The sequence below is a fragment of the Cornus florida genome, unplaced genomic scaffold (assembly GCF_030987335.1).
Source record: "Cornus florida cultivar Cherokee Brave unplaced genomic scaffold, ASM3098733v1 CherokeeBrave_3.0.0_Hap2_Chr02, whole genome shotgun sequence".
NCBI lineage: Eukaryota > Viridiplantae > Streptophyta > Magnoliopsida > Cornales > Cornaceae > Cornus > Cornus florida.
The window spans coordinates 69681963-69748995 of NW_026775572.1; the positions used below are offsets into that span (position 1 = coordinate 69681963).

A 67033-nucleotide genomic window follows, 5' to 3' on the forward strand; every position below is an offset into this window, starting at 1 on the left:
TTCTTCAGGTTCAAAAATTGATATCTTGAAGAAGTCATTTTATGTAAATTTTGGAGCCAAATGTCCATGCCTATAGGAGTAATGTGTTTTATCTGTTTAGGATTCTAGATTTCATTTTTAACAAATGTTCTGATCTCTTGAGCACCAAATGTCCATTCCTATTAGTAGTTAATAAAATAAAAAAAAATAAATAAAAAGCAGTTTGCTGATCTATTCTTCTAACAGCTTTCCAGACTAATATAACAACAACATTGTGGAATAGAAGAAAATTGTGAATATCTGATTTTTTTTTTTTTTTTTTCCAGTTTAGTAAATATACACTTACTTATAAATGTTCATAGAGTTCGAAATCACTTAAAAAGGAAAGAGATTATAGTAGCTGGCTAATTTCCTAGAGGTTAGCTAGCTTCAAGTCAATGAGGGTTATGACATATTTAAGTTCCTATGAATTTAAATGGTGTCTTGAAGTTAAAGGTGTCTTTTTGTGTGGCGTGAGGTTTTGTTTCATTTATTAAACAGGTTACGCGTGTCGTGTCATGTTCATATCGAAGATTTTATACATAATTAATAATCGTGTTGTGTTCGTGTCGACACGAACAGAACACGCCAACATGAATTGTCATTCCTACTTGAAGAACAATGAAAATTTTTATTTTATTATTATTATTATTTTGTAGGTTAAAAATTATGAAAAAGTGTGTGTATAAATTGACTAAAATTTATAAGTAGCTCAAATTGAGTTGGTTATATGGGACATATAGGACAGGTGGGACTGAACCATGTTAAATATTGTATTTATATTGTTGTTTGGGTGTTGGAATCTATATTTTGTTTGTATCTTACTTCGGTTGTGCCGATTTATGGATAAATTAATTCCTAACGACGAGAATTATAAAACAAAAAACATTATATTAACTAGTAAGAGAGAACGAGACCTTGGTTCTCAAAATAAGTTAGAGAGAACGAAATGCATTTTATATAAAGGGTAAAAAGGCCATTTACTGTGCTTTATATAAAGGGTAAAAGGTTAAACCTTAGGGTTATGAGTGTAATTTAACTAAAAGTAAAAAACTGTGATCCATTAGTCATCACCCATTGGTCCAAAACTCCAAATATAAGACACAAGCATTAACGCTTCTATATATTAATACTTTTCAAAGCTCAACTCAATACCTTACAAAGCTCAACTCAACTATGTTTACTTAATTTGGAGTGCTATAATTCATATAATAACGCATTAAATAATTGTGTTGAATCTCATTAAAGTTGAATCTCAATTTAATGAGTTGCCTAATACTATTATTTTGGATATATTAGGCAACACAATAAATTAAGAATCAATACATCAAATTGAACTTCAAAGTATTAACGTCTAACATTAAGTTACTAAGAGATTCTAATATTAACTCCAATTCAAATATTAATTTTTTTTTGATAGAATCTAAGATCCCACCTGACTTATAATCGAAGGAGCCTAACCTGAGATGTGAGTTGATCAGGTCAAGTGTATAGAAATATTTTTTGAAACTAAAAACTCTTACCAAATATAGAGTGGAGTGGGTATAGGAATAAGATGCAGAGAGTTTGTTGCTCAACTTTTTTGCTAAGACAAACTAAAATTAAGGCTAGGCATTCGACCAACTCCAACCTGAAGGTCTAGTTTGGTACGTAGTAATGAAATTGAAAATGAAATAGAATAATCATTCTTATTATATTGTTTGGTTGTAAATATGAATTTAGGTAAGAATGAAATGATAATCATTATTCTTAGTGTAGTGGAAGACAATGGCTGTAGAAGTGGTGAAAGGTAGTGGTGGTGGTGGGTGGAAGGCGGTGGCTGTGGAAAACGGTAGCGGAAGGTGGTGATGGCAGAAAGCAATGGTGGCGGGGATGGCAAAGATGACGTGATGGAGGGCGATGACGGAAGGTGGTGGTTGTGGTCAAGGGCGGAGCCAGAAATTAAATTCAGGGGGCGCAATGTAAAAAAAAAAAAAAAATCAATAATCACGATAATAAATATAGATTTCATAAATCAAAAAATAAGGAAGAAAAATTACTCAAAATAATATGTCAATCAGTGAGTAATTTAAGAAAGATAAATAGTTAACAAAAAATTTAAAAATGGAAGAAAAATGAAAGAATTTTGAAAGGAAAAAAAATTGGAGTTTGATTTAAAAAGAAAAATTTGACTTTTTTTTAAAAAGAAAATTAAACAAAAACAGAAGAAATACAAAATTTAAGAAATAATTTTAAAAAATAAAAATTTTAGGAGGGGCATTATATGAATTTTTTCATATATACGTGTAAAAATATATAAATTTAATATATGTATTATAGTAAGTAGGGTTAGGCCACAAGGGCACGTGCCCTCCTGAGCATACACTGGCTCCACCCCTGGTTGTGGTGGTGATAGAAAGTGATGACAATGGTGGTGGCCAAGAATTTTATTCCATCGTGTTAGATGTGGAATAAGTTTTCATTCTTCGTAATGAATTTTCATTCTAAGCAAAGAATGAAAACCATTTACCAAACTAGACCCAAGTGTAAAGAAACTAAACAAAAGAAGATTGGGTTGAGTTCAAATTGGGTTGGATTGAGCCCACTGAAGTTGCTGTCCTTGGGCCGGGCCACGGTAACAAGTGGAGGATCCGAGTCCCTCATTATTTCCATCCCTAAATGAAGCCTACTGGCCCAAAAACCTTTCTAAGCCCAGTCTCTCTCTCTATATATAGAAATAATATCAAAATAAATCTCTCCCCCTCTCTGTGTTTGCCTCAGTGGACGAAGGAACAGAGCTTCGAATCAGAAGAAGCCGGCGGGAAACCATTACTAGGTGTAAGACGAAGTACAGTTTTCTCTCTCCTCTCCCTCTCTCTCTATCTCTCAAAATGTATGTATATAAATATTTCTAAATATCACTTCCATTGATTTGTTTTCATGATGCAAGTTTAGACATCATTCAGTGTATTTACGATGAAATAATGTTGAACCTCTAGGATTTAATTATAGGTTTTCGATGGAAATAATGTTGGAACCCTAGGATTTAAATTGTAGGTTTTCTTCCAGATCTACAATTTGGTCAGTCAGAGAACACAGGAATCTCAAATCGCACTAAATTCAATTTTTGAATTGATTTTTTTTTTTTTTTTTTTCTAGTTAGTCATGAAGATCTTATCCATCCCTTTTTTCTTTCTTTTTTTTCTTTTTCTTCTTTCAAATCTCAATCAATATGTGGCAATACATTTATATGTGCTCTATCATCGGCATATTTTATTGGATCGATATTTTTTTGTTTGTCGAATTCAACATTTACTGTCGTTTTGGAGTATGTCCATGTGATATTTGTGTGATCTCCAAATTATTCAGTGTTCTTTGGTTTCTTTCCTAGAGTTGTAAATTTTTTATATCAATTGAATTTGTTATAATGATCAACAATATTGCACGAGCTTACTCTTTTTTGTTAATTGTTGAAAGTTGTGAGACACAATGTCGGTGGTTGATGAGCCGCTGTACCCAATAGCTGTTCTAATAGATGAGCTGAAGAATGATGACATTCAATTGCGGTTGAATTCTATTCGGAGACTATCAACAATTGCACGTGCTCTCGGGGAGGACCGTACCCGGAAGGAATTAATTCCATTTCTGAGTGAAAACAATGACGATGATGATGAGGTGCTTCTTGCAATGGCAGAAGAGTTGGGTGTCTTTATTCCTTATGTTGGTGGAGTGGAACATGCTCATGTGTTGCTTCTGCCTCTTGAAACCCTTTGCACGGTGGAGGAAACTTGTGTGAGGGACAAAGCAGTTGAGTCATTGTGTAGAATTGGATCCCAGATGAGGGAGAGTGATTTGGTTGATTGGTTTATTCCTCTTGTGAAGGTTAGATGTTTTTTTTCCTATTAATTTGAATTTGTTTGTGCTGTTCCTTCCTATTATTATGCATCTTTCCCGTACATATAACAGTTCTTTATTTGTTTATGTAATTATGTGTACACTTGGAGCTGCTGTATTTTTTGAACTGTGCCACCATGATAAATTGTCAAGCTCATACATAGGGACATATTCTTCCTCCACATAGGAGATGGTTGTTTTTTTATGCTAAATTGCCGGTCGGTATTATTTGGGTTTGAAATATTAACTCAAAAAGTAGATTTGGAGTAACTTGAATTTTGCATCTTATTCCTCGAGTTGTCCTCCTATTTCATTTACTTCTAAACAAAGTTGTCGCTTCACATTTGTATATAGTTTTCCTTTATCACTTATTTAATTGTTTGTACTTTCTAGTATGCTTTTGTTATTAATTCATGATCTTGTCATTATCATTTTTGCCCTTTTTTCTCTTCTTTTCTTACAAGTTTTAGTTTTCCTCCTATAGAGACTAGCAGCTGGTGAATGGTTTACTGCTCGAGTTTCCTCTTGTGGACTGTTTCATATTGCTTACCCTAGTGCCCCAGATATGTTAAAGACGGAATTGCGGTCAATTTACAGCCAGCTATGTCAAGATGACATGCCCATGGTAAGGAGGTCTGCTGCAACCAACTTGGGGAAGTTTGCTGCAACTATTGAACCTGCTCATCTCAAGACTGACATCATGTCAATATTTGAAGACCTTACTCAAGATGGTAAATGAATCAATATTGGTTTTCATGAGTCATAAGTTTTAAGTAATTGTTGCAAAAACATTTAACAGGGTGCATGGATTGGTTAGTAGAACGACCAATCGGGCTAGCTTTACTTATGGTGTTTCCTTCTATTAGTAGTAAAAATAATTATTATTCTTTGATCTTCTTAGAACATTTATTGATTTGAAGAGTAAGTCAGTGGTAGATGCAATAAATTAGGTCCCTTATAAATTAACATAAATTATAATAGGTTAGCAAATTACAGAATATTATAATATGTGTATATATATATATATATATATATATATTATGGTTGAGGAGCCAGGAGTATATGGTAATGGTATGGAGGAAGGAATAGTTCTGGGTGAAAAGACGCTCTACTAGCTTGGATGGCAAAGTTTGAGCACAAGGAACGTTGCCAATTTCACAAGCTGTGTGAACACATAAACCTGCATTTTACTTATCGAGATATATTTACACATGTTTATGTACGTGTTTACATATTGTTTGCATGAATCCATAACTCACAAGCTCCAAGATGTTAATGAGTACGCTTTATGCTTTTTATAATAAAATTGTTGGCTCCACTTCATACTAGTGTAATCGGTATGGATGGCCCATTTTCTGACGTGAATCTCAAGTGATATTAGTGTTTTAATGCTGGTTGTCCTGGATCTGTTGGTGAGTGAATTGGCACTAAGCTACCTTGAGATAAAAAATAAAATAAAGCATGTTATTAGTAATGAAGCCTGAGCAATGGCATTAATGACTCTGTGTTCTGTAATTATTTCTTTAAAAATGTATGCCTTTGTTATGTGTATCGATGGTCCATTTTATGGCGTGAATTTCTAGTGATATTAGTGTCCTAATGCTGGTTGTCCTGAATCTGTTTGTGGGTGAATTGGCACTAAGCTAGCTGATAAAAACATAAAGCGTGTTATTAATAATTCAAACCTCTCCCAACTCAAAAGAAATGGGAAGGTTTATTAATTATCAACTTTAATACGTAATCAGAATAGAGAATAAACGAAAGGTACAATACAGAATAGATGATGAAAGATTAATGGGAACAGTGGAATGGGTGTTCTAAGCAAAATAGTCATAGCTGATGACTTCGACCTTGCTTCCGAAAGTGCACTTTGATAACCTTTAGAAACTAATAGAGAATAAATGATGAAAGATGTCTAGAATTGCCTTCTTTCAAGCGGATCAGTAAGCTTCCAGCCGGGAATATTGGAATTGTTGTAACTAATGACTTCGACTTTGCTTCCAAAAGTACTTGGATAACCTTTAGAAACTAGTAGAGAATAGAGGAACTGGTTTCTATTGCCATAAATCCTGAAAAGCTCCTGACTGATTTACTCTATCATAACAAGCTTAAAAAATCATTATAGTTGAGCAATATGCCAATATGTGCAGCCAAAGTACCTTTTTATTTATTTATTTATTTATATTTTCTTGAGAGTAATTAGCAGCTGTGTTGTTATTATATGGTGTTCTAAAGGAAAATTATTTATGATTGAGATGGCTGTTGACTTGCAAACAATTGATTTTTATTTTAGGTAAAGAACATGTTTATATAGTGGGGCAATCACCTTTCTTCATTTCCTTTAAAAATGGAATACAATATGTTTTAGGATGATAATAAAAAAAAAAAAAATTCTTAGTTTTTTGCCAATATTTTCCGTACATTTTTTTGTCTTTGGTCTGCTAAGTAAGGGGTGGTAATTTTTCTCCATTCTAGATCAGGATTCTGTTCGGTTATTAGCGGTTGAGGGCTGTGCTGCTCTTGGCAAGTTGCTGGAGCCCCAGGATTGTGTTGCACATATTCTTCCTGTCATTGTCAACTTCTCTCAGGTGCACTATAGATCATTTATTTCTTTCTAAATATTATATCTATTGTTTTTTGTGCCCGCTTTTGCGTATTTAATGTTACACTACCACCTTTTAGTTCTTTGATTGTGGCAATTCATTCTTATTAGTTGGTTATTCTCCATATTTCCTACCAATTTTTTTTTCTCATAGTTTCATTACAGGTTCTTTTACCTTCTTAATGGTAAATTGTTTGTGAAATGATGTTGGATTTCCAAGTTGCATATTGTTTGTGAAATGTTCTTTTACCTTCTTTTGTATGAGTGTCTTCTTTTTCTCCTCCTCCTCCTCCTCCTCTCTTTTTTATTTTTTATTTTTATATGAGTTTAGTGTATAGTAACTGATGTTGAAAAGGTGAATACTTTTGTATGCTGCATCTTGTCACCAGCACGATATGATCTTCATCTCTTTTGTGAGTGTGGGGTATAGTAACTAATGTTGAAAGGTGAATGCTTTTGTATGTTTCTTCTTGTCACCAGCATGATATTTAACGGATGCATTTCTGTTTATTACTGTCTCATTATCATAATTTATATTTCACTTCCAAATCTGGCAGATAATGCTTATTTTTTCATTGAGCCCCATCATCATTGTTGAACCATTTTGGATTAAAGAATCTTCCTTTGTTGTTTAAGATGATTCATTTATGTTAATAGAGGGGTGATGCAGCAGCGGGTAGGGGCAATTCGAAATCGGAATTCAAGTAGGATCAGAAAGAGATTGAGAGAGAAAGGTAAGAAGAATGGAGGGAAGAGGAATCAGAAGAGAAGAAGAATTCAGAGGGAGGAGAAATCACGATAATCTCAAAATTCAATATCAATAATAATCATCAAAAGCTTTCTTTCACAATGTCTTAACCAACCTTATATAGGGATCGAAGAAAAACCCTAATCAAACTATTACCATAAATAAAAATCCTAAAATCAAATAATAATAGTAATAAAAGTCAAAATCCCTAATTCTTTTTCCTTCCCACGTCTCCAATAATAGGCATGGGCCATCTGGACTTCAAGCTCTCAGGCCAGGCCCGATTCTTCATCATTCCCTCCGGGTTGAGAAGAACTCTCCTCCGGAGAGTAAATGCATAAGTATATCTCCAAAAAGTATGGGTCAATTCTCTGTCTGGTATTTAAAAGTGGAAAACCCTTCCATTGAACAAGGTAATACTCAATATCTCCAAAATGAGGGCCATCACTCTGATAATCACAATATCCTTTGTCTAATCCATATATTGCGGCTGAAAAGATAGATGAACTAATGCCGGTGCTTAGGAAAATGTAAATCCACCTGTAGGAACACATGCCAATAAAATAGGAGGCTCAAAGGTGCCTCGGTCAGATAACAAATACTCCACATCAAAAATTGAATTAGTACTAAGATCCAATGACCAGTCAAAGATATATGCATTAGGTCTTGATTTCTGAATGATGTGGAAAATTCTGACAATTTTTTCATGTTTTATTTGGAAGGAGTTTTTAGGATAAGGTTGAGGTAGTGCACATATTGTAGCATAATCTCCTTCATTAAATTCATGATTCCTATGATGAGCATATGCAATGAGTTCATAATTCTTTTTACTCAAGACAATTTCTTGTCGCATATCGGCATAAAAATCATGAACAAGCTGAACGAAGGAATCAGCAAACTCAAGTGAATACATACATGGAAGTGGATGACAATATTCAATGGACTGGCATGGTAATGAACTGTAGATAATCTCCAAAGGACAACTACCAGTACTTTGATTAGTCACACTTGTATAAATATAATCTGTGATAGGTAAAAACAAGTTCCAAGTGTCTAGGTGCATGCTAATAATAAAACTAACCATCTTTCCTAGACCTTGACTCACAACCTCAATTTTACTATCATTCAAAGGACAAGATGCAAAAGGAAACTTCAAATTTGTTCCTAAGAACGTCCAAAGTGTCTTCCAGAAATTACTATTATACTTGACATCCTTGTTTGACACAATGGAGGTGGATGACTCATGAAATTTAATCATCTCTTCAAGACAATCTTGAGTGACCTTATTTTGTGCAAATTCATCATTTGGTCCATTCAGTTCAACATTTTCCCTAGGATGTGTATGGTTATATAGGACATCAAATGAATATGATCCTGGGGCTAAGGCAATGGTGTGTTGCTCGACATTCATGTGTGGCAATTTAGTTTGAGGTTCCTCAATTGTTCCATTTTTAATTTCATTAACACATTTAAGGGGTGGAGAATCCAACACCTTCTCATACGTGACATGGGGAACATCATTAGTCACTTTTTCTTCTTCTGCCAACACAGGTTTGTGGTCATTAGGCTGAGAAGAAGAAATTTGTAGTGTCTTAGAATCCTTTTCTGGTCGCTTTGCAGGCCTTAACATGAGAGTTTTGCCATTATATTTGAATCGGTAACGATTCTCCTTGCTATGGTGAGTCACATTCAAGTCACAAATCCAAGGGAGACCAAGTAGCACATGGGCTGCAGTCAAAGGTAAAACATCACACCAAATGTCATCAAAATAAACTCCCATTTGAATAGGAACTAAACACCTTTCCGTGACAGTCAAGAAAGTTCCATCAACCCAGAACATCTTATATGGTTGTGGATGAGGTTCAGATTTAAGTTTCATTCTAGCGACACCTGATTTTGACACTGCATTTATTGAACATTCTCCATTTATGATTAGTTTGTAAACTCTCTCCAAATCTAAGATATGTACGAAAGATGTCGGTGCGCGTCCAATCATCTTTTCCCATAAGAATAGATGGGATGCACATCATGTCATTATCACAAGTCTCATCTTCCATATGATTTCCCCCAAGGTCTGGAAACAATCCACTATCATCTAGGTCAGGTGGATACTCGGGTGGATTTCCACACTCTAAGAATCGATAGGGTTTGTCAACTAGAATTTTTGTGGTGGAATATGATTTTGAACTATCAAAAGCATCACAACAGTAGCATATGGACTCATCATAATCAGAAGTGTCACAGTATTGGCATGTGAACTCGTTATAATAATGGTGGCGATCATTTATAATGTTCTGCCTAACTCTTGGGGAAACAAATCTCTCTTCCCTGACTTACTCATTTGGGTGCCTATTAACAAATGCATCATGATTTCTTCGTTTCAGTGCAGATTGTGAATAAGACATGTCACGGCCAAACACGATGATCTCAAGAGGATGGCATCAGCATAAGAATGGTTAAGAATATAGCCGATATAGAACTCAAATTGAATTAAGTAAACTAAATTATAAACTAGAACAATGCACAACTAAGAAATCTGAATGCAAAGAAATCGATTAGCTAGAAGTCATGCACTAGTGTGAGTATTTAAAATAGTGAATAAAAATAAATTTTTTTTTTTGGATAATAGTGGGAACAAAAATAAAAAAAAAAATTGAAGTAAATAATCTGTTGGAAGAATCAAATCAAATGGGTTCAATTAGGATCTTTTTGCAATTTCTAATTAATCAATTGGATAAAAGTACTAATAACAATTTTAATTGAAGTATGTTTACCTTTTCCGAAGTCCTCTGTAGCTCCCAATTGAATGCTCCCAAGTGTTGAAGATGTGGCTGAAGAACTGTAATAGAAATTCTGTTTCTGTTTCCTTTCTTCTTCTGTTTTTATTTTATATTTTATATTTTATTTTATTTTATTTTATTTTTTCTCCTGAACTGGCCAACTGCAGAACTGGTTTAAACCTGGACTGGTTTCAGAAATTAACTTGAATAGTTCTAAATCTGTAACCAAACAGGGCTGAGCTGAAATATATATCTGGGCTCTGACCTAGTATTGAACTTGGCTGAATTGTTTATTTTTATTTTTAATACTGGATCACTGTTGGGCTGGGCCTGTTCCGAAGCTGGGCTGATTTTGATCTGGCGAGGCGCATATAGTAGTAATTTGAAGCTGGGCCAACTTGAGTTGGGCCAGATGGATCTGGATCACTGCTTCCTGGGCCTGATTATATCTCACTTTAATTTAAATTTGAGTTTGGTCAAATCTGATATAAAAGAAAACCAAAATATATCCTTTCCAAATCAGTTCTGATTTCCCAAGCCTGATCTTTCCAAAGCGATAATCCAAAGCTGACTTTCCAAAATCGCGAAAATGACGCTGAATTAAATTCGACTTCCCAAAATCAAATACTGAATTCTCGGCTGAAGTTGTGAAGTTGTGATTGGCAGCGATGATCAAAAAGAAACTCTGGTGAGACTGTTTGGCAATGGGCTGGCTGACAGCAAGAGATGTAACAATGGTGATGGTGGCGACAAGAAAACTCCGGAAAGATTAACTGTGATGGTTTTCACTAGAGTGGGTGAAGAACAAAATGAACAGGGGCTGGTTTAGGGCAGACGGATGGATGGATTGTGGTGGGGTTTTGGTGGCAGCGGATAGAGATATTTTGGGTGGATGACAGAAGACGATGAACAAACAGTGGGTGTACTGTGTGTGTGAACAATCGGGTTAACAATGATTATTGCTGAATTATTATTATTTTTTTTCCTTTGCTAAAAAAGATGATGATGGCTGAGCTTTGAATCTTTTGCTCTGATACCAATTGATGCAGCAGAGGGTAGGGGTGATTCGAAATCAGAATTCAAGTAGAATCATAAAGAGATTGAGCGAGAAAGGTAAGAAGAATAGAGGGAAGAGGAATCAAAAGAGAAGAAGAATACACAGGGAGAAGAAATCACGATAATCTCAAAATTCAATATCAATAATAATCATCAAAAGCTGTCTTTCACAATGTCTTAACCAACCTTATATAGGATCGAAGAAAAACCCTAATCAAACTATTACCATAAATAAAATCCTAAAATCAAATAATAATAATAATAAAAGTCAAAATCCCTAATTCTATCTTTCCTTCCCACGTCTCCAATAATAGTCATGGGCCATATGGACTTCAAACTCTCGGCCAGGCCCGGTTCTTCATCAAAGGGCCAAAGGGAACATGAGTTATGCCACTGCATGCAGACATGATGGAGGGTGGCCCCTTGGTAGAGCAATTTATTGCAAGAGATTGTTTAATAGCTAAATAACCTGTTTGGTTGCTAAGAGTCAGTTCCTAAGAATTGCAGGGTTTTAGAGGCGTTCTAGAATAAACATCCATGAGAGTTTTTATATATGATGCTCGCATCCACATGGATTTTGGTTTTCGGTTTATCATAACGCAAATTTTGTTGTTTTGAAGGAAATGAAGATGTGAAAACGCCTTCTTGTTTTTTATTTTTTTTACTCCTATATTAGCTCAAGGTTGTCGACTGTAACCATTTCTAGTGATGAAGTCCATTTCTTAAAGATGAATATTTGGTCATAGAGAAATTTGGAAGCCTCATTGTGCTCCAAAGATATTCTTTTTAACGTTTCCATGTTTTGCACCAGTTTTATGTTTTGGTTAAGTGGCCAGCAGAAACATTTCAAGATGACCTAATTACCATATTTTTTTGACAAATCACTTTTTAGTCAAACTAAATGATTAAAAACATCTATGTATTCGATCATTCTTTCTATTTCACGCCTACAACTCAAGTTTCAAACATAGTGCTCAATGGGGAAAAGTTGACATAAATAGGATTTAACTATGTCCTACAATTTATTGAGCTTGGTGTGCTTTCATTTTCAATAAAATGGGAAAGAAATAATTTTTTTGATAGAGTCATATTGTCTTTGAACATAATATTAGTAATTTTTATGTATGTGAGAAGTTGGAACTGTTTGTGGCACACTTGAATTGGGGGACCCTTACGAGTTATGACCTCTGTAACCTGGACTTGGGTAAGTGTATCGGGTGCAGTTTTGAGTCTGTGCCGACCTCCTAGAATCCCAATTCATAAGATAGAAGGATAGAAGGATAGGTGATGAAGAACTAGGCCTGGCGTGAGAGCTTGAAGTCCATACGGCCATGCCTATTATTGGAGACGTGGGAAGGAAAGATAGAATTAGGGATTTTGACTTTTATTATTATTATTATTTGATTTTAGGATTTCTATTTATGGTAATAGTTTGATTAGGGTTTTTCTTCAATCCCTATATAAGGTTGGTTAAGACATAGTGAAAGACAGTTTTTGATGATTATTGTTGATATTGAATTTTGAGATTATTTTGATTTCTCCTCCCTCTAAATTCTTCTTCTCTTCTGAAGTTCTGATTCCTCTTCCTTCTATTCTTCTTCCCTTTCTTTCTCAATCTCTTTCTGATTCTACTTGAATCGTCCCTACGCACTGCTGCATCAATTGGTATCAAAGCAAAAGATTCAAAGCCCAGCCATCATCATCTGTTTTAGCAAAGGAAAAAAAAAAGGTTCAGCAATAATCATTGTTAACCCTACTGTTCACACACACAGTACAACCATTGTCTGTTCATCGTCTTCTGTCATCCACCCAAAACCCCACCACAATCCATCCATCCGTCTGCCCTAAACCAGCCCCTGTTCATTTTTTTCTTCACCCACTCTAGTGAAAGCCATTACAGTTAATCTTTCCGAAGTTTTCTCGCCGCCGCCGTCACCATCGTTACATCTCTTGCTGTCAGCCAGCCCGTCGCGAAACAGTCTCACCAGAGTTTCTTTTTGATCATTGCTGCCAATCGCAACATCAGCCGAGAATTCAGTATTTGATTTTGGGAAGTCGAATTTAATTCAGCGTCATCTTCGCTATTTTGGAAAGTCAGCTTAGGATTATCGCTTTGGAAAGATCAGGCTTGGGAAATCAGAATTGATTTGGAAAGGATATATTTTATTTTCCTTTTATATCAGATTTGACCAAACTCAAATTTAAATTAAAGTGAGATCTAATCAGGCCCAGGAAGCAGTGATCCAGATCCATCCGGCCCAACTCAAGTTGGCCCAGCTTCAAATTACTAATCTATGCGCCTCGCCAAATCAAAATCAGCCCAGCTTCAGAACAGGACCAGCCCAACAGTGATCCAGTATTAAAAAAAAAACTCAGCCCAAGTTCAATACTAGGTCAGAGCCCATATATATATATTTCAGCTAAGCCCTGTTTGGTTACAGATTCAGAACTATTTAAGTTAATTTCTGAAACCAGTCCAGGATTGAACCAGTTCTGCAGTTGGCCAATTCAGGAGAAAAAAAGAAGAAGAAAGGAAACAGAAACAGAAACAGAAACAGAATTTCTTTTACCGTTCTTCAGCCACTTTTGGGTAATCTTCAACACTTGGGAGCATTCAATTGGGAGCTACAGAGGACTTCGGAAAAGGTAAACATACTTCAATTAAAATTGTTATTAGTACTTTTATCCAATTGATTAATTAGAAATTGCAAAAAGGTCCTAATTGAACCCATTTGATTTGATTCTTCCAACAGATTATTTACTTCAATTTTTATTTTATTTTTGTTCCCACTATTATCCAAAAAAAGAAAAGTTTATTTTTATTCACTATTTTAAATACTCACACTAGTGCATGACTTCTAGCCGATTTCTTTGCATTCAAATTTCTTAGTTGTGCATTGTTCTAGTTTATAATTTAGTTTACTTAATTCAATTTGAGTTCTATATCGGCATTATTCTTAACCATTCTTATGTTGACTCCATCCTCTTGAGATCATCATGTTTGGCCGTGACATTTCTTATTCACAATATGCACTGAAACGAAGAAATCATGATGCATTTGTTAATAGGTACCTTAATGAGTATGTTAGGGAAGAGAGATTTGTTTCCCCAAGATTTAGGCAGAACATTAGAAATGATCACCACCATTATTATAACGAGTTCACATGCCAATACTGTGACACTTTTGATTATTATTATTTGACACAAATTGGGCTGAAATTCAATTGTATTGAAATCACAATGAAATTACACTGTTATATACACTTCAGAGGATCTAAATTTGGAAACTCTAAAACTAGGAAACTGTCTAATCCTAGAGATATTGACCAAAAACTAATTCCCTAAAATCAGGGATTACAATGACTAAAACATTACAAAATCTCCTAGCTAATTACAGCTATACACACACGGTTTCCTTAGCTAATTACAGCTATACACACACGGTTTCCTTATTTATAGAACCGAATTTTCCACACTCCCCCTCAAGCTGGTGAATGGACATCATCCATTCCAAGCTTGCTTGCTAGTCTCTGAAAAAACGTCCCAGACAATCCTTTGGTGAGTATGTTTGCAAGTTGATCGCTAGTGGAAACGAATGGAGTGCAAATTAGGCCACTATCAAGCTTCTCCTTTATAAAGTGCCTATCAACTTCAATGTACTTCGTACGGTCATGTTGCACTGGATTATGTGCAATATTAATGGCTGACTTATTGTCACAATAAAGCTTCATTGGACCTTCCCACTTGACTCTTAGATCTTCTAAGACAATTTTCAGCCATAATAATTTGCAAATCCCAAGTGCCATTGCTCTAAACTCGGCTTCTGCACTGGATCTTGCCACAACATTCTGTTTTTTACTCCTCCAAGTCACAAGGTTGCCTTCTAGAAAAGTGCAATAACCTGAGGTAGATCTCCTGTCAATTACAGACCCTGCATAATCTGCATCAGTGTAGGCCTCAAGAGTTAGCTCCTTCCCCTTCTTAAATAGAATTCCTTTGCCCAGTGTGCCTTTCAAGTACTGCAGGATTCGATACACGGCCCTAAAATGTGACACTTTGGGATTGTGCATGAATTGACTTACAACACTAACTGCATAGGCTATGTCTGGTCTAGTGTGTGACAAGTAGATAAGCCTTCCCACAAGTCTCTGATAGGAGCCTTTATCTACTGCCGTGTCTTCCAGAGCATCTCTAAGCCTGTGATTGAACTCTATAGGTGTCTCTGCTGGTCTACAACCTAACTTGCCTGTTTCCATCAGCAAATCTGTTACATATTTTTGATGAGATATGAAAATTCCTTCTCGAGAATGTGCTACCTCAATGCCGAGAAAATACTTTAGTTTGCTGAGCTCTTTGATTGCGAATTCTTTCACTAAACACTTCTTTAAATTCTCCATTCCTTCCAAATCATCACCTGTCACTATAATGTCGTCTACATAGACTAATAATGCAGTCACTCCCCCTGAAGTCGAGTGCTTTACAAACAAGGTGTGATCGCCTTGGCTCTGTTTGTATCCCATATCGAGCATTACCTTGGCAAACCTTCCAAACCAAGCTCTTGGAGACTTTTTTAATCCATACAACACCTTTCTTAACCTGCATACCACTTGTCCTGTATTCGAACCAAACCCCGGTGGAACTTCCATATAAACCTCCTCCTTGAGATCACCATGTAAAAAGGCATTTTTGACATCGAATTGCTGTAATTTCCAGCCCAGATTAGCAGCCAATGACAACAACACTCTAACGGTGTTCATCTTCGCAACAGGAGCAAATGTCTCAAGATAATCTATTCCATACGTTTGGGTATAGCCTTTAGCAACTAACCTTGCTTTGTACCTCTCCAACGAACCATCTGACTTGTATTTCACCGTGAATACCCATCTACATCCCACCGGTTTCTTCCCTCTCAGCAATTTCACCAAGTCCCATGTCTTGTTCTTCTTAAGTGCTTCCATTTCGACCTTCATGGCATTCTTCCAATTCTCATTACCTAATGCCTCGGATATGGTTTTGGGAATCGAGATTGTGTTTAGGCTTGTGAGAAAGGCTTTGTGGTTATGGGACAGATTCTTGTATGACATGAATAAGCACAGAGGGTGTTTGGTGCATGCTCTAGTTTTCTTTCTAATAGCAATGGGAATATCATAATCACTTTGATCAAGAACTTCAGTGACACCATATTCATTAGAAATAGGTTCAGTAATTACCTCGCTAAGTCCAAGAGCAGGGGTTGATTTGGGTGATTGAACCTGCACAGATTGAGTGATTGGTGCCCTTCTTCTTGAAAAAACCAGTAGTGGACGATTAGAGTCTTGAATTTGCTTTCCCTTTATCATCTCTTGTGACTTTAGTGTATGAGGCTCGGTTTCAAGTTGTATGGATTCGGACTGAATGTTTGGCTCAGGCTGGACTAGCTCAGGTTGATCAACAAGAACAGACTGAGTGTCAATAGGAATGGACTGAGTGTTTGGCTGGACAATATAGACAGGAACTGAGGAGGAGGACAATGGAAAATCAAGAAGAAAAAGATCATTGTCCTTATCTTCCGTGAATGAGATCTCCCCCTGAAGATAAGGACAATTAAAGTAATGATCTTCTTCGACAAAAGTGACATCAGCTGGCACATAGAATTTTCTTGTGGGAGGATGATAGCTTTTGCACCCCTTTTGAGTGGAAGAATAGCCAATAAAGACGCATTTGACAGCCTGTGGATCAAGGTTTCCCTTGTTTTGAGAATGCACATGGACAAAAGCAACACAACCGAATATTTTGGGAACAAGACTACTTGAAGCATTGAAATTAGGAAAGAATTTCGTTAGAATTTGCATAGGACTTTTAAAATCAAGAACCTTTGTAGGCAATCTGTTTATCATATGAGCAGCAGTTAAAACCGCATCCCCCCAATATTGCTTAGGAACATTTTTTTGAAACAAGAATGCTCTTGTAATAGCTAAAATGTGACAATTCTTTCGTTCAACCACACCATTTTGTTGGGGTGTGTTAACACAAGAAGATTCATGTATTATGCCCTTTTCTCGAAAATATGGTGAGAGAAACTGATTAAAATAGTCTTTAGCATTGTCAGAACGAAATCTTTTTATTTCAGTACCAAATTGTGTTTTGACCATGTTGTAAAAAACAGGAAAGACAGAGCTCATATCAGATTTATTTTTCATAAGAAAGATCCAAGACACACGAGGGCAATAATCAATGAAAGAAACGAACCACTAAGCCCCAGAAATGTTAGAAACAATGGATGGTCCCCAAATGTCACTATGAATAAGAGTAAATGGAACACATGTTCTTTTATCGCTTATTGGAAAAGAAGCACGTTTGTGCTTTGCAAGTTCACAGACATCACAGTGAAAATTTTCAACTTCTAATCTGTTGAACAATAAAGGAAACATAATTTTAGGGACTCTAAATGACGGGTGACCAAGACAGAGGTGTTGAAGCCAAATCTTGTCTTTATTGGATTTAAGAGACTTTGAAAGAAATGATAATGGTGAGGAATTCGCAACGCTAACTTGACCACTAGGTTCTTCAAGATAGTAGAGACCATCCCTTTCTCTAGCATGTCCAATCATCCTCCTCGTGCCCTGTTCCTGAAATACACAACAAGAGGGATAAAACACCACACTGCAATTAGAATCTTTAGTGAGCTTGTTGATTGACAAAAGGTTGGTAAAAGACTTTGGTACATGGAAAACATTTCTAAGTGTGAGGGTTTTGCTTATAAAAAACATCTCCTTGTCCAGTCACTGTTGTCACAGATTCATCGGCTATTGTTATCTTCCTATTGCTAGGACAAGGTGTATATGAGATAAATATTTGTGACGAGTGGGTCATGTGATTTGTAGCTCCTGAGTCAATGACCAAGGAACTTGTGGTGGATATATCCGAGACTTTAAAAGCATGAGCAGAGGAAGATATACTTGAGAACGCCAAAGTGCAAGTACCTATTGTAGATGGTTTCTCCAAAGATCCCAACAGATTCTTCAATTTCTCAATTTCCTCTCTATCGAACTCAATAGATGATTCTTGAGATTTACCTTCTCCAGCCTGTTGAATATTTGCCATATACGCTTGCCCCTGTCCCTTTGGTTGTCCACCTTTTGCCGTCCAATTTTTGTTTGCCGTCTCCGGTTTGCCGTAGAGTTTCCAACATTTGTCCTTAGTATGGCGGGACTTTTTGCAATATGTGCACCATAGGGAATCTTTATTGACTGGCCTTGTAAAATCTGCCCGCTTGTTGTCTTCATTAGATGGCTGCTCCCAGCCAAAGTTCCTCACATTTGCAGCTTTTGTAACCAAAGGCCGAATTGTCCATTGGGTTATTCTCAATCATAACTCCTCTTCTCCCTTCCTCAGCACGAATAATAGCAATTGTTTCATCAAGTGATGGCAGATCTTCCTTTCCAAGTATTTGGACTCTTACTGCATCAAATTCAATGTTCAGTCCTACAAGAAAATCATAAGTTCGGTCTTTTTCGACAAACCTCTTAAGGAGGGCTGCATCCTCGCTGCATTTCATTTGAATGCACTGGTAATGATCCATCTCTTGCCATAAGCTCTGCAACAGATTGGAGTACTCTATGATTGATCGACTTCCTTGCTTGGTGGATGAAATCTTGGTCTTGATTTCATGGATTTGTGCAGCATCCCGGACTTTAGAGTAAGTCTGCTTCACGGCCTCCCATATTTCTTTGGCTGTGTTAAGAAACATACATGTATCACTGATTTCTGGCAACATAGAGTTCCATAACCAGGACATCACCATAGAGTCTTGTTCATCCCAAGCATCAAATTTAGGATCCCCTTTGTTAGGCCCAATACCGAGTAAGTGACTCAGTTTGCCTCTTCCCTTCAAGAACTTGCGAACCAGTTGAGACCACTTTAGATAGTTCTTCCCATTCAACTTGTACGCTGCCTGGATGTTCTGCAATTCCCCTGTTGGAATCAAGTTGCTGCCTTCAGTCAAAGGAACCTCCAAGGTAGTCGTGGTGTTGCTATTGTCGGCTGTTTTTGACATGGTCTTTTGGTAAAAGGGTTACAGTCTTGAGGGGTGATAGTGTGGGGTTGGAGATTGATAATAATCAGTCTAGCGATATGAGAGTTAGCAAGACCAGAAATACAATTCCCAGAATTGAGCCTACAGCTCTGATACCATGACACAAATTGGGCTGAAATTCAATTGTATTGAAATCACAATGAAATTACACTGTTATATACACTTCAGAGGATCTAAATTAGGAAACTCTAAAACTAGGAAACTGTCTAATCCTAGAGATATTGACCAAAAACAAATTCCCTAAAATCAGGGATTACAATGACTAAAACATTACAAAATCTCCTAGCTAATTACAGCTATACACACACAGTTTCCTTAGCTAATTACAGCTATACACACACGGTTTCCTTATTTATAGAACCGAATTTTCCACATTATTGATATTGAAAGACAACTTTGATGATTATTATTGATATTGAATTTTGAGATTATCGTGATTTCTCCTCCCTCTAAATTCTTCTTCTCTTCTGATTCCTCTTCCCTCTATTCTTCTTACCTTTCTTTCTCAATATCTTTCTGATTCTACTTGAATTCTGATTTCGAATCGCCCCTACCCGCTGCTGCATCAATAGGCATGTCGGTGTCGGACACGGACATGACACCTCATAGAAGTGTCCGTGCTTCTTAGACAGTCACATCCAAACACATCATAATATATGCAGATTCTGCATATTTTTTTCCCCCTTTGGCATCATCAAAATGAAATCCAATAAGAGTAGGAGATGTGATATGGGAAATAATTATGGAAGAAGCTAGGTAATGAAGTAGGAATACTAAGAACGGGGAAAAAGAGGACAAAACAAGGCAGAGCATACTTAGACAGTAATCTATTGAAATCAAACATAAACTTAGATGAACCTGGTAGACTATTTGATCAACAATCTCTATCAAGACAACATCAAAACCGACTATTACAGCAGGTAATTTACTTCAGAAAGATTGAATGCAACTCTAAATACAAGTAACTTAGCTAATCATCCATTTAATTACAGATAAGGATATTGAAACCATAACATAAAGTCCAAAAGTAAGATTCTAGGAGTTCCAGTATTTGATAGTACATTCCAAAATACTTGAGCTGTTATAACTACGATTAAAAAACCACAGTTACAAAGCCACAAAATAGAGTCCTCATAAGAGCAGGAAGTCAGAAACATGGATCAGCAGACATGAGTGAGCTACTTCTTTCTTGTGCTGAACAATCTGTTCTCAATGTAATTCACTTTGGATGTGAGAATTTGAACATCTCTTTTGATTTCAGAAAAGGCTTGTTTTCGTACGTGCATCCATAGTCTCAATTCTGTCCAGAATTTCTTGAAAAGGAGATTGAGCGGGTGGAGATTGTTCATTGGCAGGAATTGGAGAAGATGAATGATTTTGCCTTGGATTTGGATTATCATGAGGAGGAGAGGAAGGTTCGGCACTTTCATCAGAGTCTAGTTATTCCTTAGACTCATCTTCTTCTGATTCTGCTCTTCTTGTCAGTCTTTGGAGTCCCAGTGCTCACAGTAGACTCAATCCTCTTAACCCATCCACCAACTACAGGGTCATATACCATGGACTTGATGGTTCTAGCACTAAAGATGTCAGAAATAGTGGCTTCCCTGATTTGGGCGACTAGACTCAAATTGACATGGGCATGTTGAAACATGAGAGACAGAGCCATTCCATAAGGAAGATGAGTTCTCATGTCCTGAGGAGTTTGGCCTTGCTTTTCTTTGGATCGGACTAAAAGAAATATAAAAAGAAGAAAAAGGAGAGAATTGTGTAAAGGCTTGAATGAGTTAATCATTCATTCACAGCTCTAGTATTTATAGATAAAAAGAGCACATAGTTATATTACAAGAAAGGAAATTAAATCAAATCTAAATAAAATCAAAGCATATTCTATAGCATATTCAAATCTCTGCTAATATGGTAAGTAATTCCATAAATCATGGCTATCATATATGCTAACACTCCCCCTGAAGTTGGTGCGTGGATATCAGAGACGCCCAACTTGGACGATGCATCTTCAAACACGGTCTTGCTAGCACCCTTCTTCAGAATCTACAAGTTGCAGAATGCATATCTGACTAGCGATGATTTTCTCTCAAATGAAGTGCCAATCAACAAATCAAAAATGTCTCTTCCGATCGTAATTAACCAATCATGTCTCCTCAAACCATAAACAACCAACAATGTCTCCTCAAACCATTTCCCTTCATACACATGTTTAAAACATGTAGATGAAAGAATCAACAATGTCTCTTCAAACCATTCCCCTTCATACACATCTTTAAACAATGTAGATGAAAGAATCAATAATGTCTTCTCAGACTATAAAAAAGAAACAACTATGTCTCCTCAGACCATTTTTGAATGGGTGGTGCCAAATTCGCAACGCCCTCATTGAGATCCCCGACACCTCCTGGATGGGCGATTAGACCATTTCCGAATGGGTGGTGCCGAACTCGCAATACCTGCATTGCAATCGAACCACCTTGGGTCTGATACCAAGAAGAAATATAAAAAGGAGGAGAGAACTATGTAAAGGCTTAAATGAGATAATCACTCATTCACAGCTCTAGTATTTATAGATAAAAAGAGCACATTCTCATATTACAAGAAAGGAAATTAAATTAAATCTAAATCAAATCAAAGCATATTCTATAGTATAATCAAATCTCTGCTAATATGGTAAGTCATTCCATAAATCTTGGCTATCATATATGCTAACAGGACTCATTAATTCTAACAAACTTTCTCATGTAATTAACAATGAGATACTATAAGATACTGGAAAAGTCGACTCATGTTTCCACGTCATTTTCATTACGAAGATGTATCACGTCAAGATTTGTTGCTCAAATCGAATCACGCCAACGTTATAGAAGTTCTGGATTGTGTCAAATCATAGTCGTACCAAATGTAGCACCTAAATTTAAATTTTTGTGGGTTATTACATATCAGATTACAAATATCTCAAGACAAGAGACATGAGTACAATTACATTTCCTAGGAAGGATGGAGTGCCTAATGATGGAGTAAATGAGACAATAATGGAGAGTAAGTTGAGTGGTTGAGATGGGACCAACTTCAGTGGTTGACTGATATTCACACATCCAGCGAATGACGGTCAGGGGATCGAATGAGGGAAACCTTACCCAATCTCCATAGTTGTAGATTGTGAATCCTCCTGGAGTGATTCCCATGACTCTGTTGATATCAGGCCAAGAGACACTAATGGCCTTCCCTAATACATAATAAGTGATTGATTGAACCTTGTGAAACTCAGAGTGGGCATAGAATAGCCTCACTAAGCCTGGATAGCAGTAGGTGGAAAGTTGAAGAAACGGAGGCCAACTAATTTCTTCGAAATGGTGAAAATTGGAAGGTGGGATAGTACACAGAAATCAGAGGTGATGGTCATACCTGGAAAGACCTCTAATTTGGAGTAGAATTTCCGAAGCACCTCTAGGATTTCATCGTTTTCAAACAGCTTTGGGGCTTCTTCCCCTTTTTGTGTTGGCTTGAAAATTGCCGAGTAAGTGCAACTCGAGTCTCCGGTGGGTTTTTTCCCTTTGGCATTCTATTGTTGAATAATGGCCATGGATGGAGTTTTGAAGGAGACCGAGAGAGAGGATTAGGGTTTGTGTTTGGAGGATGTCGTTTTAGAGTGATAAGATAGGAAGCACGGACACGCCTAAAAGGGCAAAGAATCCGTGTCGGACACATGTCGGACACCGACACCCACTGGACACGGCTCGACACGTGTCAGATATGCCAAAAAACGTGTCCGAATATTTTATATTTTCTTGAATATCTGGACACGCTATGGACACGTGTCCAACACACCATGGGCACGCGTCCGACACGCCATGGACACGCGTCCGACACGCGTCCTATTCTTGGAGACTTTTAAGAAAGTTTTAGAACAATGTTGAGTTGAAGTATAAATATTAGGAATTGATTAATAACGTTTAGAAATAAGATGGTAATTACATAATTACTTAAAAGTAGTTTTATAAAACAATTTTATATTAAAACAATTGGATATTTATGCTTTTATTTTAGTTCAAGGTTCGAACTCTTTCACGATTGTCTTTGACTCTCTTGTTCTCCTGCCAACCAAGGTTCACTACCGGTGTATGGTCTTTCTATCTCTCTATTCTCTCTTCTTCTTGTTGTTCACAAACCCTTTTCTTTCTTCTTCTTGTTCTTCAAGAACTCTTTTCTTTCTTGTCTCTTTTTCCTTTTTCCTCTATTCCTCATAATTTTTTTGTTGTCTATTCTATGGATTCTTACCTTTTTTTTCATCTAAGGCCTAATTCTTTTTCTAACAAAACGCTAATCCTCTTCGTTTTTTTTTTTTTTTTTCATCTTTCTTAACCCTCTTTCTATCATTCTTTCTTTTTCCCCAGCAAAACACAATTTTTTTTTCATTATGAGGTTGTGAAAACTAATATTGCTCTTAATTTTTTAAAGTATAACATCATATATATACATATATATATAATAGATTTATTATTTGCCGTGTCCCCACCGTGTCGGTGTCCTAATTTTTTAGAATTTGTCGTGTCACCGTATCTGTATCCGTGTCGTGTCGTATCCGTCATGCTTCTTAGGTGACAAGAAACCCTAATACTTTTTAAGCTTTGGGCTTTTATACGAGAGTTATCTACTTAAGCCAGACTATAAGAGGGTTTTGAAAAATTTGGAGCAAAAGTTTGATTTTGAATTTTAATTCTAGTAGACGTCTTAATTCATCTCAAAATTCAAATTCTAACCCTATGTTACTTACTGATTTTTCGGGGAGTTTATTTGAGATACTTTTTGTCTAATTATTTCCTGAATCCTCTGAGTTGGTTCTTTGCTATGTGCAGTTAATTACCTTTTTTAATGATTTTATTGAGATTTGAGGTGAAAATTTTTCAATGGAGACTACTGATTTTTTTTTTTCTTTATTTTCTTATAGAGACTGCTGAAAAAGTAATTTGATGTTTAGAAGCATCTTAAACTTGTTAGTTTCTTGATCATGTATTGTTGCATAATGTTTTACATGTTAGATGCTATAAGTGTATTGTTCAGGGTATTATTGTATTTTTACTCATCTTAATATATAAGAGTGAGGGGTGTTGGGTTTTGACTACACATCTCTTTTCTCTCAGATCTCTCTGCTCCCTCTTCTCTTCTTCTCTTATTCTTCCTCTATTCTAATCCTAAAACACACACACAAGCTTCAACTTTACATACTGCTTGTACTTGGTTATTTTGTAAGATACTGTGGAAAAATACGTGTTAGTCTCCTTGATTAGTGGTAGGTTAGCACTAGAATTGTGTAAATATTTGTTTCCTAGAGTTTAGGGATTTGATTGATAGAGAATCAGGGATTCCTGATTATAGGGTTTTTCAAAATTAAGTTAGTTGCTGATTTTTCTCTCTGCGATTTCTTATATATAGCCCAACATAGGCTCCTGTAAAGATATTAACAGATTCAATATAATTGAATTCATTTCACCACATGGTATCAGAGCTGTAAGGCTTGGATTTCTTTGAAAAAAAATTCAGCGATTTTTTTATTTTTATTTTTTCTGTTCAGGCCTTCATAGCCAATTTTCTCTGTGACTTGCCTTCATCGCAGTCATTCTCTGGCAATTTCTTTTGCCAATTTTCGCATAACCCTTCTATCCGGCCTTCATAGCCGATTGTTGAAGAATGTCAGAAACTACTGTTCAACCATCCCAGTCACCCGAGAAAGAGCAGGTTCAGCGCCCCACAAGTGAACTGCAGAATATTCAACCGGCGTACCGACTTAATGGAAGGAACTACTTGAAATGGTCTCACTTGGTTCGAACTTTTCTGAAAGGAAAAGGGAAATTAAGTCACTTGCTGGGAACGGGACCAAAGAAAGGTGATGCAGGTTTCGAAGCGTGGGATGAGGAGGACTCAATGGTCATGTCCTGGTTGTGGAATTCCATGACACCTAAAATCAGCGATACATGCATGTTCCTACCAACTGCGAAGGCCATCTGGGACTCTCTTAACCAGACTTACTCCAAGGTTTGTGATGCGGCGCAAGTATACGAGATCAAGACAAAGACAATGTCTACAAAACAGGGGAACAAGTCCGTGACTGAGTATGCCAATTTTCTGCAAAACCAGTGGCAAGAACTGGATTACTACCGGGTGATTGATTTGAAGTGCAGCGAATGCGCTGTAATTATCAAAAATTTCATTGAAAAAGATCGAGTTTATGATTTTCTCGCTGGCCTAAACTCTGAATTTGATTAAGTCAGAATTCAAATTTTGGGCAAGGAGGAGGTACCATCTCTTAATGAGGTGATTTCATTGATTCGGGCTGAAGAGAGTCGGAGAGGAATCGTGCTTGAACCTTAATCGATTGACAGCTCAGCACTCGTAGTCTCTGGTGACAACAAGTGGGGTTTCACTCTAGAATAACCGCAAAAAGCTAAACATGGAAAGGCGGAATTATCAAAGGGGGCAAACCGAGATAATCTCTGGTGTACATACTGTAGAAAGTCGCGACATACCAGGGATCGTTGCTGGAAATTACACGGGAAACCACCCACATCCAGCTGAGAATGGGGAAACAAAGGAGGACAGCAACAAGGACAAGCCTATATGACCTCACAGGTGGGTCAGGTCCAGGCAAAAGAATATGGAGGATTCGACGGTGAAGAAATAGAGAAGTTAAGAAACTTGCTGGAACCCTTGAGAAACCATCTTCTGGTGCTTGTTCTTTAGCCCTCTCAGGTGAGTCTTTATTCTCCCTTGGATTAAATGTTTCTGATAAATTGTTTATGGATTCATGGATCATAGACTCGGGAGCCACGGACCACATGACATATGCCTCAAACCAGTTCAGCACTTATACCCCATGTCCTAGCAATAGGAAAATCACTGTTGCTAATGGAACCACAACCACGGTTGCTGGTGTAGGAGATATCCATATCACTCCTAGTCTTGTTCTTAAAAATGTTTTACATGTTCCTAAATTGTCCGCTAACCTTGTGTCCATTCAAAAGCTTACTAGAGACTTACATTGTCATGTTACGTTTTATCCCTCTTACTGTGAATTTCAGGACCAAGATTCAGGAAGGAGGATTGGACGTGCTACGGAAAAGGAAGGACTCTACTACCTTGAGACACCGAGCCTTCCGAGTATGATCAGGACAAATTTATCCTCTTTGTTTCTCTCTTCTTCCAATAAAGATGTCATATGGTTGCATCATTTTCGTCTCGGACATCCATCTTTTTCAATTCTAAAAATCATGTTTCCTTCTTTGTTTAAGGGATTAAATATTGGACATTTCGTGATATTTGTGAGTATGCAAAACACACTTGTGTAGCTTTTCCCATTAGCAATAAAAGAAGTTCCTCCCCTTTCTATTTAATTCACAGTGATATATGGGGACCCTCCACAGTCCCAAATGTTTCTGGTTCATGGTGGTTTGTGTCCTTTATCGATGATTGCACTAGAGTCTCTTGGATATTTTTACTCAAAAACAAATCAGATGTGAGTAATATCTTTCTCAATTTCCATAAAATGATCCACAATCAGTTTGGTACCAAAATAAAGAGGTTTAGGTTTGATAATGCGAGGGATTACTTCAATCAAGTCTTGTCACCCTTCTTTCAAAAGGAAGGAATTATTCATGAGTCATCTTGCATTAATACTCCACAACAAAACGGAGTAGCTGAAAGGAAAAACGGTTATCTCCTAAACACTACTAGAGCACTCTTGTTTCATCAAAATGTACCAAAACACTATTGGGGGGAAGCAGTACTTACATCTGCCTACATCATTAATAGACTTCCTTCATGGGTTTTAGGGTCAAGAAGTCCAATGGAAGTCCTTTCTAAATTCTACCCCGACCTTAGTGCCACAAACAACCTTACCCCTAGGATATTTGGGTGCACTTCATTTGTTCATGCCCATCGTAACAACCGGGGCAAATTAGATCCTAGAGCCATTAAGTGTGTGTTTGTGGGATACTCGTCCACACAAAAAGGTTACAAATGTTTTCATCCTCCTACCAGGAAACTTTATATCTCAGCTGATGTCACTTTTGCGGAAAGGAAACCGTATTTTATTGAACCTTATCTTCAGGGGGAGTCATCTATCATAGAAGATAAGGATTTTTTCCAGCTCGCTTCACCGTCTTCGCCTCGTTCACCATCACCTGTATCAAACACTCAATCCAACTCAGTACCTGAGCCTAAATCTCTTGTTTTGTCACCTATGTCTCCTGTCGTGTCTCCTATGAAGGATAATATGACTCTTGATCACGTATGGTATGGGAAAGGGAAGGTGTACTCGAGGAAGCAAGGTCCAGCTCCTGATCCGATGCAGGCCCAAATCTCTAACCTGATTCCTGAGAATGAGGTAACAGTATCTGAACCTACTCCACTTATAGAACACGAGCTCCCTGGACCTCAAATAACTGACCAGGATTTGCCCATAGCCGTGAGGAAAGGAACTCGAGAGTGTACCAAACGACCATTATACCCTCTATCTCATTATGTATCCTTCAAGAAATTCTCACCAGCCCATAGGAGTTTTCTTACGAGTCTAAATGAAATCTCTACTCCAAGCACTTTATCTGAGGCATTATCTAATGAAGAATGGCGGAAAGCAATGAGAGTTGAGATGGACGCATTGGAAAAAAATGGGACGTGGGAGGTGGTTGATCTACCAAACGAAAAGAAGGCAGTATGGTGTAAGTGGGTTTTTACCTTGACATATAAGGCTGATGGATCGTTAGAGCGCTACAAAGCAAGGCTAGTTGCTAAGGGGTACACTTAAACATATGGAGTTGATTACCAAGAGACCTTTGCTCCAGTTGCAAAAATGAACACTGTGAGGATCTTGTTGTCATTAGCAGCCAATTTTAATTGGGAATTATAGCAGTACGATGTGAAGAACGCCTTTCTACATGGTGACCTGGAAGAAGAAATCTATATGAGCATCCCGCCAGGATTTGGAGGAGTTGAAGGGAACAAGGTATGCAAGTTAAGGAAGGCCTTATACGGTTTAAAACAATCGCCTCATGCTTGGTTTGGGAGATTTACTAAGGTGATGTTAGCTACAGGATACAAGCAGAGTCAGGGAGATCACACTCTTTTCATCAAACACTCAGTTTCAGGGAAAGTCACGACCTTGACAGTCTATGTGGACGACATAATTATGACTGGAAATGATGAGAAGGAGAAGCAAGCCTTGAAACAATGTTTGATCAAAGAATTCGAGATAAAAGATTTGGGGAGATTGAAGTATTTTCTAAGGATAAAAGTGGCTCATTCTAGACAAGGTATCTTCATCTCGCAGTAAAAGTATGTCACCGATCTTCTTAAGGAAACAGGAATGCTCGCAAGCAAACCAGCTGCAAAACCTATAGAGCCAAACCATAGACTTGGAGAGGCTATTGGAGATCAAGCAGTAGATAGAGAGATGTACCAGAGATTAGTTGGAAAACTCATTTATCTTTCCCACACCCGGCCAGACATAGCATATTCTGTTAGCGTCATCAGCCAATTCATGCATGACCCCAAGGAGATTCATCTTCAAGCTTCCTACCATGTGCTTCATTACTTGAAAGCTAATCTTGGGAAGGGGATAACGTTCAAGAGAAATTCTGAGCTTGTCCTTGAAGCCTACATAGATGCAGATTACGCAGGGTCCCCTATGGATCGGAGGTCTACTTCAGGTTATTGTACATTCCTTGGAGGCAATTTGGTAACATGGCGAAGCAAGAAGCAAAATGTTGTAGCCCGGTCAAGTGCAGAAGCTGAGTTTAGAGCAATGGCACAAGGTGTCTGTGAGTTGTTATGGCTGAAGATTATACTGGAAGACTTGAAGATTAAATGGAGTGGGCCAATGAGACTCTACTGTGACAATAAATCAGCAATCAACATTGCACATAATCCAGTGCAACACAACCGAACTAAGCACATTGAGACAGATAGGCATTTTATCAAGGAAAAACTAGAAAGCGGATTAATTTGCACACCATACGTTCCCACGAGAGGTCAATTGGCAGATGTTCTTACAAAGGGGCTCAACCGTGTTATCTTCCAAGAAATTATTTCCAAGCTGGGAATGGTTGACACCTATTCACTAGCTTGAGGGGAGTGTGGAAAAATACGAGTTAGTCTCCTTGATTAGTGGTAGGTTAGCACTAGAATTGTGTAAATATTTGTTTCCTAGAGTTTAGGGATTTGTGTAAATATTTGTTTCCTAGAGTTCAGGGATTTGATTGATAGAGAATCAGGGATTCCTAATTATAGGGTTTTTCAAAATTAAGTTAGTTGCTGATTTTTCTCTCTGTGATTTCTGATATATAGCCCAACATAGGCTCTTGTAAAGATATTAACAGATTCAATATAATTGAATTCATTTCACCACAGATACCAATGATCCGCTTGTTCTTAAACAGGATAAATCTTGGCGTGTACGCTACATGGTTGCAAATCAATTATATGAGCTTTGTGAAGCTGTGGGGCCTGAGCCTACCAGGTATCCATCTATCATGAAGCTGTCATTTTGCCACACTTTTGCTGCACGTCTCAATTTGCTACATTATATTTCAGTTACATTTATTCCATTCACCATCTATTCTATTTACTATCTTGGGAAATTATGTGAAATATAATGGAAGTGCTTTAGTTTCCCAACTTATCTTGGTCATTTGCTTTCTTTTATATAAGATCCTGTTATATTTGATTTAATTCAGTTTCATATATTTTGGTGTTGAAATAATGGTTGTCCTTGTTATTTTTTATGAGACATCCAATTGATGGTGATCATAATTTTGTTTTCAGGTCAGAATTGGTTCCTGCATATGTGCGCTTACTTCGTGATAATGAAGCTGAAGTACGTATAGCAGCTGCTGGCAAAGTAACCAAGTTTTGCAGGATTCTTAATCCAGAACTTGCAATTCAGCACATCCTTCCATGTGTTAAGGTGTCTGTGAAATGGCTCTCTCTCTCTCTCTCACACACACACACACACATATTCGCGTTAATGCAGACACGCGCACACACACACAGTCATATACTTAATGTTACCTGTTTGTTCATGAACTTTGTATTCCCTAGATATTGTCTTTACTTCAGCCATGTCATCAGTTTACACAATTTGTAGGAATTGTCATCAGACTCTTCCCAGCATGTTCGTTCTGCTTTGGCTTCGGTAATAATGGGAATGGCTACTGTCTTAGGAAAGGTAAAAATATTCCATCCCTTTAGAATACTTAACATTTGTGACTGTATTTATTTATTTTGCGCCAAAAAGAACAAGAATTTTGTTGCATGTCATGATTTAAATTGGACATGTATATATATTATATAGTGTTATCCTAAATTTTATTTGGTTTATCAGAAATTAGAATTTATATATATATATATATATATATTTATTTATTTATTGTTTTCCTTATCTAAGAGAGAATCTGAGTGATACAATCTTCGTCTAATGTTTTTGAATATTGTGTAAATTTGAATTCCGAATTTCTTATTAGGTACTATGCAGTATTCTTGAATTGCTAGACTGGATCGAGTTTCTAAACTTTGTGGTTCACGCAGGATGCAACAATTGAGCAGCTTCTTCCAATATTTCTTTCCCTTCTGAAGGATGAATTTCCTGATGTGCGCCTCAATATTATTAGCAAGCTTGATCAAGTTAATCAGGTTTGTGAAACTTTAAGGAGTTGGACCTCATTCTGCTATACTTTTTGCTGAGTTCTTTTATTTGTTGCCATCAGTTACTACTCGATCCCGCCCTTTGCCCAATATAGCTGGGGATGTTCCATCACCTACTTTGGCAAGTTTATAAAGAGAGGAATTTCTCTTGCCGCTTAAATCATAGTGATTTGAGGGCTTGCTAATAAAAACTGTAGAACCTCCAGGAACACTATTGTGCTTACGGATCAATTATCTTAGGTAGCAATATCCATCATCTATTTGCTGCTTTCTTTCAGTTAGTGAGACATGTGAAGTTGTTTGGAGGGGATGGATTGCATGTGCACATATACAGTTTTCTCATTTTCCCTTTTCAGATAATATCTTCTTATGCACCAATTATCTTAGGCAGCTACATCCAACATCTATTTACTATTCTTTCTCTTTTACTGGGACACATGTAGCTGGTTGGATGGAATGGGGGGCATGTGCACATATCCATTTTATTTATTTATTTTTATTTTCAAGCAAATGACGCAAAAAGACACCGTGTACAGTAGTTGAAATCGCATGTGAAGTGCACATGTGCAATAATTGTGGAGTTATTTGATCCATAGAGTCTGTTCAAACCTGTTGATGGAGACCAAGGCACGACCCAAGAGCTGGAACCTTATATGACCCGCACTTACTATTGGAGAAGAGATTTTAGTAAATTAGGGTTTTTATTTATGCTTATTGTTATTTTTGGTAATTTTGGGTAATTTTGGTACTTTTATGTTTTAGGGTTTGCTTAATAATTTGTCTATATAAAGGCTAATATGTATTCAGAATATTTATTTTTCTGAGTATTGAATTATTATTGTGAGTTTGCAAACTCTCCCTCTTTGTTCCTCTCTCTCCCTCTTTGTTCTTGCTATCCTCAATCCCTCAGTCTATCTCCTCACCGCTTTTTCTATCTCAGGTCCTTCTTCTAGCCTCGTCTCATCTTCTCATTCTCATCCCCTTCTTTCATTCTGGTTTTATATCAGTTTGGCACCAGGATACCCTACACCACCTGTTCCTGTTGGAATGTGCTGGTTTTGGAAAAAAAACAAAGCAGACGAGGCCTTGCTTTATTTTGCAAAAAGTTCCAGTTTGTTCATGCAAATTTCTCCCATTCTGGTGTCTCTGACAGTGACTTTTCTGGTTGGGTCGTGATGCGTGCGTATCATGTTTTTTAGTAAATTTCAACAATATAAGACCTTTTACAATGAAGTGATAAAATACAACATGAAGACGTTGAGCTGCCGACAAAGAGTAGACTTATTGATTCTCTGCCTGATATAATTAGTGGGATTAAGTTTAAAGGGGGTAAAGAGAGACTGTCTGACGACTGGGTCACTCCTTCACTTTGCTGCTACTGTGGGTTAGTACCTTAGTGTATTTCCTTAAGATCTGTTGCAACAGTGCAAATACAACCTTAGCCAGTAGCCAAGTTTGCGGATAAAAAAAAAAAACTTTTGGTCTCTGTAAAATTTGCTCTCTCTCTCTCTCTCTCTCATACACACACATGCACATGGTGGTACTGTGATGGATACAATACAAATTAACAAATATTCTGTTTTTTAATTCACTTATTTATCTGTTACATTATAATTACAGGTACATAGAATCATAAATGGAGTTCTTTGGATGGTTTTCTTTTTCTTCTTGTAGGGAATGGTGATATGATCTTATATGATGAATTGGAATGGGCAATTCAGTTTTACTTTATTGGACTTGTATCATTGTTTGATGAATGACGAATTAACTATGTAGGCAATGTTATCATACATCATTCAGTGTAATTTGTTATATATGTGAGCATGCATCTATGATAAATAAATATTCTTTTGTAGAGGGAAATCCGAAACATTGCATCGAAACACTCTGGTAGCAGTACAGTTGGTTTCAATGGACAAAATGAAATGCCTTAAATCATAGCGCTATTAGTTGGGGATGAAATATCAATTCTCATATACTTCCATGCTTAGTGAATGCACATGGGGATATGAACTCACTCATGCTTTTGATTTTTCAGATGGTTCCAAAATCTTGCAAAAAATTCTCACAACAATAAAATGCTTTCATGCATTGCTGACAGTTAGTAGATGGAGATATAAAATTCATCCATGCTATTCACTTTTCTGATACACACTGCAAATTTGCAGATTGTTATTAATTTTATGATCAATTCTAACAACTTTGTCCTTACAATTATCATTGCTGCGGTTATTGAATGGTTTTGACTGATGGCAATCTATCACTTATTCATCTCTTATCACTGTACCTACTTTTAAATTTTTACGTGTCCATGGCTTCTTTAAAATTTAAAATTTTCACACTCTGTACTTTTAGCCACAGCATGTAGTTAATATTCTTTCAAATCATGAAGTCAACTATTTGTGCAGGTTATTGGAATCGATCTTCTGTCCCAGTCTCTATTACCAGCTATTGTTGAGCTTGCGGAGGATAGACATTGGAGGGTCCGGCTTGCAATAATAGAGTATGTACCTTTATTGGCAAGTCAGTTGGGTGTAGGGTTTTTTGACGATAAGCTTGGTGCTCTCTGTATGCAGTGGTTACAGGACAAGGTTGGTGATTTTTTATTGTGTTACTTGTAAGCAATTGAAATGTATGATCAACAGGCCAGTGGCCTAGCGTTATTAGCCTCTTACCTCCCAAAGGGAGGTCTGGGGTTCAACTCTCAGAAGAGACAAGTGTGTGTGAGTTCCAACTAGGAAAAAAAAAAAAAAAAAAGCAATTGAAATGTATGAGAACCAAAATTCTGGAGGTTAATATAAGAAGATTGAATGTGAACTCTTTATAGCTGGGATAGTTGATCATCTATTAGTAACTCAAACACACAATTTTGTCCCACTTGGGGCTCGAACCCCTCACTTTCCCTTTAAAGATGAGCTTATATCATCTAGACTAGTGGCCTGGTGGTAATCTGTTACTAAAGTTGATTGAACAAAATATCAGGCAAATGTATGATCATTATTGTATCTGATGAATGTTTGAACCAGTGAAAATTAGGCTGCATTTTCTATGGTAACTAGTAGGGGTGCGTTTAGTAACGTTTTCTTTTTTTGTTTTTGCAGTCTTAAGAAAGCAGAAACAAGATTTTGCTTTCTTGAGTGAAAATAGAAAGCAGAAATGATATTTATTAACACTTGTTGTTGCCACAAATTTGAAAACATAAAACAATAATAGTGTTTAGTAATACGACATACATATTTGTTACAAAATGTACATAATATTCTTTAAATTTTTTATTTTATTTTTTAATTTTTTCATGACAAGAATTTTAGGAGTTAGTGATTAAAGGTGAGGGGGAGGGTAGATGACTTGAACACGAACTCTCGGACACAGGGAGCAACCCACGACACTTGCTTCCATTAGTATCAAAAAGCCATAAATCTAGAAAATCTAATTTAAAATTATAAATCTTAAAAATACCCAATACATCACAAGTACAAAATTAGATATACCAAGACAAAAACATTCCCACCAATTATATATATAAATACATGTATATGCATAATGTATACATTTATTATGTGATATATAATATATTTAGCATATGATAATTTATTATGAATAAAAAATATAAAATAATATATCTTATATGTAATAAAATATATATTGTGTTATAATATTGTAAATTAATTATAAATTAATATTTACATATAATATAATATAGATATGATATATAATAATATAAAATATCTACTGCTTAGTAATTTAATAACATTATATTCTATATCAAAAATTATTTTGTCACAAAAAATAATTTACATTATTATTTAATATATTATATATTAAAATATATTTTTATCAAATAAAAAATAATAAACAATATTTAATATATTCTATGTTAAAAATATATATTTTTGTTAACATTTAATATGCAACTTAGTATATAACACAAATAATATGAATTTTATTTGAAATGAATAGTGCCTGTGTAGTAACATTAGTGAAAACATTTCTGCGCTACAATGCCGAAAACATAGGAAACATCCTTTTTATGTTTCCTCTTTTCTTCCCAAAAATTGAAAACGTTTTATGTCATAGAAAAACAAAAACATTTTATTGAACGCGATTTTTGTTTTCGTTTTGCCTTTTTAGAGGTTGATAGCAGAAAACAAGAAACGTTTCTCGTTACTAAATGCAACCTAGGAAATTTGTTTTATGTTTCCTACTCGACATTATTATTTATTTTACCAGCAAGTGTTGAAGGCCTTGGCAGGTTTGCGATGGAAATGTTGCCTATACTTTACATAAACCATAATACTATTAATACATAGTTTCGAAAAGAAACAAGCTATATTGATATAAACATGAATGGGTTTAGATATAATTTTGACAAACATTTTTTGGCTTATAGTTTTGGGTACTTGGTGCAGGTTCACGCAATTCGAGATGCTGCTGCTAATAACTTAAAGCGCCTTGCAGAAGAATTTGGTCCAGAGTGGGCAATGCAGCACATTGTTCCACAGGTCAGATGACTTTTGATAGAAAATTCTACCACTTTCTCGAACTTTGACCCTTGGGATTAGTGTGATTTTTTTAGTGGTAATTCTGTCAATCCTTGGGTTTTGGCTTAAATATTTCAAAATTTAACAATATATTCTGTGCAGCCAACTTCTCATTTCTGTATAGTCATTAATGGTTGCATTGCTTCTGAAGTCCATAGGTTGAGTGGAATCAGTCCTCCTGACAGGCTAGTGGTTACTGTTGTCTTTTGTAGCAGTGCACAATGTCAATAACTGGTCAGTAGGTCAACATTTTTTTGTGATGCCATTCTATCATAAGCCGGATTCAAACGAAATCACAGGATACAAACTTGCATTCAATAGTAAATTCGTTCTGCTTCAGTTTGTTGACATGCCTGTTTAAATTTTCTTCACTGTGCCATTTATTGGTTGTTTTTGTTCCGTCTGAATCCTCGTGTTTATTCACTATTAATGAATAGTTTTGTTCTGTTTGAATTTTTGTGGTTTATCTTACGTCCTTGTAGTGAATAACCATTGGCTTGTGTGCAGGTCTTGGATATGATCAACAATCCACACTACTTATATCGGATGACCATACTGCGTGCAATTTCATTCATGGCCCCCATCATGGGTCCAGAAATCACATTTTCAAAGTTACTGCCTGTGGTCATTGCTTCATCAAAAGACAGGTAGCTCATTATTTGTATTTATCCACCAAGGTTCTGTTATGGTACTTGGTGGTTTTGAAATGGGCCTAAATTTCACTTTATGCAGAGTGCCAAATATCCGGTTCAATGTGGCGAAGGTGTTGCAGTCACTCACTCCTGTTGTTGATCATTCAGTGAGAAACTAATATTTTTGAAGTTTGATGATTTTTATTTTACACTAAGCATAAATCTCGAGTAATCGATTTCTTTTCAGTTATTGTGTTCTTTTCCTGAAATTATTTGCAATGCAGGTAGTAGAGAAGACAATATGTCCCTGTTTGGTTGACCTTGCCGAGGATCCAGATGTTGACGTCCGCTATTTTGCAAACCAAGCAATTCAGGCAATAGATCATGTCATGATTTAAAGCTAAGAATAAATCAGTAGAACTGGTATTTGCACTGAAGGCCCCTTCCTGCAGGGGCTAAACTTCTGCAAGCGTTGATGCTTCGAGTGGTGGTATTTTTTTTACTAGCATGTAGGGCAATTTATGGTTACTGAAGAAACGTTCATAATTTTGCACGACATCGTCAAATTCTCTCTGAGATGCGATGTTTCTTTTTCATTTAATTGCTTTATATATATATATATTCATTTTTTGGCAATTAAGAAATTCTGTTTAAGAAATGAAAAGGATGGTGTCGAAAGATGCTTATTCCATTCTGTCTGAAGCAATAGATGTGTTGATTGAATGCAAAAATGGCAATTCCAGCAAGAAGCACATGAAGGAAGAAAAATGCCGTCTCGCCAAAAAAGCAACTACCATCGACCCTGCCTCTCGGAAAGGTCGGATAGGTATAGCTGTGCTGGAGATTTTTGCCAGACAAAGAAGAACCTTACGCCTTTTGGTGTGTTATTAAACAAAATTTCTGTACAGTAGCAATGCCGAGCACACAAGTCTTGAGTGGAAGACACACTGCTTTAGTTAGAAAGACATAATGATTCTTTTATTTCTGATTAGTGACCGGAATCTACCAACATAATAGCCGGAAACTGGCAATATGCGTTTGTTTGAACTCCACCATTACAACCTATTCTGGGGGAAAATTGTGGAAGCTGTAAACTATTCAAATGCATTTCAACTTTTACTATGGTTTAGTGCAAAATGTTTGGGCCATCAAGCATGAGAATACCAGTTTGAGTATGTATGTATGTATGTAGAATAATGACATAGGCCATAAGTACATCACACGGTATTTTTCTTTCAGTATTGTAAAGGGATCAGCATCAGGTGGTGATTGGCTTCTTATTATCTTGTATAGGGCTGACCTGTTTTCTCAATCATCTTCACCTTCACCATCATCACATCCTAGCATCATGTTCATCATTTTCATATGACAGTTCCAGTGATGCAACTGACGATTGTTTCGGTTCCATATCCCAATGGTTACGGTTCTAATTTCATATTCCGATTCCGCCAAGAATTTTACCTAACCGGGCTATGAGCACCCTCGTAGTCACAGTATCAAACTCGGTACTGCAAATCAAGACCGCAACTTCTAGAGCTCTTGCAGTGGACGTGATATCAAATTAGCAAACTGTAATTAAGTAAAGTAAAATAAAATAAAATAAAAAAGGGACATTTTAAATTAGTATTGTAATATTTTAGAAAGTAGTTGCAAATTTTTTATTTTGCATTCACAGTAACTAACCTGGACCCAAAATGGTTAAAAGTGCAAAACTTAAAAAAATAAATTAAATTATTTTTTAAACTTCTCTTCTTTTTTTATTATCTTTTTGTCCACTTCCAAACCGGCGTGTTCTCTAAGAGAGCATACCGGTAAGGCCATACTGACTGTTTTGGCAAGGTATTGGCCGATTCTTATGTGAATCTGTATGCATACCAATAAATCGGTGTGTAATAGAACTGGAACTGGAATTATCCAAATTCACCAACTGTGTATGTACGTCCAAAAAAAAAAAAAAATTAATGCTTTGTTTGGTAAGAAGGGAAAAAATTTGAATTGAATGGAAGGGAGAGAAGAAGAAATAACTGAGACATCCCTAGAGAAAAGATAAGTATTTTCCTATTTTTGTTCGTTGGATAGAAGAGAATGAAACAAGCTGATAATTTAATTTGATTTATTAAATATTTATGAAGTGTTATGTACTAATTTAAAACTTCTATAATAGGGTCACTTGTCTTTTCTCCTATCTTCCGCCCATATTTAGGCTGATAAAAATTTGTGAAGAATATCATTTCTTTCTTTATATCATCTCCTTCTTGCTTCTTAATTTCCTTCCACCACTCTTCTTTCTTTCCCTAGGAACATAAAATTATTGAATTTCAGTATTTCCTACTACTTTATTATTATTAAGTAAATGATTTCAAACACTTTGTGCTTTTGATATAGAAATATAGAATATAAATTTCTATTTATTGAGTATACCTTAGATTGTGACGAGCCGGGCCTAAACATTTCAGAACTTGATTCGTTTGGAACCCTTTTAGCATGAAAAATTTGGAATTTGAATTGAAATTTCAAAACCTTGCGCCATACGATTCACGAAAGTATCAACTAATTGATATATATATATATATATATATATATATATATACACACACACTATTATTAAAGTGTAATCAATTTTTATTTTTAAAATAAATATAATTGTCAATACTTATTCAAATTTAGATTAAGACATACAAAATTAATCACACTAAAAATACTCCTACAATCAAATAATATAAGAGATGCAAAAACAATTCTTTATATATATATTATTTTACCATGTTTTAGACGAGCAAAATGAATCTAATGATACATTTTGCCACTTCTCTAAAGGAAGCAATAATACACGGAAAGAGTCTCTTTTAGATTTTATCGGGTAACGTAATTATTATTATTATTTTTATTATTTTTTACCTGAATGTAACATTTTTTACCTTAATATTATATATATATATAGATATATATGGTTGTATCATGTAAACCCATTTTCACTGTCTCACTGTTAGGGTTAGGGTTGCGGCGATTCTGAGAGTTAGTTGGTGGCGATTCTGAGCTTCTAAGAAGCATGTCTCCTCAATCATCAGGTCTCGCTAACTCAACCTATTCTTCTCCTCCTTAGTAGATTCTTGATTGAAATTTTTAGGTCTTTGATGATATGTTACTCAATTCAGATTGTGCTTTGCTTTCTTTAATCATTTTGAACTCGATTCAAGTTTATTGGCTTCATATTCTTCTGCTTTCTGTTATTATTATTATTATTATTCTTTTTCCTAAATATTATTATTATTATTATTCTGTTTTTAAGAATGAAAAAACTTCTGATTGTTATTAAAGTCCAGTTCCCACATCTCTCCGAAGTTTCTGAAGTGTTTGAATTTTGTCCCCTTAATATAGGTTTACTTCCTGTGACGGGAAAATCTCAGTGAAATGAGTGGAATCGGAAAATTGTAAGTGTGTTGTTTTTTTACCATATTCTACTTGTCTGATGAGATATTACATTTTATTGTGATAATTTTACAAATTTATATCATAATTTATTGAAAATATTATCATATTTTGTTGGCTCAAGAAAATTATTATTATTATTATTATTATTATTATTATTATTATTTCTATTGAATAGATAGGATGGTCATTGGCACCATTTTAACATGCGATTAGGTTATCTAGCTTAACTGAAAAGCTTTTTAATTTTACTTTTAAAATGAATCTCTCTTTTTTGATAGGTAAAGTGGTAAACCCATTAAACACAGGCAGGCGATCTTATTCAGCAAATTGTTCAGCAGAAGCAGAAAAGGGTAGCGAACACTTTACAAAAAAATAAAGACAACAAGTTTTACTTTCTTTGGACTTTCAAGAACAAATCTGGTTCTCCACATCACATAATTTCTCTGATTAAATCAAGCATTCGACCCTGAGATGTGGTTCAGACCTTACTCAAATTTTATCCTTCAGTGATTTGTAGAACCTCTACTCATACTTGGCTCATTCCTTAGTTGATGATGCTTTGTTCCTCAGTTGAAGTTATCCTCTTGTTGAGACTAGGAATGTTTCTTTGCAGATACTCCTTGCTCAGTTGTTGATGCTAGCCTTTTGTAGGCTTTTGCCTGTTTTGTTTTGAGGTCCGATTGGGACTTTCATGTACATTCTTTTATCTCCTTTCCTTATATATACAAGCTTACCTTACCTTAAAAAAAAAAAAAAAAAAATTAAGACAACAAAGACACCACTATAGAGAGAAGTTGTCCATAAAACCTATCAAAAAAGTCGATGGACAGCTTCTCCCGATCGCCCAGAAATAAATAGAGGGCAAAATATTTGATTTAATCACCCAAATAGGAGATTCAACTCCCATCAAAAGTTGCCCTATTTCTCTCACACCACATGCCCCACCACAAACAGAGCGGAGTAACCCTCCATACATCTCTAACTCTCTTAGCCACTTGCCGACCATGCCAAGCCTCTATCCTCCCTTTCGTGTCCTCGGAAACAACCCAATCCACACCAAATAAAACCAAGAACATGGCCCAGATTTCCGATGCAACAGGACTATGTAACAAAAGATGATTACCAGATTCCCCTGCATTTTTGCACATAAAGCACCAATTAATAGCAATCTGGTGCCTTTTCCTTAGATTATCCAGAGTAAGAATGCTTCCAAGAGACGCCGTTCAAGTGAAAAAGGCTACCTTAACCGGTGCTGCTGAAGTCCTCCAAACAGCTTTCCAAGGAAAAATAGCCGTACCTCAAACACCCCCTTAGATCCACCCTCCCACACCACTACATCCATGTCCTCCCACTTTAGTGCTTGCTGATACAGTAAACCCATAAAATCTGTTATCTCCAGCAGCTCCCAATCATTAAAACATTTACCGAATAACACATTCCAAGTTACTATCCCATTATCAAGTCGACAATAGTCTGCAACCATGGCATGTTGATTCACAACAATCCTAAACAAATGTCGGAATCTATTCTCCAAAACTGCATCTCCACACCATAAATCCTTCCAAAATCTAATCTGACTCCCATTCCCGACTTTAAACCTAATTCGTTTTGAAAACTCATCCCATCCCTTCCGAATTCCTTTCCAAACACCCACACCAGCTGAATGAGTCACCTCACTAGACTTTCATCCACCCCCCTCTTCCCTATAGAGGCAAGCAATAATCCACCTCCACAACACTTGCCTCTCATTCCCAAATCTCCACAACCACTTGCCTAGGAGAGCTTTGTTGTCCCAAACCAGCTTTGTAAAGAAACTAATTTTTTGTAGTGTTATATGAATTTTTTTCCCCCGACATTGGTCGCATCGGGTCCCTTGAATCACCCCACCGCCAGGCAAATGCAGTCCTCAGTTTACATGAACCAGACAAGTAATAGAAAAATTTTATTTCTTTTATTTTTTTGTGTTTTCTCTTCTCTCAACAATCCTAACCTTAATTATTCTGATGTCGAATCGACATCCAATGTGGCAAGTTTATTTCGATGACGGCTCTACCACGAACTCAAAGCAGGGTTGAACTTGAGTTTTTTGCGATCCACTCGTTTAATTCTTCTTTTCCTCTTTTGTTTTCTTTCTGATTTAGTTTAATTGTAACTATTATGTAATATAGTTGATTTGACATGTTAATGATATTATGAATTTGAACTGTTCATTATTTTGTCAACACATGTAGTAGTATTATTGGTAATTATGAATTGAATCGTTGTTCACAAGTGTCACACACACTCATCAGGTGGTTTCTTGTGAATAGAGGACTGCATGTGCTTTTATTCCTAAAGATAGAGCCTTTAATTACGCAAAGGATTTGATTGATCCCTCAAAGATTCAAACCAATATACCACGCAATGACCTCAGGCCTCAAGTATTGGAATTTCTAAGAGCTGAATTTCTAAGTATTAAAAGTTGTAAGTGCTAATTGTAAATTTGATAATTTCTTTATTACTTATTTGAATTTTAAGTGTTATCGTTAAGTGATAAGTGAAATATGTCACTTAAAATTTAACTCCATTTTACACCAAAATTGTTCTTATAAGTGAAATCCAAATTGGGCTATAACACTCACTTAATTGGACAATTACTTACTTCATTCAGAATTAATTATCGAATTCATTTCGTTTAGAAATACCGTAACATTTCCGTTGGCGTATGAATGGCATTTGATGGTCCCTTCTTCCCATATAAAATTTGTTTCTCTTTTTTGGGTGCTTTCTCAGTGAGCTAATATGACATGATGCTGGGAAAAAAAGTGGGAGGGAAGCGGTTGTGAAGAAGTTAAACATTGCATCACTTACTGGTCACCCATATAGAAACTTGAGTTCTTTTAGGAGGCTATCTTTTCCATAGAACGAAGGTTTTAATTTGTTTATTTGATTTTTTATCTTCCAACCATTTTATTTAGAAATGGTAGAGCTTTAACCAATTCAAAGGACCCACTTGATTGGAAGAGTGCAGAAGCCGGTACAGAATTCAGAATTGCTCAAAAGAAAAAGGATTAGTACTAGACCAATTTTTATGACACTTTAGGTATGTTACTTTCTCATGGTAGACAAAAGGGATTTTTGTATATAAATGGGATTAAGACTCTGTATTTACCCAAGTGGTTGAGTCAAAGTCCTATATTTTAAAAAAAATGAGATTGACTAAAAAGATGACATGACACATGAACTTTTAATGTTTAAAATATTGTGTTACCTAAAATACCCTTCTCCCTATTCCAACACATTTACCTTATTGCCCTTTTTATTTACCCATCCAATTTAAGCAAGGCCAATAAACCCTCATTCGTGCGCCCTCTATCTCTCCCTCTCTGTAATGGCGAAGTGCGGCCCGTTCTCTGTCTCTCTAACTAGCGAAGCAGCAGCCCCGTTCCTTTGTATTCTCCACTTCGTTTCTCAATGACCAAATCTATTCGGTTTTGAATCAAGCTAGACCTAGGGTTTGTCTCTCCCTCCTTCACTCTCTCTCTCTCAAGAACGAATCTAGGGTTTGAGGTAATTTTCCATCTAATTTATGTTCATAATCTGTGATTCTAATATGGGTTTATATGTTTCTTTTGGGTTTTTCATCTATTTTGCACATTCAATCCAAGATTGCATATTCAATCCAATTTATGAGCGTTACATATATAATTTTCAATTCACAACTTATATTCTAGGTCTGTGACATTATATAGATGCAAATTGTTGATATTTGAAATTAATTTTCAAATAAGGTAAATATATGTTTGGGTTGACCCAAAGTTTTTTTTTATCTAACTAGGTCATTGCTGTTGTTAGGGTTCTTGTGTCTACTGTGAGGGTATGCCCTCATTTTTTGCCTTGTACTATACTATTCCATTTATAATTTGTTTTCTTCATTTAGGGAAAAAAAAGAAAAAGAAAAAAAGAAAAGGATTTAGATGTAAACAACTCTAAATAACTTTTAAATTTTTAGCTAAAAGTTAAATAAAATTACAGACTCAAGCTTTTATACTTAAATTAACCAAAATAAAATTCATTGACTAAACAGTTTATATTCTTGTATTTTACTTGGAAGCCATATGCCCTAGGGTGTTTACAGTTTTGAGTGCTCATTTATTTTCTTTCAAGTTTTTTTCTTGGATCTTTTTTTCCTGAAAAGTGATACTCTGGAATTAGTGGTACGAGTAGTTTGTATGGTCCACCTCACAAGTTGTTGAGTAACAGTTTAGTTTTATACTTATAAATGAGATCGCTATGGAATCATTTTCCTTACTGGCAAGCTATTTGTATCCCATTAAGAGTTTTGAATGTTTAATGTAGGAAATCGGAACAAAAATATTTAGAACGACCTTAGTGATGAGGATTTTTTTATTTTGCGAGTAATAAAAGATAAACTGTAATCACTTGTTATTCGAAAAAATAATAATAATAGCCAAGTAGGGCATTTTTAAAAAATATTAATTCACGACCACTCATGTAATATGTTGATCTTGATCAGTTATACAATTTTGTGTTTAAGTTAGCAGCTATTTAATAGAAACTCATATGCATGTCGCCAAATTAAAGAAACAGGAACATGGCTGGGTAAATTGAATTATTTGATGTTACGCTTCTATATCTTAGTATAACATGGTGATTTTAAAATAGCACTCTAGCCTCCACAGGTCTTCCCTTTTCTTCTTTTGTTCTTGATTCTTGTATAGCTCTAGGGAAGCGTTCCCCTTTTGAACGCTTTCTAATATAATTTTACTTATCAAAAAAAAAAAAAAAAAATAGCACTCTAGCCTGGGAAGGTCATTTATTAGAGCAACCATGTAAGAATTGAATTGTTCTTATGTGTATTTGTATAGTAAATTTGAAATAAATGATATGCTTATTGGATGTATATATATGCCTTTGACATGCATACTTCACTCTTTTGGAATTTTTACTGGGTAGCAGGCACTACGATCTAATTACCCAGGGTCTAATATGTGATGTTTCATCAATTCTGTACCTTAAACTGGGGCCATATTATCAGTTAATTATAAGCTTGTTATGTGATTTTGAAGACTTTAGTAGTGGAAGGTAGGTGGCAATATGCTAGCAAGACACCTACTCCAACTTGCATGCACCTACCTAAGACATACATAAAAACCACCAAAGCTTGTCTTGCATTCCACCAAATCTTCATCAACAATTCTTTGTACTCCTTGATCTATTTAATTGAAATCTGTCAACACATATCCTTCCTTGTTGTAAAGCATACCCCTGTAAATGGATAAATTTTGAGATGGCTTTTAAAACCGTCCTCAATAATCTGTCCCTAATATCCAAAATTCTTGTAGTGTAGTCAAATATCATGCATTAAAAAATTAAAACAATTGACTCTTGCCATGGGAACTCCATAAACTTGCACTTATGATGCCAATTATTTATGTCTAGATATAAAAATTTAAATTTACTCATTCCTCCACCATAAGTACATTTGAAACCCTTTATAGAATTTACCAAAAAAAAAAAAAATTCAATGTATAAAGTTCAACTAGGTACTCATAATTGGTAATTTGTTTTATGTTTTCAACTCTTCTATCTCATGTGTCTTTGTTGGTAATTTATGTATAGATGTTGAATACCCAGTGGTCTTCAAGGAAGCGATATGCAACTTAAGTGAGGTAAAAAAGGTGGTCGTACAAGAGATTGGGTTTAGGTCTCTTTTAGACATTGACTGTACCAATTTGAAGCACAAATTGTGCTCATGGTTGGTAGAACACTTTGATCCTAAAACATCCTATCTCACCCTTGAGTGTGGCGGTTGAATCCTTGTTACGCCAAGTGGCGTTGAAGAGGTGCTTGACTTACCCTCGGGAAGAGGAGAAGATGTGCCAAGCTATATTGTAGAAAAGGTGAACTGGTTAGAAAATGGTAATTTTGTAAAGAGCAGTGTAGTAGAAATGCAAAACTTAGTGCATCAATTGGACGTTCTTCGTGTTGGGGATGACTTCAAGAGGGCTTTTATGCTTTTCGCTTGCGGATCACTTCTATTACCCATATCAAAAAACGAGACAAGCAAAAAGTTATTGGGGGTGGTTAACGATGTGGATGCTGTTAAATCGTACAATTGGGGGAAATTTGTTTTAGATTGGTTGAGAAAAGGCATTGCGTCCTATAAAGGAAAGGAAGGAAGAGAAAGTTATAAATACATACATGAATGTTTGTCTTTCTCATGGTATGTTATAAGATATAATATTTGTAATGAGTCTTTCATTTTATTTCAAATAGGTATGATGTCATTATCATAATGGTTTATATGTTTTAGCTTTCCTACCTATATCGTGTGATGTCAATGGCCCAAAACCGATGGCTAAGATTTCATTCCTACACGGATGGTCCAACAAATTAATTAGCGAGAGATTGAATTTAGAGAAACGTAAATATAATGGTTTCGGTTGGCTGAGGTAAATTTGCAACTCATAAGAAGATGACGATTATAAGGTAATCATGTCAATCATGGCTTTTTATGATTAGTTCCAAATATACGGCTAAATTTGTATATTTACAATTACTTGTAAATCTATGGTTACATTTATATATTAACTTATATATATTTATAAAACTTTTTAAAAATTGTTAGGAGTTGGCATCTAAAATTATTACAGTGTTTAAAAAATGGAAGCAATGGCACAATGTAGGCTAAGGTAGGGAGTCAAGATCCTCACAAAGCCTCGCTACAAAACCTAGTTCATCCACACGACAACCTAACCCACCTTCACAATTGTTTGCACAACAACGTCCAATAGAGGAGGAAGACAAAATCCTCATACTAGTGGCGGAGGAATACGAAACCCCTACACGATAAGCAAACTCACCTTGGCAATCTTTTGCAAAACACAATCCCATGGAGGGGGAATAAGAAACCCTCACACCAATGGAAGAGGAAGCGAAAACCTCCACAACAATGGAAGAGGAAGGTGATGTGCAGGAAGTAGTGAGCATCCCCTTATTACGTGTTATAAAGTCTGGGCGACATATGGGATCACCTTGGGTTGAAATAAAGGTTAATCCATTAGTATAATAGCAAAGATGGTCCTCACATGTGCCATGAACGAGAACAAAATTCATCAGTGAGAAATTATATAAATAATTATTTATTTGCTCTATATTTACTTGTTTTCTATGCCCAAACACTTAATATGTTATTGTGTAATTATTGTGAAATCCTGGTGGACATAAATCATTTTTACCTCATAAGAAGAGATATGAGAACAATCCACTACAACAAATTAGGGTTTTAGCGGCGGTCTAAACCGCCGCTATAAGGTTCCAAAAACGCCGGTAATTCCTTTACCGGTGGTTTTTCCAAACCGCCAGTATAGGCACCGCCGCTAGGTTTCACCGGTGATTTTTAAGTACCCGCCAAGTTTGAAATAATTACTGGCGAATGCACACATCTGCTAGTGAAAGTTTAAGTAGCGGCGGTTTTGTCCGCCGGTGTATTATAAGTAAACTGTCATTTTAACTGTATACTCCGGCACTTTGAAGCACCGGTAATGTAGACTTTTTTAACTTTTAGGGGCATTTTAAACCACTGGTGTATTCTAATTAAATTGTCATTTAACAGTATACTCCGGCACTTTAAAGCGACGGTAACGTAGAATTTTTTACTTTCGGGGGCGTTTTAAACTGCCGATGTATTGTAAGTAAGCTGTATAATTTTTTACTTTTGGGGGCATTTTAAACCGTCAGTAATGTGTTATTTTTTTTTTTAAAAAAAAAAAGATATATTATTTTCTGGTTTAATTTACATTTTTTTTTAAAAAAAAAAATTATTATTTTCTGGTTTAATTTACATATTAGCAAATATTTTATTTTGTTCCCTGTTCAATGAAATCAAAGATAATTTACCAATCACAACACATCCAACAACTTAAATTTGATATGTAACATAGAACAATGTTGCATTAAAATTCAACAACATCCCATAATATATAAGTTTAGTTTCAAAATGTCAAGTGCTAATAAAAGGTTCAAAAGGAAACACCAAAATCTAATAAAGCTTCAAAAGGAAATCATTTAAAATAAAACATCAACATTTCATTGAGAATTTGAGTGAGACTATGAGAGGGTTTTGATGATTAATGATTCAACTTCATCTCTTGCCTTGCTTCAAATTGCCTTACATATATTTTAAATAAAAGCCATTAAACAAAGAATAATAATTAAGACAATTAAATGTATGGTTAAAATAACATGATAATTAAAATCTATAGTGCTCACCAAGGATAAAATTTCATGACCAAAAAGAAAATTTAAGGATCACCAAGTGTAGTTAAAGCACTAACAAGAGTTTCAAGAGCACCTCAGACCTACAAGCCTCCAAAGCAACATCAGTCATTTAGTGATATATAAAATGGGATAGGTAACACATTATATAGATTTTACACTACAGTGTAAAAGCAGAAAGGACCACACTATTTTCCATTAGCAGCATTAAGAGGTGATCTGATGCAGCAGGATGGGTAACCACAATAATTAACACAACTCAGTTCTTTGAAGCTTCTCTAAGTGAGTATTAAAGATAACAGGAAATGGACAACGAGATTAAAGAGTATCCAAAAACATTGTACTCTGCAATAAAATTTTAACGTGGTATAAACTAAGAGTGTTTCTGAAAATGCTACATTTTAGATGTTGATTATATATTTACATGATATTAAATGTTGAAGTGAAGGTCTTTTTCTTCTTAACATTTATTTATTTATTTATTTTTAAATTACTTTAAAGCAACTGGACCTTAAGATCAAATTGCCATATAGTGGAATGATTATGGTTTAGTTTCCAATTAATTTATTTAAAACAAAGACCGAGACATCTCAAGAAATGTACAAAATTAAATATGAAAAGACATTAAGTCAACAGACTACTGGTAGAAGTGGACGCGAATCTGCTCCAGTGCACCTCTCACTGGATCAGATCCAAGGGCTGAGGTGAAACCACCTCAGCCCATTTGCCACATCATCATTCAGTCAGCACCCAATCAACATCTTACACAATAAAGTTACTGATGTACTATTTCATTTACCACATGTACGAATACCCCATACACTTATACATTATACGTATAAGAATACTTAATTTACAATTACATTTAACTTTCTTTTTTTTTTTGGTTAAAAATTACATTTAACTTTACCTTTGGGTAAAATTATAGAACCCTGATCTCTCTCTTCTTCTCTCCTCTTCGTCTTCGTGGTCTGAACCTTCCACTGTTCTTCTTTTCAATTTGTCTCCAGTATTCTCCTCTTCGTCTTCATCTGAACTTCAAAATTTCAAAATTTAATGGCTAGGTTAAAATCTATAGCGAGGAATAAAGCGACAAAACGAACGTTCCAGTTACCTAAGAAAAAGAAGGCAATGTCTACCAATGATGTAAGAACAGAAAACTTCTCACATGAAGGATTCCTCACGTGAAGGACGAAGCAGTGTTGGTATTTCCGGTGGTGAGCAGGATTTGGTGAACCCGCCTCCCACAGTGTTCTTAATGTATAGTTAAACATTAATTATGTATCGGTTTTAGGGTTTAGAAATTTATTTCAGATTTTAGGGTTTTGAAATAGTTGACTAATTATATAGATTTTAGGGTTTGGAATGGTGAAATTGAGTTTCGGAAGTTAATTTTTTAAACGTGTTAGAAAAATATTCTAATGGTATATGCAATTGATACATGATACATGCTTTAAAAAGTTGTGATAATAATAATTTGTTGTCTCCGAATATGAAATCTTCCTACAATAACTGAAAGTGTTTATGGTTGTTATTATTAATTTAGGAATTTGGGGAAGTTAATTTTTTGAACTTGTTAGGTCAATATGTTGATACAATATAAATAATAAGTTAATTTCATACATGATACATGTTTAGATAAGTTGTGAGAATAATAAATTGATCTGTTCACTTTTGTATTGTATTGCGTTACAAATAGTAGGTGATGAAATATGCAAATCTTCCTATATATATATTGAAAGTATTTGTGGGTTCTTATTATTAATTTATGAATTGTGAAACTGAGTTGGGGAAGTTAATTGTTTTAACGTGTTAGAAAAATATGTTGATGCAATATGCAATTCATACATGATACATGTAAAAATAAGTTATGATAATTTGCAATGTATACATAAAAGGCCGACTGCATTAGAAAGTACCAGATAGAGCACTCAAAACATGACAGATTACCAAAGCAATGATTCATTTGGTGCACAAACGTGCTAGATAGACATGGGATGCAATGTCTGCTGCTGAGAAAGAGCAATTGATCAAGGAGCGTAGAAGACGAAAGAAAGAGTACGACAAGCTTCCTGAAGAAAGAAAGGCCCCAAAAAAAGAAAGGGTAATTAAATTTTAATGTAAATATTTTATTTGATAACCAAACCCAGAATGTATGCATGATGTGTTATAATCATATGCCTTTGAAGCAGAAGAAAAATGAAAAGATCAATCCGACCTAAGGTGCGTGGCGTAGATACTCTCTTTCCAAGTTCCGCGAAGCAGTGTCACAGCTTGATGAGGAAAAGATAAAGACTGTTGAGGAGCTTGGTTTTGGAAAATTGTTGGAACTTAAATGTTCTTTTTCGTCCTGGGAGTTATGTATGTATTTAATTAAAAATTTTGATTCTGAAAAATGTTGTATAAAAGTTGAGGAGATAGGCTTTATACCCATCCATTCAGCTGATATCCACTCCATCCTTGGCATACCATTTGGTGTTCCAAAAGTACCAAAAAATAATCACTTTTTTTATTCTAAGTGGATAGATGAAGGTGGTTACAAGGAAGCTAGTGGAATGCACCAAGATGTATTGTTAGAGCAAGTTTTAACGGTAAAGGGAGTGGATGAATTCAAGCGAGCATTTGTGCTATTTGCTTGAAGTACTGTACTCAGTCCCACCGATCGTAATAATTGTCATTGGGGCTTATTGAAAACTGTGAATGATGTGAATGCAATTAGCACTTACAAGTAGTGCGGATATGTCCGTGATTGTTTGGTGAGAATCCTAAAACCATTTGCAGACGGTAAGCTAAAAAAGTCATACGATGGTTGTATGATTTTTTTTGCAGGTATCCTTGGTTATGATTTTTATACATTTGCCTTTAAAATGTGTGTGAATTACATATAATTTTATGAAACAGAAGTAATATTTACTTTAATTATTGGTCTTTTAAATCAGCTGTTTTATTTGATGCGTTATGATATGCAATACCGAGCTTATCATGAGGGAGATATGAAAAGCTTTAGTATTTGGACATTAGAGATTGTACGACCACACATCAGATGGGAGATGGGTAATGGAGGTTTTGGACATGGACAAGTAATTATTTTTGTTATGTATGGACAGGTATATTTACGAACAATATTTTGTATTCTTGAAAAAATATATATATATCCATTCCATATTTAAATAACATTAGTCTATCATCAAATTATAATATATATATTATAATTTGATGATAGACTAATGTTATTTAAATATGGAATGGAAATTGTTGATCCCTCTGAAGTCGAAGACATGTAGTAGCAGCAACAGTGATGTGGCAGCCAAAACATTGTTTTGGCCCTTGTTTAAACATGGATTTTGATGATTATCATTTTTCTGACTTGGATGTGGAGGTAATTATGTTGTAAAATACATTTTCTCGATTTACAGGATATGTTTGAAAAAGTTATGTGAGCTAATTGTCCTTATTTTACGCAGAGTTGCATAAGTAAAGTGCGAATGGACATACAAATGGCTGAATTTAATCTATTAAAATCCAAAAGAAGTCTATCAAAAATGTTGTCTGTCTTCAAGAAGCGAGATATGCTAAAAAAAGCAAGACTGTCAAGGGACAACAAAGAGAAGAATGATGGGTTGGGTGGGCAACCAAGTGATGCAGATGGTAATCATGATGATGGTGACCGTGTTGAGGAATCAGGTGGGGATGAAGTTGAGGATGAAGAAGTTGAGGATGAAGAAAGTGAGGATGAGGAAGTTGAGAATGAAGAAAGTGATGGTGACAATGAGAAAGCTGATGATGAAAAAAGTGATAGAGACTCTGCCGATGGCAATGAGGCCAATGAGGAAGGTGAGGGTGAAGAAAATGATGGAGAGTTTGGCAATGGCAATGAAAGAAGCAAAAATCAAGAAAGTAATCGAAGAAGTAAGGAAGAGTGTAATGATGATGATGAGCAGGAGCATGGTGAAAAGAATGAGAGCTGTTCTAATCCAACTCATACTGTTTTGCTAAGTACCGAGGAAAATAATTACTTGAATGCTGTTATTGCGGCCACTTGTCGAGACGGTGAGTTAAGTTCGGACCACATTAAGTTAACAAAGAATGAAAGACTTGTAAAGGTTGCAAGGGGGAAGAGGAAATTAAAGCGCTGCAGATATGCTTATGCTCCCTTTGTAAAGAAAAACAATAAAATGTTTCATCTCACCAATGAGCAGAAAATACTATTGACATATGTGGGAAAGGTTGATGAAGAAAAATCGTAAGTTTTTTAATGCACACTTGTCATCTTCTGCATTACATATGTTTGCGTTTAAATAATTATTGCATGTGTTTATATGTAATGTGTGAGTATGATACTTAATTTACAAGCCTTGTAGTTAATTATCTCTTTAGTGAAATAATCATTTCCATGTTTGGTCGCACTATAAGTCATCATCAGATTCAAACTGTTTTCCAGAATCAGTTGTTGTCCAATGATGTGAGTTTAATGAATTTCTTACAATACTATTGCATAGTTATGGTTGTTAATAGTATAAAAATTAAATATATCTAAATGAAATGCATTTATTAAAAGGTGATTAATTTCTTTGGGAATATATTAAACATGGAGGAAAGACCTGGTGGGGAAAAGTACTGCTTTAGTAGTAGAGCGGTAAAGCTGAACGCTGGCCTATCCAACAGCAAGTCTGGTCAAAATACAAGAAGGATTCTAAGATGAGTTTTCTTCCACATCCCAGGTAAGTGCAGATGGTGAGTATGTCTTTTATTTATTGGATATAAATTTTTAAACCTTAGTTTTTGTATGATTAACTTTATACTGATCTTGATGCAGTTATTATTCCCGTCATGCATAGATGGGCATTGGTTATTGTTTATGGTAAACCATCGTAAGCGAACGGTGGATTACATTTGTTCAAAGGGAAGACCCCATACATGTATTCCATATGTTATTTTGTATGTATGTATATGGAGTTTCAGTTGATATAAAGAATTTTTACTGACAATATATTTTTTAAAAAAACTTGCTTTGAGCAACAAAAAGAGTTTGTTAGGATTGTGTTGAGTGAAGATTTGACAAAATATGTTACGAACATACCAACTACAATACCCTGGCAACCTGACAGGTATGTATAATTGAATTTGTCTTTCATGTAAAAATGAGGTTATAGAGTTTTGGCGGGTTAGTTGTAAACCAATTATAATACAGTGATACCCCTACAATATCTTGAGCACTCAACAAAATAAAGGAAGTGCCACCATGGAAATAACGACAAAATGGCGATAAAGTACACTTTTTATATCATTATACCATATCATGGTAATTCCTGGAACCCTTGTTGCTCAAATGTAGAATTCATGTTTGGCATTTGGATCATTGGCAAGAAATATGTGTCACGTACAACATCTACATCAACTCCCTTTTTATATCACATGCATGCAAAAACAGCTCGTAAAATTTCTTAACGCGTGTCAGAATTGCAATAAAAAAAAAACAAAGATTGGGGATTAATATGAATGTCCACTTGCCAGATTCACAGCCAATGATTCGTCATACGCAAATGGAGTCCTTAATACTTCATCTGACATTCTTCGTGGATTGCCAATATTACTACTTTGCTAATAATTTTAAGTTACCAATATAGTTAGTGAATATAAAATTTGAGTTATTTCATAACTTTAATTAATTTAGATGACATCACATACTTGGTTATATAATGAAGCCATGGGTTGACCAAAATAAGTAGCCAGACTGTTATCCCAATCGTTGCCCTGTGTTGAACATGTTGGCATATAACATTCATCAGAGCAAAAAAACTCTACTGGTATTTCAGCACCCTTCACCCAAAAATATCAATTCATCAATACGTTAGAGTATAAATCGGGTAGGGGATATATAAAACACAAAACAAGACTCACATTGTTTAAAATATACGTAGGGGTTGTCGTAGTACGACTGCGACCTGGCACAACGGCCTTTCTCTTCTTGGCAGTGGCTCTCTCCAAAGCAGGTATCAGCCTATGCCTTCTTCCTTTCTATGTATCTTTCGTGGCAATCCCTTTTAGAGTCAATCCTTCTATGGTATGCGCATGACTTTTCAGCTTTGTATTTGTAATGTTGTTTCCCATGCCATTAGCTCGTGCGGTTTGTTTACATGCAGGCCTGGGATTAAGTTCTGCTCCTTGAGCATTCTTCTTCAAACTTTTCACCTGCACCAAAACATTGTTGAATCCCTTCTCACTCACAGATGCAATAGCAAAAATTTCAGTTAGATAATGACAAAGAATCCTGTGTCGTCACCTAATTTCCAATCTAGGATCTGTAATAACATTGCTGCCAAGTATATTTTCCACCCTACCGTCCTTGCCATTTCTGGTCCACCTTTTTAAAATATAGCGGCTGGGTATTTCATTGGCATACATCACATCTTTAAGGACTTTCAAAGTGTGGCTGCATATGATACCCTCCACTTCAAATTTTCCACATGAACATAATAATAAGTCGTCATGTGTCCTTGCGACAAGCCAATGGAAGTTATCATTATAAGCCGCAACTTCATATGAAAAAACCCTGTTACCATGGTTATTACACTTACAAACATTTTCACTCATGCCAGCTAATATTAACTGTTCCTCAAAAAGGTCAAAGATGTTAGTAATGTATAGACGTCCGACTTGATCTAAAATAGGAGACCTTGTTTTCAACTTGGGCATCTTACGGAGCAAGTCATACTCAGCTGCATGCTCCTTGTATCGCTTATCGAACAAAAGCATTTCAAAATGCTTGAAAAACTATGGCAGTGCCTATTGTCTTGCTAAGTACTATTTTAAGCGAGCATTGAAGCTCTCACTAAGCTATATAGTACGCATACCAGCCGACCACACATGTTTGACGTATGCCCTGGCCATATATGTTTCAAACCAAATAAGTTGGTCAACCAGTTGTTATTCTCTACAGCAAATTCCTTTTCCATCAACGCCCATTCCACTAAGAATTCTTCCTCACCCTCAATCTCGTACATTAATTTTGATATCACACTTTTTATGCCTTTCCCACCAACAGACAAATTCCCAAGATGCTTTTGGGCATTTTGCATTAGGTGCCATGTACATAGAAGGTGTTTTGTATCGGGATTTGCCATTGCAGCGTTTTGGTAGGTCAAGATCGTGCTTGGTGTTTTATAGGACATGGCTTTCAAGAATGTATTGAATAACCAATCAACAGAATCGGTTATCTCATCATACATGAAAGCTGCTCCAAACACAGCTGTCTCCCGGTGATGGTTCAAACCAAGAAAAACTACAAAAGGCCGATTCCCATGAACAAGTTTGTACGTGGTATCAAATGTCACCACATCTCCAAAATGGCCATAATTTGATATCATTTTTGAATCGGCCCAAAATATATTTGTTATCATTGCACCACTGTCTAATTGCACGACATAGAAGAATAATGGATCTTCCAAACACTATGTCTGGAAATAATTCATTAGCCAATTCACATCACCAAGTTCAAGGTTGTTCTATCTTCTCATCCAAATATAATTTTGTACATCAACCTTAGTGAAGCCAATACTTTCTCTACTACCAGCTTACCTTAAACTTAACTCAAAGGCTTTACGAACGAGTATTCCACAATCGGCAGCCAACTCTACATCAATAGGTTGCATTGACTTGATTTTTCGTTGCGATGGCATCATGTGGGCACACTCCTCATTAATGAAAGGATGGTTATGAGTATCTTTAAAATCTTTAACAATATACTTACCAAATTTCACATTAAAGGTAATAAGCATGCGTGCACGATAATCGGTGTGTGTTTCAGCCCTTTGATTCTTTGTTTTCCTGTCCCTCTTGTCCTCACCTATTTTTCCCTCCTTGCTACACACAAAATTTCTAGATGTTACTTTTTCATCCTTTCGACTGTTGTTTTTGTACTCTCTCCGAATACTAAAACCGACTCTGCCACCATATTTATTGTAAAATTCATAAGCGGCTTCTTCGGAATCAAACTGTATGTCAACACAGGGTATCCATTCTACTTCAGGAATTTCGCAGACTGAATCACTATCTGTCTCTTCAATATTAATACTTGCCTCTTCAATAGCCATAACTATAATAGTAGACCTACAAAAACATGACAAAAAAGTAAGTATATCTTAACAGCACAACATTTATATGACAAATGTCAACACTTTCATAAAAACAACATCACATCTTTCACCTAACATATCTATATAAAATTTACTTCTACACTACTATCATGCATTACCATTCATGCAAGAACTTTCTAACATGTACCATATGTTTCAATCACAAATATATCTAATATGTTTTAACTGTACAGTAGATATGCAAACAATTGGTGGCAAGCATACTTTTACATTCACAGCACAACTTTTCTATAACATATTTAAATACTTTCATAAATACAACATCACATATATTATCTAACATATCCACATAAAATTTATTTCTACACTACTATAATGCAATACCATTCATGCATCAATTTCCTAACATGTGGCATATGTTGGCAGATTAAATATATGTAACATATTTCAACTGTACACTAGATATGCAAACAATTGGTGACAAACATAAAATTACTTTGACAGCACAACTTTTGTATAACATATGTCAGCCGTTCCATAGATACAGCATCACATATTTCACCTAACATATACACATCAAATTTACTTCTACACTACTATAATGCATTACCATTCATGCATCAATTTTCTAACATGTGCCATAGCGAATACATCTAACATACTACAATTGTACACTACATATGCAAACAATTGGTAGAAAATATAATTTTACAATCACAGCACAAGATTTATATAACATATGTCAACACTTTGATAAATACATCATCACATCTTTCACCTAATATATCCACATAAAATTTAGTTCTACACTATTATAATGCATTACCATTCATGCAAGCACTTTCTAACATGTACCATATGTTGGCAGATCAAATATATCTAACATATTTTGAGTATACACTAGATATGCAAACAATTGGTGGCAAACATAATTTTACATTCTAAGCAGGTTTTCTATAACATATGTCAACATTCAGAAATACAATATCACATTTTTCACCTAACATATCTACAGAAAATTTAATTCTACACTACTATAATGTATTAACATTCACACAAGAACTTTGTAACATGTGGCATATGTTTCCATAACGAATAAATCTAACACAATTCAACTGTACACTAGATATACAAATAATTGGTGGCAAATATAATTTTACATTTACAGCACAACCTTTTTATAACATATGTCACCAGTTTCATAAATACAGCATCACATATTTAAACAAATATATTGACAGAAAATTTAGTTGTACAATACTATAATGTATTAACATTCAGACAAGAACTTTGTAACATGTGACATATGTTGCCATAATAAATAAATCTAACAAAATTTAAGTGTACATTAGATATGCAAACAATTGGTAGAAAATATAATTTTACATTCACAGCACAACCTTTCTATAACATATGTCACTAGTTTCATAAATACAGCATCACATATTTAATATAACGTATCCATAAAAAATTTAGTTCTACATTACTATAATACATTAACATTCGGCCAAGAACTTTGTAACATGTGGTATATGTTGCCATAACAAATAAATATAACATAATTCAAGTGTACACAAGATATGCAAACAATTGGTGGCAAATATAATTTTACATTCACCGCACAACATTTTTTTAACATACGTCACCAGTTTCATAAATACAGCATCATATATTTCACCTAACATATCCACATCAAATCTACTACTATAATGCATTACCATTCATGTATCCATTTTCTAATAGGTGGCATATGTTGCCAGATCAAATACATATAACAAACTTCAACTGTACATTATATATATAAATAATTGGTGTCAAACATAATTTAACTTTCTCACCACAACTTTTCTATAACATATGTCAATAAGTTCATAAATACAATATTACATATTTGACCTAACATATCCTTTAAAAATTAACTTATACACTACTATAATAAATTACCATTTATGTAACTTTTTTCTAACATGTGGCATATGTTGTCTTAACAAATACATCTAATATAATTCAAATATAATTCAACTGTACATTAGATATGCAAACAATTGGTGGCAAACATAATTTGACCTTCACAGTAAAACTTTTTTATAACATATGCGAACAATTTCATAAATACAACATCACATCTTTCACTTAACATATTCATATAAAATTTACTTGTACACTAGTATAATGCTTTACCATTCATGCAACCATTTTCTAATATGTGCCATATGTTAACAGATCAAATTCATATAACAAATTTCAACTGTACATTAGATATTAAAACAATTGGTATCAAACATAATTTGACTTTCACACAACTTTTATATAACATATGTCAACAAGTTCATAAAAATATAATATCACATATTTTACCTAACATATTCATTAAAAATTTACTTCTACACTATTATAATGAATTACCATTAATGCATTTTTTTTCTAACATGTGGTATATGTTGCCATAACAAATACATCTAACATAATTCAAGTTTAAATTAGATATGCAAACAATTGCTGACAAACATAATTTGTCCTTCACGGCACAACTTTTTTATAACATATGTCAACAGTTTTATAAATATAACATCACATCTTTTACCTAACATATCCACATAAAATTTACTTCTACACTACTATAATATTTTACCATTCATGCAACCATTTTCTAATCTGTGTCATATGTTAATAGATCAAATACATCTCAAATACGGCAACTGTATACTAGATATGAACACAATTGGTGGCAAACCTAACATATGCACATATAATTGACTTCTACACTATTATAATGCATTACCATTAATGTAACCGTTTTATAACATGTGGCATATGTTGACAGATCAAATACATCTAACATGCTTCAACTGTACACTTCATATGAAAACAATTGGTACAATACATATTTTGACCTTCACAACACAACTTTTCTATAACATATGTCAACACTTTCATAAATGCAACATCACATCTTTCAATATTCAAGATATACAAAAATATTTTTACAATTTTATTCAAACTGAAAAAGTAATAAAGTTTAGGATTGAACAAGGCTAAAACAGATAAATATGGACATAACATTAGCACAAGAACAAGCTTTAAAATGGTATATGCATATACAATCCTAAACTTTTATTATAACTGATAACTAATAGAGTTCATTCATAAATAAAGTTATTTCACAAAGGTTAAAACAGATAAATATGGACATATCATAGGCACAAGAATAAGCTTCAAAATCTGATATATGCATATACAATCCTAATTCTTTTTTTTTTTTCACTAATGACTAATAGGGTTCTTTCAGAAATAGAGAACAAGGTTAAAACAGATAAATAGGAACATAAAATACGCACAAGAACAAGCTTCCCAATTCTCGGGTTGCCTGAAAAAAAGATAAATTCATGTTCATCAGGACTAATAACCCAGCCTTCAGATTTTTGGATTACCAATAATCACCACCGGATTTGATATATCATTATGAATAAAGTTACAAGAAATTCAAAATAACAACCTAATACTTATAATGATCAGAGCTTCAGCTTCTCACCGGACTGGATGATCGGAGCTTCAGCTTCTCATCAGAATGGATGATCATAGCTTCAGCTTCTCGTCGGAAGGGATGATTGAAACTTCAGCTTCTCGCCGGAATGTATGGTGATTTTTCTGAACGGAGCTTCTGAACAGAGACCTTCTCTTCAAAAATCTTTATCTTTATGTGTCTAATGTCTTGGTTGTCTTCTTTCTCGGTTTCCCGTTCCTTTGGAGTTCAATTTGGATGTTTGAGAAGAAAGTTCTCAGTTTACCTTTACAGAGGCATATTTCAGAATCTATATATATATATATATATATATATATATATATCAGTATCAGTTTTGGGGGCAACCTTAATTTTGGTTTTGGGGGGAATTTGAAATTAAAAATCAAATACAGGTACAATGTATTATGCACAGAAAGGGTAAAAGCTATTATAAACAAGTATGTACAGAAATAGTATAAGAAAAACTACAGTACCTACCTATTTTACCACCTTTGCCACATCAGCCGAGGGGCCCATCACTAGACAGTATCCAGTGAGATGCGAATGAGAGGATTTCTTTCCGGTAGAAGCTATCAAACCATTTCAACATCATCTCGCTCCTCCTTTAAGACACTAAAAAATACTGGAAAGCCTGCAAAAGAAATGAATAGATTATTATATGTCACAAGCATGTACGAGAAAGCATCAAATTTTATCCAAAAAGAAATAATTACTAACCCATTGCCCCAAATGCTAGCTAGGCAGCGTGACTTTCTGTTACAACAGATTGAAGTTCGATAATAGCAGTCCTCCTATCCTCCACCAGGACACCATTGCTTATACGGTCGAACAAGCATTCAACATAGCTAAAGATACAAATAATTGAATATAATAAGTTCAACAAAATTAAGAATTTAAGAACAAAATGTTTAGAAATAAAAGTAGTATAGAATAATGGCATATATGGACAACAGCATAATTTCTTCGATAAAGAACAAATAAATGTACATCAATGAAAAAAATTCCAGCTTGATATAATATAGAATGTGTAAAAATGACAAAAGGCTTCATAAAAGAAAACCATCCGGAAGTAGTAATAGAATTGACCTGACAGAATATTCAATAAACTATGGGAAATATTATATATATATATATATATATATATATATATATTCAATAAAATTTATGGCACAGAAAGCCAAATGATATATCAGATGTTCAAAACGCTCTACAAAAAGATTGAGAATTGCAACGAAAATTTGAAACTATTTTTAAAATCCTTCGTCATCTTCAACATCCCCGTGACTGTCTATAAAGCTCCCTAAGCTAATCTAACATATTTACTACATATACAGTATGCAACCACAGAGCCATGATTGTTCCAGTATCATGGACAATTTCTATTAATTGGTAATAGATCTTCTCAATTATGATGCTAACAATTATTTTAACAAAAGCAAATAAGTTTCTCTAATGACTTAACTCTTCCATAACCATTTTTATCATTAGATCTCCACTGCCCAAAATAGGGCACCTTGAAATATAGTGGTTAAACAATTAGTTCCAAGGAAATAGATATAACAGGTTTAATAAGAGCCTAAGTTTAAAATATTTTTAACAAGAAAAGGAGCACGCTCTTAGCTTAAAATACAACATATTGAAGAGCACCAGAGACAAAAGACTAAATCAAGTCAATGTCCACTTGGGTGAACGGCACACCACTAACAATTTTAGCTTAAAATACAACATATTGAAGAGCACCAGAGACAAAACACTAAATCAAGTCGATGCTCACTTGGGTGAACAGCATTAGTGACCAAATGGAGATTCCTAAAGAAGTGAAATTGCTATAATATCAGCTCTGAAGCCAAGTCAACTCAATCCAAAAAAAAGCCCAATCCAACTACACCATATTTGCTATTCACTGAAAGGCAAAGGCCAATTCTACAGTTATAACAGAGATAGTTGAGATATGAAATTAGAGAGAACTGTAAACAAAGATAAACTTTTAAGTTGATGTCAAAGAGAAGCACAAAAGGTTTCCAACAATATATCTGGATAATATTGAAATTATAGAAGAAATGTCTCCCTTCTTGTAAAACACTATTTCAATCAACAAGGTAGTCCATCTTGAACAGACAAACTAGAACTGCCCAAATAGGAGTCATATTTCAATTACGAACCAGATAAGGTAACAGCATGTTCTTCGGATATAATGTGCATTGGTTCCAGTATAGAATTCAAAATGAAACAAAAAACAAGTCTTAGATTTACCATATTCAAATTTAGGATTCCTAGACACAGATTATAGCAATTAATATACTTATCCAAAAACCCAAGAACCCCAATAATGCAGTCTAAATATTAAGGATGAGTACAATTGTGGTGCAAGTAAAAGGAGATTTAAATATTAAATTCAAAAAACAGGTTACAAATTTTATAAACTTCCAAAATCGTATTTTCTAATAGGTTACAAGATTTATGAACTTCCTAAATGGTATTTGCTATTGTGGAGGTCAGAAAAAAATATATTTTTAATTGAAATCTATCCCCAATTAGGATGACTGCAGATATCAGCATATGTTATTAGTCAAAGAAAAAAGGAATGCTATAAAAAGGATAGATCTACACAGCAAACCAAGGAACAAAAGGAAAAGGAAGCTTTGTCTGATTTGTTGCGAATTTTCATCTCAAGAACAAGAAGGGGAAATTAAGGTTCAAAGTACTTACAACTTACAGGAGCCCAACCCTTCAACCACCATTGTCCAAACCCTCCGATGCACCACCAATCGACCACAGCCGCCATGCTCTTCCCTGAGCCACACCACCAAGCCCTGATGTCGTGGATAAGAGAGAAGAAATGAATCACAATATGAAACCTAACCCAAACCAAAAATGTGCTATATTAGGAAAAAATAATAATAAATAAAATAATAACAATTAAATTATTAACGGCGCAATGTTTATAACCGCCGGAAATAATTTATATTTACCGACGTTTTTAAAAACCTACCGAAATTAATTTTTATTTTCTGACACTTTACAAAGACTGTCGGAAAAAATCAATATTTTCCGGCACTTTTTAATATATCGCCGGTATAAATACAAATAACGGCGGTTTATTAGAAACTGCCAGAAATAATTAATTAATAGTGACAAACATAAAAATAAAAAAATAATAAAAAAAAGATAATTGGATATCAAATATGGTATGTTCACTTAAAGTTCATTGATTTTTCAAACCAATCACACGCACGCATTTATGGTTTAAATGTGATCATTGTAGGTGATTGACGGCTATTGCCAAATGCACCAACTAAAACAAAGGCATAGATGATCTAAATTTTACTTTCGGCCTTTGATTGGGGTAACAAGTTATTTTATCTATAATGAGTGTTTGTTTCGCACATATTAAGTTATCAATTGTGCATTTTCAAATTGAACTTTCCAAGATAGCTTCAAAAGTGGTTGATAGGAAAGCCAAAATACAAGCAGTATGGAACGAGTATAAAATGATAATGAAGGTCAACGACAACATAGTTCGCTAATTCAATATAGTAATATTTATTGCTTACAAACATAACCATTTATTATTTTTTTATCATAAAAATATTATTGTAAAAATAATTAAATTTTTATATTTTTAAATATGCAGCTTTTCTTTCTAATACTTGTAAATGAGAAACATTGGTTCTTGTATGTCTTCAACATCTGCAATAATCGTATAGATATGTCGGATTCAATGAAGTGATGTTCACATGATAAGCTTACTCCTAATAATATGTCAAAAGATTTGGTAAATGTTTATTACATATAAGTTCATTTTTATGATTAAGTATTCATTTATTGTTAAATTAGGACGGTAAAGTATACAAGTTGAAGACTCTTTACTGAATTTTCTACTCTAATCATTTATATACTGTGCATTTGTTGGTAATGTTAGTTGAGATATTTACCAGAAAAGATCTACAAAACTTGTTATACAATATGCCCAACCTACCTCAAGAACCCAATAGGTGATTTTATCCCTTAATGTTCCTGGCTTGGTATATTGATTATGTTCATAATTATAATTGAATTATACCTAAACAATCTTCCATACAATGTATTCACGTATGAAGTTCATTTCCCAATCCTATAGTCATGAAAAGAAATTACCTGGTTTAATGTACAGGTGAACGTTGACAAGTTACGTGCAACTATCGCTTCAAGATTGCTTTTAGATGAAAATAACAAATTGAAGGATTATGTAAAGACCCAAGCACGTGAGATATGATATCTGAGGTTAAGCACATTTATACTCTTTAACGGCTATATTTTAATTTGTAACAAATGGATTGACATTTAGCTGTGGGATTGTTTTTTGAAAATTTAACTATTTAGTTGATTTTTAAAGATGTTGAACTTTGATTTGATTTGGGGTATTAATTTATATTGTTTAGACTAATTATAGAAGAACTTAGAATATGATTAGATTGATTATGATTATATTTGGACCATGTTTGGAAAAAAAAAGTGGTACCTTCACGGAATGTACTTATTTTTTCAATTCAAAATGTTATTAAACCTTTCACCGGCAATTAGGTTGCACATTATATCTACAAACAACTCAATTAGTGCCTAAATAGCGCAAACTATATTCTAAGCTAGCTAAGTGAGTGTTTAGAAAACATGGTACCTGGAGGCCAAAAAGTGGTACCTTCATGGCAAAAAAGTGGTACTCGAGGGGAAAAAAATGGTACCTTTACAGAATGCACTTATTTTTACAATTCAAAATACTATTAAAACCTTCACCGCTAATTAAGGTGCACATTAGAACCAAAAAACAACTCCATTAGTGTCATAAATAATACAAACTATTCTCCAAGCTAGCTAAGTGAGTGTTTAGAAAGCATAGTACTTTAAGGCTAAAAAGTGGTACTTTCATGTCAAAAAAGTGGTACCTAAGGAAAAGAAAAGTGGTATTAATAAGCGCTGAAATGTGCGCATTTCAACCCTTGATCTTGAGTATATTATGACTTTATTCTATCTTATTTTTCTGCTTTAGTCTTATTTTACGTTTTTCCATTTTTCAGGTGCTTAAGGTTGAAATGACCTAACTCAGCTGAATTAGAGGCTTGGAAAGGTCAACTAAAGTCTTGGTGGGAAGATAGAGCAAAAGATGTAAAAATTTCTTCTACGATCGATTGAACTTCCAACATGATCGATCGTACCTTTGATCGTTCTAGCCAACTGCTATGATAGATCAAAGCTCTTGTTCTTATCCTCAGAAAATTTTCATCCTCTTCGATCGATCGAACCTTCCTATGATCGATTGTAAGTTTTGATCTTATCTTCATAAATATCTTTGTCCTTATCCTCATAAATATCTCAATTTTGTCCTTATCCACTTTATGAGTCACCATGCTACGATCGATCGAACTATCTCGAAAACTGTACAGAATAGAATTAAAGCCCGATTATAGGGGTGCTCATGGTGCAGTCATTTGGAGGTCCTAGTGCACGAGGTCTAACCAATTAGGGTGTCATTTGAGTTATCTATATAAGGGAATTAGCCCTTTTTGTCTAAAGGTTGGATATTTTGGCAAATGATTACTTAGGATTAGATACATTTTAGGACATTCTCTCTCTAGTTCATACACATTCTCTCTATAAGGTTTCAACCAAGAAGAAAAATAGGAAGGTGAAGTAAGGCATGAAGATTGATCTTGGGCTCTTCTTGACCATATCCACCTTCTCCATGAGTGGCTAGTCTTCTCCTTAAGGATTGGATGAGCCCTAAGCTTGTAATCTAAACTCTTGTCTTTCAACTTTTGGGGATTTGTGTAACGACCCGGATTTCTCAACCCAGTGCGTTAGTGATGAACCGGAAGTTGACCCGATAACTGACTCGAAATGCGAAAGCAAAAGAAGCCAAATGACCTCAAGAGATGTACGTCATCCCTAAGGCCCCAAAATGACTCTCCATGAAGCCACGAAACTCAAATGAGCCAAGCAAATGAAGCAAGAATGCCTAACCCGAAAAGAGATGAACTAAGGGCAAAATGGTCATTTCTCACTGAAAAGGGTGTCACCGTGCACACCATTGGAAGGACAACGAAAAATGAACAAAATTAGACTCAAGAATCGTCTGATTCTGAGTCCGGGCGGAAAAGATATGAAATTCCAACATCCGATGCGAAAGTTATGAAGCAATGACTTAACATTTTCCAATATTTTCATAAAAAACTTTGAAAACAAAAGTGCATAGAAAACGAGATACATGTCATTAGCCTTCGGCCTCATCTCATACATGTTAAATACATTGAAAAGAGTGCACTTACGTACACTTTACATATACGAATCAACGAATACAAGTTTAAACAAATAGGGCTACAAAGAGGCATCTTATGCTAACACTTGCATAAAATAGAAACTTAGAAACTATAAGCCATCCAAGGAGCAATGGAATCTTCAAATCCTGAGTCCTGTACCTGAAATATGCCCCAGTATTGTAGGGGTGAGTAACATAAAGCTACTCGTAGGAGATGAGCATGCATCGACCTAACATTTTACAATTTTATCACCTTATAGTGAAACATGTTAAAGGGGCTCATGCCACCTAACGTCTATGTCAAAATGAGACCCAGGGAGCATCCTAAGCTACCTAGATCATTTATATCATAATCACATTGTTCATGCAATTCAAACAACATGGAAACATGTTATACAAGGCAACAAGATATAGATTCTTAAAGTTTTCAACTTGAAATCCAAAATACGAAAACAACAAGTGTGGGTCATGCCACCTAACGTCTATGTTCAAAATGAATCTATAAGGTCATTCATAAACTACATTTGAACATCAAAACACAAATTATGATATCGATGCAATTTAACCAACAATGGAACTTCCAATACAACGCATGAAGCATGCTTTCACAAAGCTACATCTTAAATTCAAAATAGGAAATCAAATAAGGAACAACAAGTTACGATATCATCTAGTTATCAACTTGAAATGAAATACGAAATCAAACAAAGTGGATACTCGGACGTCACGTCGGATCAGACCGACAACATAGTTACTTTAGGGTTACTAGCCCATGGGTAACCTCCCTATGTGCGCACTAGACTATATAGAGAAACAATCCCCCATCCTAGAACCAAGTCCTAGCCGTAGCCAAACAACGACATCCCCAAGTTTCCAAAATCAACAAATTGTGCAACTACGTATATATATCAACATGTATATACAAGATATCAACTATTTACCAAGCACAATCCAAATTTTGGAAACTTATACAATACATGCTCAAAATTCACCACTACTATGGCATGTAAGATGTCAAATACAAAGTGTGCAATTCCTTACACATAGCAACAATATATTCAATAAGGAAAAACATATTCCCATTAATATAAAAGTAACAACCATGTTATCCAATACTCAAAAGTAATCAAGTGAACATACATCAAATCCAAATCCATGATTTAAATAAAGAAACAACTTCCAAAATGCAATTAAATCCATGGAGTAATAAAGTAGAATTTAATTAAACATAAATAGTTAAATTCTCTAAATTCCAAGTTAATCCAAATAACCTCAATTTAATATATATTGAAAGACATGTCATGGTCATCATATATATAACATCAAATGACAAGTTAAGTAATTAAAACATTTAAAACAAAATTAATCAAGCTAATTAATTAA

General features: G+C 35.0%; 2 protein-coding genes and 1 long non-coding RNA gene across 3 annotated transcripts in view; all 3 read left to right on the top strand.

The window, feature by feature from the left end:
• The window catches only part of LOC132295276 (aluminum-activated malate transporter 9-like), a 3264-nt gene extending 3067 nt beyond the window's left edge, over positions 1-197 (top strand). The window contains exon 6 of the mRNA XM_059793476.1: positions 1-197. This exon is cut by the window's left edge and continues 609 nt beyond it. Within this exon, the coding sequence (XP_059649459.1) occupies positions 1-21 (21 nt within the window). The 3' untranslated portion in view covers positions 22-197.
• A 2572-nt stretch (positions 198-2769) lies between these two features.
• Positions 2770-37149, top strand: LOC132295277 (serine/threonine-protein phosphatase 2A 65 kDa regulatory subunit A beta isoform-like). The gene is made up of 13 exons (XM_059793477.1): positions 2770-2845; positions 3475-3879; positions 4376-4622; positions 6367-6479; positions 29591-29670; positions 29976-30117; positions 30298-30378; positions 30738-30842; positions 33263-33445; positions 35264-35356; positions 35903-36042; positions 36128-36194; positions 36312-37149. Exons 2-13 carry the CDS (start codon positions 3487-3489, stop codon positions 36423-36425), a joined length of 1758 nt encoding a protein of 585 aa, XP_059649460.1. The 5' UTR covers positions 2770-2845; positions 3475-3486; the 3' UTR covers positions 36426-37149.
• A 1846-nt stretch (positions 37150-38995) lies between these two features.
• Positions 38996-41669, top strand: LOC132295278 (uncharacterized). Its single transcript, XR_009478417.1, has 3 exons — positions 38996-39095; positions 39406-39458; positions 39738-41669. It is a non-coding gene; the product is annotated as an uncharacterized LOC132295278 (long non-coding RNA).
• Positions 41670-67033: the final 25364 nt, after the last annotated feature.

Excerpts from the sequence above, each read along its gene's own strand:
- LOC132295277 (XM_059793477.1), top strand. The coding sequence starts at position 3,487 with ATGTCGGTGGTTGATGAGCCGCTGTACCCAATAGCTGTTCTAATAGAT. Across the intron at positions 6,480-29,590 it reads TCATTGTCAACTTCTCTCAG|GATAAATCTTGGCGTGTACG; the intron begins GTGCACTATAGA and ends GTTCTTAAACAG. Across the intron at positions 30,379-30,737 it reads TGGCTACTGTCTTAGGAAAG|GATGCAACAATTGAGCAGCT; the intron begins GTAAAAATATTC and ends TGGTTCACGCAG.